This window comes from Sceloporus occidentalis, unplaced genomic scaffold (genome assembly GCF_023333645.1).
Source record: "Sceloporus occidentalis isolate IW3139 unplaced genomic scaffold, rSceOcc1.0.p SCAF_421, whole genome shotgun sequence".
Classification (NCBI taxonomy): domain Eukaryota; kingdom Metazoa; phylum Chordata; class Lepidosauria; order Squamata; family Phrynosomatidae; genus Sceloporus; species Sceloporus occidentalis.
Genome location: NW_028317401.1, coordinates 1 through 60,497, shown reverse-complemented (window position 1 = coordinate 60,497; position 60,497 = coordinate 1). Strand labels below are relative to the sequence as shown.

At 51.4% G+C, this 60,497-nt stretch overlaps 3 protein-coding genes and 1 pseudogene across 3 annotated transcripts; all 4 read left to right on the top strand.

The window, feature by feature from the left end:
• Positions 1-2,640: 2,640 nt before the first annotated feature.
• On the top strand, positions 2,641-8,948 carry LOC149272748 (ribosomal RNA processing protein 1 homolog B-like). The gene is made up of 16 exons (XM_089506762.1): positions 2,641-2,764; positions 3,061-3,143; positions 4,120-4,177; positions 4,360-4,445; positions 4,526-4,587; positions 4,686-4,806; positions 5,170-5,234; positions 5,484-5,618; positions 5,651-5,756; positions 5,974-6,071; positions 6,174-6,193; positions 6,276-6,392; positions 7,097-7,485; positions 7,544-8,035; positions 8,383-8,437; positions 8,800-8,948. The coding sequence occupies exons 1-16, from the start codon at positions 2,641-2,643 to the stop codon at positions 8,946-8,948; spliced, it is 2,160 nt and encodes a 719-aa protein (XP_089362888.1).
• Positions 8,949-10,826: 1,878 nt separating this feature from the next.
• Positions 10,827-17,600, top strand: LOC149272747 (pyridoxal kinase-like). Its single transcript, XM_089506776.1, has 11 exons — positions 10,827-10,925; positions 11,148-11,202; positions 11,855-11,959; positions 12,945-13,028; positions 13,539-13,585; positions 13,713-13,798; positions 14,670-14,715; positions 14,973-15,084; positions 17,045-17,181; positions 17,321-17,387; positions 17,488-17,600. Exons 1-11 carry the CDS (start codon positions 10,827-10,829, stop codon positions 17,598-17,600), a joined length of 951 nt encoding a protein of 316 aa, XP_089362902.1.
• Positions 17,601-26,282: 8,682 nt separating this feature from the next.
• On the top strand, positions 26,283-30,449 carry LOC149272746 (1-acyl-sn-glycerol-3-phosphate acyltransferase gamma-like; annotated as a pseudogene).
• A 6,352-nt stretch (positions 30,450-36,801) lies between these two features.
• Positions 36,802-57,569, top strand: LOC149272745 (trafficking protein particle complex subunit 10-like; the record flags this gene model as incomplete). The annotated part of the gene is made up of 13 exons (XM_089506777.1): positions 36,802-36,895; positions 38,713-38,794; positions 38,899-39,034; positions 53,330-53,526; positions 53,615-53,810; positions 55,054-55,165; positions 55,292-55,539; positions 55,622-55,768; positions 56,031-56,145; positions 56,662-56,738; positions 56,815-56,906; positions 57,059-57,199; positions 57,457-57,569. Coding segments are annotated over exons 1-13 (1,750 nt in total), but the record flags the coding sequence as incomplete, so codon positions are not given.
• Positions 57,570-60,497: the final 2,928 nt, after the last annotated feature.

Sequence of the window (60,497 nt, the reverse complement as noted above, 5' to 3'; positions counted from 1 at the left end):
ATATTCATAATCCAAGTCTGTCTTTGGGCTCTGGTATCGATATCCACAAACCCTAAGAGACGATAACACGTTACCATATTGTTATTAAGTTTTACAGGATATATATATATGTTAGTTGCCCGGGGTGGGTTGACATATATATAGAGATAAAGGTTCTAATTCGGATTTCTCACGAATCCGGTATCAAAATCGTGAGTGGTGGCAGACTACCTGGGGGGATACAGGCAGGATTTGGGGGTTAATTTGGTGTAATTTATGCCTTGTTAAGGGGTGAAGTTAGTAAATCCAGAGGTCTGGTGCTATTAACCCCTTCATGCCCACGCCCTCCACACAGTCACGGCTTGGCAAGTAGTCCTGACCGTGACAGTCATGGTTGATGGGGTGTTAAGGGTTAATTTTAGGGCAGACATGGTTGATGGGGTGTTTAGGGTTAATTTAATGGTGAGGGTTAATTTAATTAATTTAATAAAGTTAGCTTAAGGTGCAGTTGCAGGTAAAGGGGAATGTAAATCCTGGGGGCAGTGATTATTAATGTATTATTTATAACAGTATGGTGATATTCTCTGACTGATTCGAATCCCAATGAAGGCAGAGAGTCGTTCAAAGATCTGAATCTTACAATGATCCGGATCTTACAGTGATCTGGATCACTGTAAGATTCGGATCCCTGTAAGATCCGAATCTTTGAACGACTCTCTGCCTTCATTGACATCACTGGAGGCAGGGGGGAGGATTCATAATGAAAGGGGCGGGGCCAATCGTTAGTGTGCCTGCACGGAGTTACTGGAAAACAGTAACTCCTGTGAGTCACACTGAGTGATCCGAAGATCCGGATCATGAATCGGATCATTTCAGTGAACGAATCGAAATGATCCGATTCACTTTAATGATCCGAACTTCTTGTGACACAGCAGGGGACGCTCTATCTCTCCTGTCTCTATGACACAGCAGGGGACGCTCTATCCCTCCTGACTCTATGACACAGCAGGGGGCGCTCTATCCCTCCTGACTCTGTGACACAGCAGAGGGCGCTCTATCCCTCCTGTCTCTATGACACAGGAGGGGGCGCTCTATGCCTCCTGCTCATATGACACAGCAGGGGGCGCTATATCCCTCCTGATCATATGATACAGCAGCGGGCACTCTATCCCTCCTGATCATATGACACTGCAGGGGGCGCTCTATCCCTCCTGATCATATGACACAGCAGGTGGCGCTCCATGTATAAAATGGATATAGAGGTGAAAGGAGATCATTGTTTACCTTATTTGCATATGCCAACCCAGAATCCCCTGTGGTTGTGGCTGCACCACAAGACTTCTGAGGGTAAAGCCGAGGCCTCGTAATGTAGACAAGCGCGTAATAACGCTTCTGCTACCGTATTGTTTTTTGGTCTCTGACCGATCAGCAGTATGGAGGGTAAACGCTACCCGATGGCTCCCGGCGCAGAGGGCTGTCACCGACCGGGGGTCTCTGTGCCGGAAGTCTCACGCGGTTACGTGTAAACACGAGACATTAAGCTTTTAGGCACGCGTTTCATTTATGTATATAGCGCTAGCAGATTCCGTATCGCTGCCACAAGTCAGTATCTTAAAATCACAAATAATAAACCGGTACAAAAGGAAAAGAGGCCCGGCTCCCGGGAGCTGACAATCTAGCTGGCGGCTGAAGGGAGGTGAAGCAGGAGAGGACGGCTTGGCTGGGGATGAGCTGATCGGGTCCGCATGATCTGTAGAGGTTGATGGTCTTTCAGATGGTTTGATTGGGATGTTGGCTGAGAGTGATAGGAGGAAAGGTTCTACGCTTTTGAGGGGGGTTTTCAGGACGTGTAGAACCTTCATGAAACGAGCAGAATTCATAAAACATAATTATTAGAAATCAGGTGTAAAAAAACCAAAGTGACAGAAAACACGCATTCCACCAATTACTCAGGACTTCGTCTACGGGTGCGGGAATCTTCTTACATAGTACCCCACGGTGTGCTGTATTTAGGGGGTTGTGGATCGTTTTTCTGCTCCCGGTGGCGGGGGTAAAGGGCATCGGGGCACGTTATGCTTTTTGGGGGGGGACTTTGTTCCTCCCGCAGACCCTCCGGGGCTTTGATGTCCCCTCCATGCACCGGAGGAGGCGCGGATTCTCCCAGACAGAGTTCATTTCTCCCCTATGGTCGGAGCAACGGCAGCGTTCTGCGACCTCCATCACAACATGAACGCATGATGAGCAGGGATCCGCCGCTCAGTGTCCGCCAGAACCGGTTAACAGGGAGCCTCCGTCCTGTGTGGTGGCACCCCCCCCCCCCAGGAAGAGCCCTTCTGTGCGCATGCGCGAAAAACACATTATTATTATTATTATTATTATTATTATTATTATTATTATTATTATTATACTATTATTCGCATTGACGGCGTTCGGTAACATGCATTCCAACGAGGCCAGGCCGGTTACATCGTCCCGTTACACCCGCTCCTCGTACCCCAGAGGCCGGAAGATACCCCAGGATGGGCGGGCTGCACACAGGAACCAAGCGGCAGGAACGCGGATATCTGTGACTGGAACGCAAAGGATTGTGTGATGTCATCAGAAGGCGCCAGACTGCGCGTCACTGCCCGAGCAGCACGTGTTATACAGGCGGCCAAGATGATGGCTGCACCGGATCCTTCGATCCAGCTCGCCCAGAAACTGGCCGGTAATGACAAGAAGACCCGGGACCGGGCGATGCGGAAGTTGCGGCGCTACCTGCGGGCCAGGAGCGGTGAGAGAGGGAGTGTGTGGTCCGAATGTACCCTTCGGGGCTGGGGGTATAAGCTGTACATCCTCCGGGGAGACGGGGGAGCGTGGTGGCGGTGTAGGGTATATACACGTACGAACATGGGGGGGTGTAGATGTATACGCACACCTCTGGGGAACGGGGGGGTGTATAATAATAATATATATATTATTATTACACGCACCCCTCTGGGGAACGTGTGTGGGGTTGGTAAATATATGGATTATGCATCATTTTTGTTTTCCTTGATCTGACACCCAGCAGAGGTGTTAATAGGATCTGTTTTTCCGCAGACGGCTTCACGGAGGACGAGTTCTGTAAGATTTGGAAGGGTCTCTTCTACTGCATGTGGATGCAGGACAAGCCGCTGCTGCAGGTGAAGCTGGGGGTGGGCTCATGCCACGGATTGGGGGGTGCTGGTTGCACTTGATGTCTGACTCTGATAACAGTGGGTGGGCTGGACGAGGGGAAGTAAGTATTGGGGGGGTAAGTCTTGCGGTGGGTGGTTTGGGGGGGCGGTAAGTCTTGCGGTGGGTGGTTTGGGGGGGCGGTAAGTCTTGCGGTGGGTGGTTTGGGGGGGCGGTAAGTCTCGCGTTGGGTGGTTTGGGGGGGCGGTAAGTCTCGCGTTGGGTGGTTTGGGGGGGCGGTAAGTCTCGCGGTGGGTGGTTGGGGGGGCGGTAAGTCTCGCGGTGGGTGGTTGGGGGGGCGGTAAGTCTCGTGGTTGGGGGGGCGGTAAGTCTCGTGGTTGGGGGGGCGGTAAGTCTCGCGGTTGGGGGGGCGGTAAGTCTCGCGGTGGGTGGTTTGGGGGGGCGGTAAGTCTCGCGGTGGGTGGTTTGGGGGGCGGTAAGTCTCGCGGTGGGTGGTTGGGGGGGCGGTAAGTCTCGTGGTTGGGGGGGGCGGTAAGTCTCGTGGTTGGGGGGGCGGTAAGTCTCGCGGTTGGGGGGGCGGTAAGTCTCGCGGTTGGGGGGGCGGTAAGTCTCGCGGTTGGGGGGGCGGTAAGTCTCGCGGTTGGGGGGGGCGGTAAGTCTCGCGGCTGGGGGGGCGGTAAGTCTCGCGGTGGGTGGTTTGGGGGGGCGGTAAGTCTCGCGGCTGGGGGGGCGGTAAGTCTCGCGGTGGGTGGTTTGGGGGGGCGGTAAGTCTCGCGGTGGGTGGTTTGGGGGGGCGGTAAGTCTCGCGGTGGGTGGTTTGGGGGGGCGGTAAGTCTCGCGGTGGGTGGTTTGGGGGGGCGGTAAGTCTCGCGGTGGGTGGTTTGGGGGGGCGGTAAGTCTCGCGGTGGGTGGTTTGGGGGGGGCGGTAAGTCTCGCGGTTGGGGAGTAGTGGCCGGTGAACTGACTTTTCCTTGCGTGTTGTAGGAGGAGTTGGCGCGGAACATGTCTCAGCTGATACGCTCTCTGCAGACCAAGCAGTCACGTATGTAACCGGCCCTTGCGCACTTTATAATTAAAGCTCGTTTTGCACTCTTTGTTGTCTCGCGCATCTCTCCCAACTTCCTGCTTACGGTGCTGGCGCAGTCTGCTCTCTGTGGGTCTCGCTGCGCGCCCCTCTGGCTTTCCTCTCTCGGGCTGCCACTCACTCTCTCTTTCCTGTAACAGAGCAGCTCTTCTTGCGCACGTTCTGGCAGACCCTGAACCGGGAATGGAACGGGATCGACCGGCTACGTCTGGATAAGTTCTACACGGTGAGCGGGATCGGCGGGTGGCCGCGGGATCGGCGGGTGGCTGCGCAGGTTTTTTTTCATCACGCTCCGCTCTCTTTCAGTTGTCCCGTTTTGTTCTGCGTCAGTCTGTTGAGTTACTGAAGGAAGCTTCCTGGGATGTAAGGTGAGCCGGTGGGGGATCAGGGTTAAAGTGTGTCTCGGGTGCTTCTCCCCCTCACCGCCTCTGCTTCTCCCCCTCACCGCCCCTGCTTCTCCCCACAGTCTCGTTGGTGAATTCCTGGCCGTGCTGACGGAGGAGGTGCTGCACGGAGCGGCGCGAGGAGTACAGCTCCACCTCATAGACATTTACCTGGATGAGCTGGCGGCGGTGGGAGCAGCGGAGGTAACTACTACTACTAGCCCCGGACTACGCTCCGCAACTGCACCCGATCCATCCGTGGAGTCCGGCGGGGCTCCTGTAAATGCAGTGGAGGGCGCCTGGGCCCTTGTCCATGGGTTGTACCCCTGCCCCCCCCCGGTGGTATGTGCCAGGCTGTTGTCCATGGGTTGTACCCCCCCTGGTGGTATGCGCCAGGGCCCTTGTCCCCATGTGTTGTGTACACCCGAGCACCCGGAGGGGGTGGCATGCGCCGGGGCCCTTGTCCACGCTTGGTGGGCTTCTCTGTAATCTGAACCAGAGACGGGCGGCTTTTCCTCTGCGGTTTTAGGGGGTTTTTTTTTAACCCCTTCACGTCTCTTCTCCCAGCTCCCGGCCGACCTGAACCTTAAGCTGATTGAACCATTCAACAGGATCGCTTCCAAGACCAAGGAGTGAGTGTCGGGGGCACGACGGGGGCTTCATGTGGTGAAGGTTGGGGTGACGGGGGCCGGTCACTTATTTATCTATACATTATACAGGGGCCGGCTCGCCTATTTATCTATACACTATACAGGGTCTGGCTCACTGATTTATCTATACATTATACAGGGGGCCGGTCACTGATTTATCTATACATTATACAGGGGCCGACTCACTGATTTATCTATACTATATAGGGTCTAACACCCGCTTTCTCTCAGTCCTCTCCTCCTGCAGTCTGTTCTCAGCGGGATTTTTCAGTCCGTTCTGGATCAGGCCCCCTTTGCGATTGAGGATTTAATGAGGGAGATTAAAGAGACATCAGATGCCGCAGACACGGGTGAGCCGCGCATGCTGTGCCCGTTTGGGGCGCCTCTTGCCTGCGCAGTAATCGTCTTTCTGCTGCTAAAGCCTCTGAACGTTTTGTTTCAGGAGATGCTGCGGAGGAGTCGGGATCCGTGTTACGAGATGACGATATTGGACCCGTATTACAGGTGTGCGCATGTGGGGTGTATGTGGCCCCCTTTGTGGCTGTCCCTGCGACCTGTCTCTGGTTGGCTGTCCCTGCGACCTGTCTCTGGTTGGCTGTCCCTGCGACCTGTCTCTGGTTGGCTGTCCCTGCGACCTGTCTCTGGTTGGCTGTCCCTGCGACCTGTCTCTGGTTGGCTGTCCCTGCGACCTGTCTCTGATTGGATGTCTCCTGTTTTTCAGTTTGATTACGAGGCTGTGGCTGACAGACTCTTCGCTTTGGCGAGCCGAAAGCACACCCCGGCTCACAATCGCAAGCGGCTGTACCGGCTGGTGAAACGGTACGTCTACCCGTTTATGTCTATCCGTCGTTGTGCGTCTGTCCGCATGTCTCCAGAAATTAGTGTTTTTTTTTTCTTCACCTTGTGCTCCATCTATTTCAGGTTTCGGGATCTGGCTGAAGGTAAGTGACCCCCCCGGACGCTCGCGCCCCCCTCCCCCTCTCTGGCTGTGTGTGGCATTTCAATCTCTGCTCTCTTTCGCAGGAAATTTCCCGCAGGACGATTTCCCTGAAGAAGTTTCCACTGACGAAGATGACGACGAGTTCAGTAGCTGGAGATTTCGCCAGAGACAGAAGAAGTTTCTGGAGCACGAGAGCGGGGGTACGTGGTGCCGCGGGGGTACGTGGGCACAGGCATGGTGTCATGCAGGATATGTGCCCTTTGATGGGGCTGTTACCTTGGAAACTGTGCCTAATGGTAACGACGCGCACTGCCGCTAAATCGCCCCATCCCGGTGTAAAACTTTCATCGGTTGATTATTTGTACCGCGCAGGCGCACGGCCTGGGAGCACAGAGAACGGCAGGTCTGCATGGCTTTCTGGGCTTGGCACGTCGGGGGAACCTGTATTAATTAATGGGAGGAGTAGTAGGTGCAGGAGGAGGGATTAGACATTGGGAATACCCCCTCCGTCCTTTAGCTTTTATGCCAATGAATTGCCCCAAACTGACACTCTACTCCGGTACGTCTTGGCACGTTGGATATCTTAAAACCTGCGGTTATTCCCAGAGATTCGAAATCTGTGGCTTTAAGAGCCGGCCTGGCAGATCAGGGCATGGCGGTCGGCTTCTCTGCTGCCAGAAGTGCCTCCTCGGAGAGAGGTAACTGGTGTTGAGTAAATGGGCCCTGATGCCCCCTTCCCCGTAATGGAAGGGCTTCTTACCTGTGTGACCTGCTGCGTGTAGGGGTGGAGCTATTAACCAGTTCTCTCCTGTAATTGGCTGCAAATTCCAGTGACAGACTGAATTGGTTGAGGTTTTATGGCCTCTATTAGCAGCTCATTGACCAGATCTCCTGCATCACACAGCTCCGGCACAAGAGGGGGAAGAGCAGCCGAAAAAGAGGAAACGCGTGAAGGAAGGAGCAGGCACCGCCGGCCCCCTGGAGCCACAAGATGCGATGGACCCTCCCCCGATGAAAAAGAAATGTAAGAAAAACCGGTTGGACGTGAGCGAGACCAGCTCAGAGAAGCCCCCGCAACCGCTGCTGAATGGGCTCGCCAAGCAGCACTCCGCAGAGATCGCGGCAGACCTGGCGGACACATCTGTGTCGGCCTCCCCCCCGTCCATCTCTCGGAAACTTCTGATGAAGCGGAGAAGGCGCGGACTTATAAGAGTGGGATTCAGCGTCTTGCCCTCCAGAGTGGGTTTACTGGCCAGGAGGCGGCAAATTCTCCAGTACCGCGGGCACAGCCGGGTAAGTAGTCTTCTCGGTGTGTTTATGACGTCACTTCCTGTTACTTTGTCTGACCCAGTCTGTATTCCTCCAGCAGAGAGCTTCTCTTCCAGTGACCGAGCCCCAGGAAAAGGCGAGTTCTCCTGCATCTGAGCCCCAGGTGAACGCATCTTCTGTTCCAGCATTCAAACCACGAAAAAAGGCATCTGAGCCCACGGTGACGGTAGCCTCTGCTCCACCATCGGCACCCCAAAAGAAGGCAGCTGCTGCTCCGCCGCCTGAAGGCCAGAAGAAGGCAATTGTTGCCCCAGCATCTGGATCCAAGAATAAATCATCTGAACCCCAACAGAAGGCCACTGCTTTGGTGTCTAAATCACAAGGGAAAGCACCTGAGCTCCAGAAGAAGGCCACCCCATTGGAATCTGAACCCCTGCAAAAGCCCCAGAAGAAGACTGCTGCCCCAGCTCCGCAGCCCCAGAAGAAGACGAATTCTACTCAAGACTTTGTGTCCTTCCTTAAAGCTGATGCCCCAAAGCCCGCCTTCGTCAAAAAGTTAAAGGGCAAGCAGCAGGTAACCTGAGGCAGAGGGGGAGATTATGCTCTTTACCGCATGGGTAGGACAGGCGGGCCGGAAAATTGCCAATTATTTACAGAGACAAACCTCTAAATGCTGGGGTATCAGGGCTGTTAATTGTCCAATGTTTTTGTGATGTAATAAAACCTCTTGTGGAGACTTTTGGTCTTTAGAAGAAACCGGAGGCGCGTTCCGCGAGCGCAGTTTCATGCTTTTTAGGGGACAGTGGGGCAGATATCCAGTGGGCTTATATTTAGTGCCACCCTGCCGTTAATGCCCCTATAGGGGCTGTTTCTTCTGATTCTCTGATGGTCCTGACTCCTCCCGACTCCTTCTCTCCCCAGATTAACGGCAACTCGAAGAAAGTGACTTTCAGTCTGAACAAGAACATGACGGCAGGTAGTGGGGGTGGGGGGTCAGAAATACGTGTGGCCACTGTCTCTACTACCTAAACGTGCAGGGGGCAGTGTGGGGACGATATGACCTTTAATGGCAGATCAGCCCCTGACAAACGGCATCATAATGTAAATGAGACAGGGGTGTGTCAGTGGGTGGGACACTGCCTGGGCGGTGCCATGGGGGTGGTAATATTATAATCAGGTGGTAATGTGGGAGGGCTTTGTACTGCCTGCAGTGATCTGTGGCTGGCGGGGATCTTCCAGGGGCAGATACCCGGCGCGGACCTGATGCACGCCCCTCTTTTCATTCCTCTCTTTTTGCCCCTCTGATTGTTGCTCACGATCCTCTCTTCACTTTCGTAGAGTTCAAGAGGACGGACCGCAGCCTCCTCGTGAGTCCCAGCGGATCACATCGCGTGCCCTTTAATCCGGAACAAAAGCCACAGCACGGGGTCCTAAAGACCCCCATCCGGAGTCCCCATCCCAGACCCCAGGCCAAGGACTTCTTCTGAGACTGCATTGTGCGGCCAACTCGGTGGAGTGGCATTAACGTGGCCTGTGTCTCGCTGCGTACCTACCATGGGGGGGGTGGTTATCTCACAGAAGCCCCCATCGGTCCCTGTGTGGGGTCAGGACTTTTTTACTGGGAGCTCAAGCTGCCTCTGTCACCCGCAATAAATCTTTGCTCCCTGTCCAGCGACCATTTTTATCTGACGGTGGCAACTGTGACGTGATGTTCTGCCATTTTGGGGGGGGGGGGGGTTTGTGTCACCCTGGGGGTAAGCAGGGATTCTCAGATTATGCCCTTGGGGGAGGTAGATACTGTGAGGGCTGCCCTTGTCTGAGGGGAAAGGTGTAGTAGAAGCAGGTTATCAACACTCAGATTCAGCTGGATCCCTGATATTTCATGGTGCTTCTTCCCATCTAGTACATTCCTCTGCTGTATATAATTACCCCCCCGTGCGCTGTATACGGTGATATACCCTCCCGCACTGTATACAGTATTCTTGGTCGGTGACAAGCTCCCGTCATCTGCAGACCTCGAGGCAGTCGTCAGTCATGAGATATTTTGGTGACTTTCGTGGCTCCAACACCACACTGAGATGATGCTTTATGGCCATGCTAATGAAGTCCCTTCCTCCATAAACATTCATTAGTTAGAGTCCAACTGTGTGATTAAGACTGAGCCATTCTATTCCCTGCAGTATAAGGAGTTTGGGGGGGTTGTTGGTTAGTAGATTGAGGCTCAGATAAGAGCGAGAATCATACAAATGGTTAATATGCAGCTGCCAGAAACATACAGTACCAAAAACCTGATACTAATAAAGTTTTTGGAGTTTGAAGTCTGTGGAGTTTCCGTTATGTTTAAGGAGATGATGGACGCGCTTTTTTCCCCGTTTTCCAAATGCTCTGGTTTAGTTGGGATGTGAGCCCCGCCCCTGGATGCCTTCCATACGTTCCTCCATAGGCTTCGTACTGGCTTTGGGGAGCAGGGCCGGAGGGAGTGGGCCTGGCCAGGGGGAGCAGAGCGCGCCCGGCCTGCTGTCACCCTCATGGAGCCGCAGCCGACCCAGCGTTTAACCCCGTGAGCCGTGGCTGGGGGAGATGCTAGGGTGAGTGCGCTTCATGGAGGTGCTCACTCAGTAAGGGCGCACCCCCAATGGCCTGAGTGAAGGCGACCAGAAGATCTCCCTTCGCTGACCCTCTCAGGAGCGCGAGTCTGTGAGGCTACGGAAGGAAATGCTCTGCTATCACACACGTGGTGTCCGTTCCACGCGGGATCTGCTGCAGCTTCCACACCAGACCACGAGGGATCTGCGCGGGTTCAGAGGGGCTGCCGGGGGTCACTGTGTGTAGAGAAGTTCCGCAGCTCCTCGTTCTTTATGCTGAAGATCGTTTTTAATGGCTGCGGCGGAATGTTTGGGGTCGTTGTCATTCTGTGGGATACATTTGGGGCCAATCAGGTGCCTCCCCTGATGGGTTTGTGTGACTGAGATGCAGATCAGATCACGTTTTATGATGCGGAGACCAGATCCCAGCCTTGCCCCCATTCATACACCAGATCCAAGCCCCGCCCCCATTCATATATCAGATACCAATCCCCAGTGATCCTTACACCAGATCCCAGCCTCGCCCCATTCATACACCAGATCCCCGCCCCCATTCATATATCAGATCCTAATTCCCAGTGATCCTTACACCGGATCCCCGCTATAGGCCGTCGGCTTTAACCCTTTACACGCCTTCTCCGCTCACTTCCCAGTCTCCGCCCGGTTCTCGTCATCCGCTCTGCTCCTCCCCAATCCCCGCCCCCTTCAGGCTGCCCCGGCTCTGCCTGCCCCGGCTGTGTCTCTGTATCTGCCCCGGCTGTGTCTCTGTATCTGCCCCACATGGAGGTTCCGAGGGGCAGCGAGTGCCGGGTCCTGTCTATCCAGAGTCACGTGGTGCGGGGGTACGTGGGCAACAAGGCAGCTGCCTTCCCCCTGCAGGTGAGATGGGGCAGGTGGTCGGGGATATGTTGGGGCAAGTAACAGGTGGTCGGGGGTGAGGGCATTTTGGGGCAGTTGCCCCATCCAGTGTTTGGCAATTTATGATTTTCTGAACACCCGACCCCTACCCCGCTAATGCCCCCATTACTGCACCCTGTCAATTACCCTAGCTTCCCTCTTTTGCCCCACACAGGGGTCCCTCACTTCTCGCTCTCCCTGCAGGTCTTGGGGTTTGAGGTGGACACAATCAATTCTGTCCAGTTCTCCAATCACACAGGTAAGTGCCCTGAATAATGCCCCCTCCAGGGTTTAATCCCCTTTCGCCCCCCCCCTGCAGTGTCGTGTCCTCCTCTGTAGCTGCCCCCCCCCCCGCAGTGTCCGGTCCCCTTCTGCCGCTGCCCCCCCCCCTGCGGTGTCCGGTCCCCTTCTGCCTCTGCCCCCCCCCCCCCCCCGCGGTGTCCGGTCCTCCTTGTCGCTGCCCTCCCCCGCGGTGTCCGGTCCTCCTTGTCGCTGCCCTCCCCCACGGTGTCCGGTCCTCCTTGTCGCTGCCCTCCCCCGCGGTGTCCGGTCCTCCTCTGTCGCTGCCCTCCCCCGCGGTGTCCGGTCCTCCTCTGTCGCTGCCATCCCCTGCGGTGTCCGGTCCTCCTCTGCCCCCCCCCTGCGGTTTCGGTTCCCCTTCTGCCACTGCCCACCCCCCTGCGGTGTCGGTTCCCCTTCTGCCACTCACCCCCCCCTTACGGTGTCCAGTCCCCTTCTGCCACTGCCCCCATGCGATGTCCCATCCCCTTCTCCTGCTGCCCCCCTGCGGTGTCCTGTCCTTTTCTTTGCCCCCCCACCTCTGCTGTGTCCCGTCTACTTGTGCAACCTCATTCCCCCTGAGGGGTCCTCTGGGCCTCTGCAAAGCCCCTAAACACCCTGCCCCCGCACAGGTTACGATCACTGGAAGGGGCAGGTGCTGAACGCCGAGGAGCTGCAGGAGATCTACGAGGGGCTGAAACTGAACCAGGTGACGCGGTATGACTACGTGCTGACCGGTGAGAACCGCGATGACATCATAACTACAAACATGAACACATACTGCATCCTCTATACATTATACATGGGGGGCGGTCACTGATTTATCTATACATTATACAGGGGGGGCCAGTCACTGATTTATCTATACATTATACAGGGGGGGCAGTCACTGATTTATCTATACATTATACGGGGGGGCAGTCACTGATTTATCTATACATTATACGGGGGGCGGTCACTGATTTAACCGCTCTGCAGATCATTTCCCTGAGAAACACCCTGCAGGGGTTTTATGTTCGGGGCCCGCGGGCCCCCTCGTGTTGGTTATCATTTTTAGGCTCTGCTGACCTTTGGTTAAAGGTCGACTTTTAAAGACGCTGGACTCTGACTCCTCGGGGTTAATCTTTAACCCAAAGTGTCCCGAGAAGCTTTGTGAGAAACGTGTGCAGCGTCACGCCAGGAGGAGACCCCCGATGAAAGCAGGTCTTGCTAGTTAAAAGTCTTAAGGAATCCTCAGATTTGGGAAAAAGAATACTTTCGGCTTTTTTTCCTGGTCCGCAGAGTGTTTTGCATTGAAATGATCTGCACAGCGGATTGGCTCCGCCCCTTCTGCCCACAAACTAACATTTTCTTATTTTTCAAGTAACCTGACGGCTCCTCACTTCCAGCCAAGGGAACAGGGTGGGGGAGGCCCCCCTCCCTCACATCCTCTGGGGGCTGGAGGACCCCCCTCCCTCACATCCTCTGGGATTTGGTTAACTCCGCATTGACCTGTTGGTTACTGACCAATCACGGTGAAACAAACATTCCACAAATTCTCTGTATTGTTTGTGGGGGAGGGGTGTCCCCACCACAGCAGCGGCCACTAATCCCCCTTCCTCCCCATTTAACCTGCGCTCACCCAAGCGGCTCAGGCCAGTTAGTGATGGGGAGTCCTGCATGTTTTTGGGGTCCCTCGGCGAGTCGCTGACTGTAACCGCGAGCTTCGTGTCGCCCGCGCAGGTTACACCAGGGATTCGTCCTTCCTGGCCCGGGTCGTGGACATCGTTCAGGAACTCAAACAGAAAAACCCCCAGCTGGTCTATGGTAAGAAAGGAGCAGGGTAATGGGGGGGGGCATTTTCTGTAAACATGGCAGGGTAACAGAAGGGCAGGATAGCGGTTATGGGTGGGGGTTTGGGCGTCGGGATGCTTTGGTTGTTGGGGGTTGTGGGGGTCAGGATGCTTTTGGTTGGTGGGGGTCAGGATGCTTTTGGTTGTTGGGGGTTGTGGGGGTCAGGATTCTTTTGGTTGTTGGGGGCTGTGGTGAGGGTAGGGATGTTTTGGTTGTTGGGGGCTGTGGTGAGGGTAGGGATGTTTTGGTTGTTGGGGGCTGTGGTGAGGGTAGGGATGTTTTTGGTTCGTGGGGGTCGGGATGCTTTGGTTGTTGGGGGCTGTGGTGAGGGTAGGGATGTTTTGGTTGTTGGGGGCTGTGGTGAGGGTAGGGATGTTTTTGGTTGTTGGGGGTGGGGGTCGGGATGCCTTGGTTGTTGGGGGTCAGAGCATTGGGGGTTGTGGGGATTTCTCCGTTCTGATCATTTTTTTTTTTTCTCCCCAGCTTGCGATCCAGTCCTCGGAGATAAGTGGAACGGGGAGGGCTCTATGGTATGGGTTCTGCCCCTACAATAACCCAGACTATCCCGGCCCCCGATTTGCTCTTAGTACCCCCTGCTTCTGTCAGAATACCCCCAGTTAACCGTTTCCCCTCATTGTTTCTCTGCTTTTCTCTCAGTACGTCCCCGAGGAGCTGCTTCCTGTCTATAAGGACTTGGTGGTCCCCGTGGCGGATATTATCACCCCCAACCAGTTTGAGGCAGAGTAAGTGCCATACGGGGCTCACACGTTTCTGGGGTCAATAAGTGCCTGTGAGAGAGACAACTCCCCCCTGCGCATTGTGAAAGGCCGGCCCTGTATAATGTATAGTTAAATCAGTGAGTCCGGGGTGAGGAGAGGCAGTTCATCTGGGGGTCTCTCGGTCTGTGTGGGGGAGGAGGGGGGGGGCTGTTTTTTGAAGGGGCTGTCGGTCTGTATCGAGGGAGATGGGGCTGTCGGTCTGTGTCGGGGGAGGAGGGGCTGTCGGTCTGTGTCGGGGGAGGAGGGGCTGTCGGTCTGTGTCGGGGAGGAGGGGCTGTCGGTCTGTGTCGTGGGAGGAGGGGCTGTCGGTCTGTATCGAGGGAGATGGGGCTGTCGGTCTGTATCGGGGGAGGAGGGGCTGTCGGTCTGTATCGGAGGGGCTGTCGGTCTGTATCGGAGGGGCTGTCGGTCTGTATCGGAGGGGCTGTCGGTCTGTATCGGAGGGGCTGTCGGTCTGTGTCGGGGGAGGAGGGGCTGTCGGTCTGTGTCGGGGGAGGAGGGGCTGTCGGTCTGTGTCGGGGGAGGAGGGGCTGTCGGTCTGTGTCGGGGGAGGAGGGGCTGTCGGCCTGTGTCGGAGGGGCTGTCGGCCTGTGTCGGAGGGGCTGTCGGCCTGTGTCGGAGGGGCTGTCGGCCTGTGTCGGAGGGGCTGTCGGCCTGTGTCGGGGGAGGAGGGGCTGTCGGCCTGTGTCGGAGGGGCTGTCGGCCTGTGTCGGGGGAGGAGGGGCTGTCGGCCTGTGTCGGGGGAGGAGGGGCTGTCGGCCTGTGTCGGGGGAGGAGGGGCTGTCGGTCTGTGTCTCAGGGTGTCTTTTTTTTTTTTTTTTTTTCTCTCATTCAGGTTACTTACTGGCCATAAGATTCATACCCAGGAGGACGCGGTCCAGGTTAGTGTCACTCGGGGACCTTCTGCCCCCCCCCACCTCTCATGTGTCCTCACATCCCCTGCTCCCCCATCAACTTTTAACACCTCAGAAGTCTCATCTTAAGGGGAAAGTCTTGTGTGAAAATATTTGTCTCTTGAGGCTGTATAGAGTGAATTTAGCACCCGCCGCCTGTCTCGTCGGGCGACTGCTTCTCCTGCATCCTTTGGCTCCTGGCACCGCGCTCGTGGCCACTAACACCCTGAATTTGGCATCGCCAGGTGATGGACATGCTTCACGCTCTTGGACCATCCACTGTAGTCATTACGAGCTCGGAGCTTCCGGCATCGCGTGGGGCAGAATATCTCATCACCCTGGGGAGCCATAGACGAGGTAAGACTTCCCACTGAGGACCCCCGAGCGGGCACCACGGGGGTAATACCACCACTAACCCCACACCCTTCCATCCTGCATCCTCCTCCATCCACACGCATTAAAGCGGCAGCGTTGTGCTCTGCCTGGCGCCCCCTGTTGGTTGAATTAATGGTCGAATTCTCCTCAGAAAAAGTTTTTCCTTTATTTAGATTATGCGCATAATCGAGACAAGGCACACAACACACAAAAGTCGAAGCGTTGTCTAATTACATATTTGGATTACATGGTTTATATAACTTCTTATATGCTTCTAATAGCATGCATCAATCTGATTGGTTACTTTTTAAGCAGGTTACGCCTCTTAGTAGATATGTTGGCGCAACTCGTGATATATCATAGACTAGACATATAATTTATGATAACATAAGCATTTTTCTAACATTTCCCTCCTATTTATCAAAATATTATTCAATATCAGACTCTTCATCTTCAGTATCGGTCATTAACACTGATAATTCATCTTCCATGTCAACAACATCATTAATATGTAGAGTCTCAGATACTTTTAATAATTGATCACATTCTTCTTTGTTGATCAGGGAGTACATAGTCTGATTTACAGCTTTATCAATTGTCTTATTCAAAAATCCTCGGCAACATGGAATAAAACAGCATCCTCCGAATATCAATACTGCAGCTACTATAATGATAGTAATTATTCCGGACGTTATCATTCCTGACCATCGCCCGAACCATCCTTCTAACCAAGAGGTGAACACATTATGTATTCCTGCATTCTCGGCAAGTTCTTTTGATAAGGATGTTAGATGTTATCGAGGGCTTTGGTGATGCTCTCATCAGGGGCGGTGTGATTTGGTATGAAGGTGCAGCATTGGTTCCCGGACATCTTGCACACTCCCCCTTTCTCGGCCAATAGCATGTCCAAGGCTGTTCGATTCTGCCAGGCCATAAGGGAGGTCGCATCCAGTTGCTCATATATTCCTTTAATAGCATCTCGAGTATAATTCACAAACCGCTGTTGATTATAATAGATGTAGTTTATCCAGTCCACATTTTTTTTGCTATTGTACTCCACCAGAAAAGAATTGATTCGAAACCTGCAGCAATTTGGTTTCGGACTTTGAACTCTTTTGGAACTCCTCGTGGTACTCCAATTTCATCAATATATATATTCGATCATCAAACGATCCTTGTGGTTGTATTGGTCGCATTTTCCTTGACTTTGGCTCCTTCTGTGAAGTTCACAGGTTTATAGGTACAAAGAGTTGTATTATAGCACATTTTCCTTTTCCTCTTGGATCGATGAAAGGTCTTATTTTTCCGGTCTCCACACAACCACCAAATATCTGCTCTCATCGGGGTTGGCTGTCGCAGTCCTGTGGGAAAAGTCTCGACACATAGTGAATTAGGCAAATCTTTATAATCAAAATAGCTGCTATTTCCCTGAAGTTCCATACAGGTGTAATTTACCCCATATATTTGCACTGTTGGAGGTAATTGGGGTCTCATAACCTTGGGAAACAACAAGTCTAATATATGACAAATTTCATTTCCAGGTGGGGTATAAGTCTTATCAAACAGCTTTATTTTACAGTCAAATCCGACTGGATCATTCTCTTTTGTTAATGGAAATGGCATCGTAGCCAACTGCGGACGGGCTTCTGCGCAGACTATACAATTCTTTGTTTAGACTCTTTACAGTAAATCGAAGCCATGCCAACCAAACGTTATCTCCATGAAATCCTGCTTCCAGGGAAATCTGATCAATAGAACTCAAACTGGTATACGGAATTACCCCTGTCTCAATTTCCTCGATATATCTTTCTTCCTGGATCTGAAAAACTTTTTCTGAGGAGAATTCGACCCACCCCTCCCCCGTGTCATGGAGTCATCGCCGTCCTTCATTCTCATCTGTGTCGTTTCATTCATTTTCATTTGCCGTTAATTTCACCTTCAGTGGGGAAGGACGGCCAGGTGCACACTCAGCGGATCTGCCTTGAATCACCACGAGTGGAGGCCGTGTTTGTTGGGACTGGAGACCTGTTTGCTGCTATGCTTCTGGCGTGGACTCACCATCATCCAAGTAACTTCAAGGTGACTCCAGTCTTGACCGCCCTCGCCCGGCGGCCTCTCTTGCCCTCCCCTTCCCGGCCTCACCCGGCGGCCTCCCAGTCCTTTCCCTCTCGCTTGACCGTTGTATATTTGATTTCGTGCCTCGCCTTGTGTTTTGTAGCTGGCCTGTGAGAAGACCGTCTCGGCCATGCAGCACGTCCTCCAGAGAACTATCTGCAGTGCCCGAGGTGAGCGGGGGGCCGCCGGCTCTAAGTGTCGGAGGGGCTGGTCCGCGGGGGTTAGTCTGTTATTTTAATACCGTGGAAGTAATCGTCATTCTCTCCGCAGCGCTTGCTGGCCCCGGCGTGAAGCCTTCGTACCCGCAGCTGGAGCTCCGCATGGTCCAAAGCAAAAAGGACATCGAAAACCCTGAGCTGATTGTGACAGGCGCAGAGTTATAGAGGGGAGAGCGGATCCCAGGGGCCACTGTATGTACCTTCACGTCACCAGCTAACTCCCAGAGGTACCCTGAGACCATCCTGCCTCCTGGGACTTCTCTCCAAACCTTTAAAGCTCTTCCTTGGCCCGGCCGAAGCGCTTCCAGTTCCTCTGGCCGCCCTGGGAGCGGAACCCGTAATGTGCCGGCCGGCTTCTCCTCCACGTGCCAAACGTTCCCCCTCCTCTCCCACTAATGATCACGGGGCGAGGTGGTCTCCGGCACCGGTCGGGAATGCACAAGGAGGGACCTCGCCAGATTAGAAGGGCCTGTTTCTCTCAGTCTCGCCATTACTGCGTGGTAGGGTTGGCCGTGGAGCGGGGGGCCGACCGCCTTTTTATTCTTAGTAAATTGGGCCGTTAATAAATGAACCTGTGAGACGAATGCTTTGGCTCGAGCCGCCACTGTCAGTGATTGGGGGCCGGCGAGCCTCGTGGGCTGTCTTTGTTTCTGTGATATGTCGTTGTCACTTGTCGTGTCTTGGCCTGTCACATCACCGCCTCCAAACTATCTTCCCAGGGTCTCGTGTCATTTGTCTGCCTGTCTCTTATTTCTGAAGATGCACATGAGGGTACCCTGAGCGGCCCCCGTGGTACCCTGCGCGTGGCAGCTGCAGCTTTCACTGCTATGGAGGAGCTAGGGTCCCCCTGCTCTCTGCAGTGTTGTGTGGTTTGGGACCCGGGACCCCCATCTTGGAGGACCCAGGGTGCATGCGCTGAAGCAGGGGAGTTAGTGAAGGCAGGGCAGATGTTTAACTAGAGGGGTACTAAGAATGGCTTCAGTCCGGGATGATTTTCCCAGGACCCCAGCCTTTGGGTGTCTCAGCGCCGCGTCCCCAACGCGATAAGGTCTGAGGCGGAGGGACTCTGTGGCTGAATTACTGGGAAACGCACTGATTCCCTTCATCTGCAACCCTTGCCAGGCCGTTCCTGAATGGAGCCGCTCGTGAGCCTGGCAGGAGGCAGTGTGTGACAGCTAGAATGGGTTACAGCCCTGCTTTTACTGGGTGGTCTATGTAATAAAACATTGTACAGCGCTGCGGAGTGTGACGGCGATACATAAATAAAAACACACATTGTACAGCGCTGCGGAGTATGACGGTGATCTATAAATAAAAACACACATTGTACAGGGCTGCGGCGTATGCTGGTGATATATAAACAATAATAACACATTGTACAGCGCTGTGGAGTATGACGGCGACATATAAATAACACACATTGTACAGCGCTGCGGAGTATTATGGCGATATAAATAACACACATTGTACAGCACTGCGGAGTGGAAGACTGCACTGGGAGGCGGGACCCGCCAAAAAACTTGCGGGCGCGGGCGGTCTTGCTGGGGCTGCGGGCGGTCAGGCACTGTACCTGCGGGTCCCGGTAATCCCGCGCAGTCCCGCAAGGCTGCCTTCTTGCTGCTCCCTTACAGTGTCTCCTAGCTTGCTCTGCCCAAGAACAAAACGGAGTCACGTGATGTGAAGTCACTTCCTGTGACTCCGCCTTGTTCCTGGGCGGAGCAAGAGAAGAGACGCCGTGAGGGAACAACTCGAGGGCAGCCGCGCGGGACTGCGCGGGAAATCAGGTAAGGAGGCGGGCATGATTGGCCACAAATGTGGCGGGAGCGGCACACCCACATTGCGGGAGCGGGATTAAAAAAGTAGTCCCGCGCAGCGCTCTACTGCGGAGTATGACGGTGATATATAAATAACATTGTACAGCGCTGCGGAGTATGACGGCGATATATAAATAATAACACATTGTACAGTGCTGTACCTATTTATAGAACATTATCATACCCTCTCTAAAACGCCGTTTCTCTAATGTGTACAAATGTAACATTTCTAGCCTTTCTGCATAACTAAAACTTTCCGTTCTTTTGCGGCCGTCCTCTGAAATTTCTCTAGTTCCATAATGTCATTTTTAAGAAAAGGCGCCCCGGAATTAATCTGCAGGTTTAAGGGGAGGTCTCCCTGCAGACCCATAAAGAGGCGGAGCCAATACTCCTTTTAGTACACGCCGATATCTTATTTGCCTGTGTAGCTGGCACTGCACCACGGCAAGCCTACTGTCCTCTTCATTAGTAGATTTCCCTAAGAAAACGCCATTTAATGATACTTTGCCATTTATCAGCCCAGTTACCCAATGACTCCAAATGCTTTTGCAGTGAAGGTACATCTAGTTCAGCCTTTATTACCCGACTTAACCGGCAAACACCAAGACCTGGGTGGCCCATAAAGAAATGAAAAAGCAGCGGATCCCTGACGTCTCTGCTTATCACATCCGTCCGCCTGGAGAACTTCCCATCTCTCTGCGTTCTTCCAGCCAGTTCTCAATCCGCAGACATTCGGCCCAAAGCCTGTTTCCAACAATTCGTAGAGTAATCTTCTGTGTGGAATCGTAACAAATGCCTTCGCAGAGTCTGACGAGATCCCATCCAGTGCAGCAGCAGATCCATACCTCTCCTCACCTCTCCATAGAATGTGTTAGTCTGACGAGATCCCATCCAGCGCAGCAGATCCATGCCTCTCCTCACCTCTCCATAGAATGCGTTACTCTGACGAGATCCGATCCAGCGCAGCAACAGATCCATACCTCTCCTCACCTCTCCATAGAATGCGTTACTCTGACAAGATCCCATCCAGTGCAGCAGCAGATCCATACCTCACCTCTCCATAGAATGCGTTACTCTGACGAGATCCCCTCCAGCGCAGCAGATCCATGCCTCTCCACAGAATGCGTTACTCTGACGAGATCCCACCCAGTGCAGCAGCAAATCCATACCTCTCCTCTCCATAGAATGCGTTAGTCTGACGAGATCTCATCCAGCGGAGCAGATCCATTCCTCTACTCACCTCTCCATAGAATGCGTTACTCTGACGAGATCCGATCCAGCGCAGCAGCAGATCCATACCTCTCCATAGAATGCGTTACTCTGACGAGATCCCATCCAGCGCAGCAGCAGATCCATACCTCTCCTCACCTCTCCATAGAATGCGTTACTCTGACGAGATCCGATCCAGCGCAGCAGATCCATGCCTCTCCTCACCTCCCCATAGAATACGTTAGTCTGACGAGATCCCATCCAGCGCAGCAGCAGATCCATGCCTCTCCTCACCTCTCCATAGAATGCGTTACTCTGACGAAATCCCATCCAGCACAGCAGATCCATGCCTCTCCTCACCTCTCCATAGAATGCGTTACTCTGACGAGATCCGATCCAGCGCAGCAGATCCATGCCTCTCCTCACCTCTCCATAGAATGCGTTACTCTGACGAGATCCGATCCAGCGCAGCAGCAGATCCATACCTCTCCTCACCTCTCCATACAATGCGTTACTCTGACGAGATCAGATCCAGCGCAGCAGATCCATGCCTCTCCTCACCTCCCCATAGAATACGTTAGTCTGACGAGATCCCATCCAGCGCAGCAGCAGATCCATGCCTCTCCTCACCTCTCCATAGAATGCGTTACTCTGACGGGATCCCATCCAGCGCAGCACATCCATACCTCTCCTCACCTCTCCATAGAATGCGTTAGTCTGACGAGATCCCATCCAGCGCAGCAGCAGATCCATACCTCTCCATAGAATGCGTTACTCTGACGAGATCCCATCCAGCGCAGCAGATCCATACCTCTCCTCACCTCTCCATAGAATGCATTAGTCTGACGAGATCCCATCCAGTGCAGCAGATCCATACCTCTCCTCACTTCTCCATAGAATGCGTTACTCTGACGAGAAGAAATCTTCCTTTAGCCACCCTCCAGTCCCCTCGGCGGATGTGAAGCTCGACGGTCTGTAACGGCCGGGCTGCCATTTTAAATGCGTGCACCGCATCGGCTTCATGCCAGAAATAAAACCAGCGGTATGGCCAGGGCCCGGCTTCGTTCATTAAGTACCCGTGGGTACGTACCCTCCGGCCCCCGGGGCTTTGTCTACCGTAACACCATTCAATTGTTTGAACACCTTTTCTTGTGTCAGCCAATCAAATGCAATTCCTTTTCTATACTGTCTAGCCTGGTGTTTATTCCCTCCTACCCATTCCTAGTTTAAAATCTCCTCCAGCCGTCTAGCCATCCTCTCCCCAAGCACATGAGCTCCTTGCAATCAGGTGTAATCCATCACGACTGTAGAGATTGTACCCCAGAGCAAAATCAGCCCAGTGCTCTAAAAACCCGAAGCCCTCCTTCTTACACCAAGACTTCAGCCATGCATTAAGCTGCCTAATCTATGAATAAGAGATAATAATAATAATATTAATAACCTCCCGCTGTCTTTGTGGGGTCGCACGGCACAGGGAGTATCTCTACCTGATCTACCTCCCTAAAATGACCTTTTCCTGACTCTCCATCTTCCTCTTACTATGCCGATAGTGCCAATATGGACCAAGACAGCTGGATCCTCACCAGCCTCTCCCAATAATCCATCCACTCTGTCTGTAATATGCCAAATGTGGCCCCCGGGAGCCGGCAAACCACGTGGTTATTGCGATGAGAGCCACAGATTACCCTGTCTGTCCCCACCACCCCAACCTGCCTGGGCTTCTCTCTCTCATCTTGATTCTCTCTATGGTAGAGGAGCCGTTATCCCGGCTGTTAGGGAGAAGTTTTCTAAATGAGCAAATGTGTTGGGATGGAGGAACTGGGACTGGCTCCCCTCCACCGCTGCAGCCACGTGTGACGGTCACCCGACGAGGTGTCTCGTTTCCTTCTGACTGATCATCGCTTGGTGACCTGGCTAAGCTCCGCTCAGTGGGCGAGAGACTCCTCTCACGGGTGTCAACCTCCCTCGGTGCTAGAGCTTCAACCTGAGCTTCTTCCAGACAGCGGCCATTCCCTCACATCGGACCCCGGAACTGCTGTTATGCCGCTAGGAGGCCTCATGCCAGACGTCGGCCGTGGAAACCATGCCCTTCTCTAAAAATATTCTAAAAATGGCTATATTTGGCTGAGGGTTTGTCTCCATGGCAATGAGTAAATAAACGTAACGGCTGCCTTAATAATTCACTAGAGGGTCTAGAGCAAAATATTTGCGCATAGCCGGGCAAACGAGACAAATCTGGCGCAAAGTGTTTGTGAATTTGCGCAGTTGCAGAAGCTCTGGCACGCACGCCACTTTGTACTACATCTCCCAGTGTGCATAGGGAGACGGTTTCCGGCACAGACGGGAAGTTTCCCTGGCGCAGCCACCTGTTGTTAGGGTGGGTGGGGCTAAAGTCTGTGAAGCAGTCTAAAAAAAGTGGGCGTGACAATGCGGTCGTACACGAAGGTTCGAAGGGTATGGGCGGGGATCCTGTAAAGCTACTCCGTTTCTCATTGGGTAGATACCCACGTGCAGGGCGATGTCACTGGACTTCCGGTCCTCGCGCTGTGTTTGAGGGCGGGTCTTCCGGCTATCAGGTGTCTGCAGCATTTGGGTCCTGTACTAGAGGTGAGTAGCGGGGGCTGCTTGGCGGGCCGTCGGCTTCAGCGTCTAGGGGTCAATCCCCCCCCCTTACCTAACCCCTTTCAGATGCCCCAGCATGCTTGGCCCTTCCCTGATACTCTGCACCCGTCCCCCTTCAGATGCCCCTTCCCTTGTCAGATGCCCCTTCCGTTGTCAGATGCCCCTTCCGTTGTCAGATGCCCCTTCCGTTGTCAGATGCCCCTTCCGTTGTCAGATGCCCCTTCCGTTGTCAGATGCCCCTTCCGTTGTCAGATGCCCCTTCCCTTGTCAGATGCCCCTTCCCTTGTCAGATGCCCCTTCCCTTGTCAGATGCCCCTTCCCTTGTCAGATGCCCCTTCCCTTGTCAGATGCCCCTTCCCTTGTCAGATGCCCCTTCCCTTGTCAGATGCCCCTTCCCTTGTCAGATGCCCCTTCCCTTGTCAGATGCCCCTGTTGTGCAGCTCCATTGCTAATTATCTGCTGCCCCCTACCCGCCCACGCTAGCTGCCCTTGTCTGGTCTGCCCGTTCCCCACATTAGCTGCCCTTTTGGAGCTGCCACAATAGGGAGGCAGTAATGTGACCCCCCCCCCCCCACGTTAACTGCCCCTAGGTGTATGCAGTCCCGCAGCTCTCCGCTTAACCGATCCCCCTCCCTGACACTTGCTGAGGCCTTCTGGCATTTTACCCTGACTTGGTACTGGCTGTTTATGTGGGCTTTTATGCCAACATTACTGGGGTATTACTGGAGTATTGCTGGGTTTGGGAGACCCGGTCAGGGCAGTTCTGCTGGTTATGGAAGGAGGACTTTTGATGGTGTTAGTTTTATTTCTGAAGAGATTTTTTTGTTAATGTGGCCCTTTTCAGTTGCTGATAGGAGTGAACCGTCTCACCGTGACTTGTCTGGTGCCAATATGTCGCTAGTGACTTGCCGGGTGTCTATAGTGGACCGTGTCGCTAGTGACTTGCCGGGTGTCTATAGTGGACCGTGTCGCTAGTGACTTGCCGGGTGTCTATAGTGGACCGTGTCGCTAGTGACTTGCCGGGTGTCTATAGTGGACCGTGTCGCTAGTGACTTGCCGGGTGTCTATAGTGGACCGTGTCGCTAGTGACTTGCCGGGTGTCTATAGTGGACCGTGTCGCTAGTGACTTGCCGGGTGTCTATAGTGACTTTAGGACTCTGATAAGGGAGATTCTCATGCAGAGGTGGAGACAAGTGTCATGTGGGGGAGGGGCAGGCTGTGTCTGCAGGTGGTGGAAAGTCTGGGGGGGGTTCTGCCCCCCCCATGTTTCTGTTGGGGGAGGGGTCTGGCCATACTGGCTTGTAGTACTTGTCTAATGGGTCATGTCGATTTTCTGTGATTGGCTGACATTGCATGGCGTGTTGAGTTGGTGTCATGGCCCATTGTGGCCACTTATGCTACATGTGGCCTACATGTGGCCCTACTGTGTCTATGGCAATGTGTGGCCCCTGCTGTTTGTGTGCTTTTACTCTGGGGGTTGGCTTTTGGCCTGCGGGTTGGGGGTGGCGCGGCTCCCGGCTTTTGGCCTGTGGGTGGTGGTCTGCGGGTTGGGGGTGGCGGTCTGCGGGTTGGGGGTGGCGCGGCTCCCGGCTTTTGGCCTGTGGGTTGGGAGTGGTGTGGCTCACGGCTGGTGACCTGCGGGTTGGGGGTGGCAGTCTGCGGGTTGGGGGTGGTGCGGCTCACGGCTGTTGGGTGCCGGTTGTGGGTGGCACGTCTTTGGTTTGGCTGGGCGTGACCGTCGGTTGTGGGTGGCGCAGCTCCCGGCTGTTGGCCTGCGGGTTGGGGCTGTTGGCCGCCGGTTCTGGGTGCACCTCTTTGGTTTGGCTGGGTGCGGCCGCCGGTTGTTGGTGGTGCGGCTCCCGACTTTTGGCTGCCGGTTGTGGGTGGCACGTCTTTGGTTTGGCGGGGCGCGACTGTCGGTTGGGTGGCGCGGCTCCCGGCTGCTGGCCGCCGGTTGGGGGTGGCACGGCTGTCGGTTGGGTGGTATCCATGTGTTAAGCAGGGTGTCTGTTGCTGTCGTCTGATTAATGTCGCTGTAATCCCCACATCTGTTTTTCGTGTATGTTTTGTGGGTTCCTGGCCTGCCGCAGAGTGTCAGACCTCCTGGGTTGTGGGCTGCAGGCCCCGTGGCTAGCGGTGGGGTGAGGGGTGGCGTCGCCCACCTCCTCTGCCAGTTTGTGCTGAGCCAGCAGATCAAAGTACATTCCTAATCCTAGAGGATTTACCGGATTTAGCTCCAGCCTAACCTGCCACGTCTGCCACAACCTGGAGGAGACGGCAGCGAGAGCCCCGTTCACACCGGCTGAGACGCCCACCTCGGGAAGGCAGCCCCGATCTGGGGGATAGGCGTAAAGTTAGAGAGGACGGAGGGTTTATCAGCTGGAAGGTGGGGCAGGGTATCCACTCCTCCAGGAGAGTGGGCAGAAATTGCTTCTGGAGGGCATTAACCAATTGGAGCCCCACTCCTTCTCCACTAGGGAATAGACTCTTCAGTGGGTGAGAAGCTTGTTTGTCGCGGTGTTGGCCTGTGGTCCTGCAGCATGCTCGCCAATCAGTCTGCCGCCTGCCTGTTCTCGGGCGTCTGCGCCACGATGTTTGCCGTGGCGTTGGTGTATTATCTTTATTGGTGAGTCGGCTGCTGGTGGCTTCACAGCCCATACCTTGTGTGGAATCTGCCTCCAACCGATCGATTGCTCCCTGCACGCCGGCGCTGGCGGCGGGTGAGGGCATCTGATGGAGTGAGCGCGGGTTTGTGTGAATGGGATGAATTACTGGAGACCGCGGGCAGACTCTGGCTCGTGGCTTCCTGCCCCTGGCTCGTGGCTTCCTGCCCCTGGCTCGTGGCTTCCTGCCCCTGGCTCGTGGCTTCCTGCCCCTGGCTCGTGGCTTCCTGCCCCTGGCTCGTGGCTTCACTAAACTACCTTTACTGGGCGTGAGGGAGAGCCGCATAACTGAATGCAGCGTCGGTTGGTGGCCGTGGAGGAGATCGGCTGCTCTTAGTTAATCCGATGCTGAATCCATTTACGTGACAACATACAGCCGTCCAGCGCAGACTCGGTCCTTGTGGGCACGGCCCGGGGGGCCAGTGGGTGGGGTGGGGCAGCCTTTATACTCGTTGAGTGACTTCTTTGTGTGTGACTCTCCGCAGGACGGTAGCTCTGAGCGAGGGTCCGTGTAAGCGGTACTGAGTGTCGGCTGCAGGATGGGCGTTTGGGGCTTTGTGAAGACGCAGTTTGTGGTCCACCTTCTCATCGGATTCGTGTTCGTGGTCAGCGGCCTCATCATAAACTTCCTGCAGCTCTGTACGGTCCCGCTATGGAGTTACAACAAGCAGCTCTACCGGAGGGTCAACTGCCGGCTCGCCTACTCTCTGTGGAGCCGTGAGTACCCAGCGATGGCGCGGAGGGAGGGCAAGCGGGTTTGGTTGCACTGTGCCCCATCCTCTGGTCCTTGGGGCATGCTGTGCCTTGGTGCATGACCACAGGTGAGCAAACCAGACACTCCCGTGTCGGGTAATATGTGGAGCGCATGTTCACAAGAGCTTAGTGTAAGGAGTAAATGATCGTCTAGGTCCGGAGTCCAAACGTGGCTCTAGTATCCTCTGCCTACCCCCTCCCATAAACATATCCCCCACCTCGGGGCACGTTTCATAGATAACCACCTCCACTGACACCAGGACACTTCCCTGAGCTAGAAATTGTGTCGGAGAGGAGGCCGCATTTTCTTAATGCACAAGATGGGTGGCAGCAGGTAGACGGGGCAAGTAGTCCTCATACAAGGGCAGTTAATCTTAAAGGTGGCTGCGTAAGCGCTTTCCTTATCCCTCCAGGCTTTACTCCTCAGTATATGGGTCGGACTGTGGACCCACGTGTGCCCCGGCTGTGGGGTTAGTCTGGGGGGGGGGGTTAGTCATGGTATCGGGTTGGTGTCGTGTTTTCAGCCCTTTCACGCGGTGCAGGGTGGTAAGAGGGTTTATGACCTGTAGGTCACACAAGTTTCTCTGTTGCCCCCCAGAGCTGGTGATGCTGTTGGAGTGGTGGTCCGGCACGCAGTGCACCCTCTTCACGGACCAGCAGACGGTGGACCACTTTGGGAAGGAGCACGTGGTCATCATCCTGAACCACAACTTTGAGATCGATTTCCTTTGTGGCTGGACCATGTGTGAGCGCTTCGGGGTGCTGGGGGTGAGATTCTCCTGCTCTGCCTGCGGTCGGGCCCTTCACGGAGCGCGCGCCGGGTCTCTGCTTCCTGTCCACTCTATTCTCCCGCGCTTGCTTGGAGCTCCCATGCGCCCCCGCAGACTCGCCTCTCTGCTTGCTCCCCACCACTGATACTCCTCTTCCTTAATGGTGGTTCCCCCACCCCTCGCTTCTCACTCTCCTCTCTGTCTTGGTGTCCCTTGTCCCGCAGAGCTCCAAGGTCCTTGCGAAGAAGGAGCTCCAGATGGTGCCACTGATCGGTTGGACGTGGTACTTCCTGGAGATCGTCTTCTGTAAACGAAAGTGGGAAGAAGACAGAGATACCGTGATCCATGGCATCAGGAGCCTGTGTGATTACCCCGAGTATATGTGGGTGCGTGCGCTCTATTGTATAGACACGGGGAATATGGGATTACCCAGAGTATATGTGGTGCATGCGCTCTATTGTATAGACACGGGGAATATGGGATTACCCAGAGTATATGTGGTGCATGCGCTCTATTGTATAAACACGTGGAATATGGGATTACCCAGAGTATATGTGGGTGCATGCGCTCTATTGTATAGACACGGGGAATATGGGATTACCCAGAGTATATGTGCGTGAGCTCTATTGTATAGACACGGGGAATATGGGATTACCCAGAGTATGTGGTGCATGCGCTCTATTGTATAGATATACCGGTGTGGCGCACTCTGTACCCCTATGGTAGATTACCTTCACCGTTCCTACCCCTTTTATATTGGGGCGCACGCACGGTTCTCAGTGTTACCCCCCCTCACGTGCCCCGTGTTTTTCTGCCCCCCGTAGTTCTTGCTGTACTGCGAAGGGACTCGTTTCACAGAAACAAAGCATCGGATCAGCATGGAGGTGGCTGATAAGAAGGGACTGGCGCGTCTGAAGCACCATCTCCTGCCCCGCACCCGCGGCTTCACAACCGCCGTCCAGTGCCTGCGCGGGACAGGTAACTTCTCCGATTCCACCGTGCTCGCTCTCTCTCTCGCTCTCTCTCCTTTTGTGTGCGCGCGTGCGCTCTCTCTCCTTTTGTGTGCGCGCGCGCGCGCGCGCTCTCTCTCCTTTTGTGTGCGCGCGCGCGCGCGCTCTCTCTCCTTTTGTGTTTTTGTGTGCGCGCGCGCGCGCGTCTCTCTCCTTTTGTGTGCGCGCTCTCTCTCCTTTTGTGTGCGCGCTCTCTCTCCTTTTGTGTGCGCGCGCTCTCTCTCCTTTTGTGTGCGCGCGCTCTCTCTCCTTTTGTGTGCGCGCTCTCTCTCCTTTTGTGTGCGCCGCTCTCTCTCCTTTTGTGTGCGCGCGCTCTCTCTCCTTTTGTGTGCGCGCGCTCTCTCTCTCCTTTTGTGTGCGCGCGCTCTCTCTCCTTTTGTGCGCGCGCGCGCTCTCTCTCCTTTGTGCGCGCGCGCGCGCTCTCTCTCCTTTTGTGCGCGCGCGCGCTCTCTCTCCTTTTGTGCGCGCGCGCGCTCTCTCTCCTTTTGTGCGCGCGCGCGCGCTCTCTCTCCTTTTGTGCGCGCGCGCGCTCTCTCTCCTTTTGTGCGCCGCGCGCGCTCTCTCTCCTTTTGTGCGCGCGCGCGCTCCTCTCTCCTTTTGTGTGCGCGCGCGCTCTCTCTCTCTCTCTCTCTCCTTTTGCGCGCGCGCGCTCTCGCTCTCTCTCTCGTCGCGCTCTCTCTCTCTCTCTCTCTCTCTCTCTCTCTCTCGCGCTCTCTCGCTCTCTCTCTCTCTCTCTCGCTCCTCTCTCTCTCTCTCTCTCGCTCTCTCTCTCTCTCTCGCTCTCTCTCTCTCTCTCTCTCTCTCTCTCTCTCCGCTCGCTCTCCGCTCGCTCGCTCGCTCGCTCTCTCGCTCGCTCTCTCTCTCTCCTCTCTCTCCTCTCGCTCGCTCGCTCTCTCACTCTCTCACGTCTCTTTCTCCTTTTGTGCGCTCGCTCACGCTGCCCTCCGTCTCTTCCAGCCACTGCAGTCTACGATGTGACGTTGAATTTCCGTGGGAATAAGAACCCGTCTCTGCTGGGGATTTTATATGGAAAGAAATACGAAGCGGATATGTGTGTGCGGTGAGTGGCTGTCCGGGCCCCTTTGTGCCTGTCTGCCCCTCCCCCTTGTGTGTGGCGCTCGCCTGTCTGCCCCTCCCCCTTGTGTGTGGCGCTCGCCTGTCTGCCCCTCCCCCTTGTTTGTGGTGCTCGCTTGCCTGCCCCTCCCCCTTGTTTGTGGTGCTCGCTTGCCTGCCCCCCTACTCCTGCGCGTCTCACTCTTGAGTCTCCGTCGCAGGCGTTTCCCGCTGGAGGACGTTCCGCTCGATGAGAAGGAGGCAGCTGACTGGCTTCACGGCTGTACCAAGAAAAGGTAACGGGTCACTTGGAGGGGGGGGGTGTTCGGGATTTGGAAATTTAATGCGTGTTTGCGGTGCCCTCCGCACCAGGAAGGGTTAATTACCTGATCCTAGACAGATGAACAGAAGCGTTGGGGAGATATCGGTGGCAGCCGATGACTTAATGGGGAGGAATAATCCTAGTATATATATATATATATATATATATTTATATTTATTTTTTTTGAGAATGTTCTGTTAACTGTTGCGGCTTTTCCCAGGATGCTTTGCAGGAACGATACCTCCAGGAGGGCACCTTCCCCGGCACCCGAATTGTACCCCGTCGGCGGCCCTGGACTCTCCTCAACTTCTTATTTTGGGCCACGCTCCTCCTGTCGCCTCTGTTCTCTTTCGCGATCGGCATCTTTGCGAGCGGCTCCCCCTTTTTAATCCTCTCCTTTATTGGCTTCATGTGGACAGGTAATTCATGTGGGGGGGCGCATGTGGTGCAGAAAGATGGGGGTTCAGGCAAATAGGGGGAGAGCAGTCGGATAATTTGTTTGGTTACGGGAGGGATTGTGGCGGCGAGTGGATAATTCCCGTGGGGGGTTGCGGATGGAGTAGAGGCGGATCATTTGTGTGGTTATGGGGGGGTGGAGCTGCATTGGGGGGAGGGGCGGTGATGCTGCCGGACCGCCTCACTTGTGTTCCCTTGTCTGCCTGACTTGTGTTCCCTTGTCTGCCTGACTTGTTTTCCCCTTGTCTGCCAGCCTCGTTTGCCGTCCGGCGTCTCATCGGGGTTACTGAGATTGAACGAGGATCGAGTTACGGGAATCGGGAGGTGAAGAAGAGTGATTAGGAGCCGGCGCGGCACTAGAGGAGAGCGTCTGGACTGTATCTTGGTTTATACTTCTTACTAACATGGACTATGTGGGAGGAGCTTCCCTCAGAGCCCTCCCCCACGGAGCAGCACCAAGAGCCAATAGGATCCTGCCATTTCACAGGCACTAGAACACCAGAGTTCTGTCCATTTTTTTTTTTTATTTCGTGCCCTATTCCTCGTTTGTCTCGCCTCCCACTGCCCCTGCTCCAGTATATTTCACCCAGCGTAGCCGTGTTCTCCCTCCTTGGCCCGTGTTTCGCCTGCTCTGTTTAGGTTGGGGCTTTTGGGCACTTGTGCCTGCCTCTCCTCTCTAGAAGCTCGTCTGAGCCGGACCCCCAGCCATGTAAACAACTTCCCCGGCCAAAAGGGACCAGCCCCTATGCGGTGCTCTTCAGCAGCATGTGTTTCGAGCCGGCCAGATCTGCTGCGGGGGGGAGGGGGGCATTCTGGGGCGTTACTACTTGAGAGACGAGTAAGAACCAGTAAAGCTCCTCCAACGCAGGGCCACTAACCCCCTTAAGGGGCCTCTCTGACAGCGTAAGGGTTAATGTCCAACCACCTCTGCCTGTAGCGGGATCTTCGGCTTCGCTTGCACAGGCATCATATCGTTGGGAGCAGACACTGCATGTAGGGGCTGAACCTGCGCCTGTACACGCGTGTCCTATTACTATGCAGTGTGTGTATGTGGGGTTTCCAGTGGAAACGCATCCTGTCCTTTAGACGGGGATGGGCGCGGATCCTGCTGTCGCGTGTACGCTGTCTGTGTGTCACGCTCGTTCCCTGTGTGTAAAAGCTCTGTCCCCGTGCATGCACAGCGTGGGGTTGCTTCCACGTGCTCTGTAGGACTCACATGTACGGGTGCGTGTCAGAGACATACACAGGGATGGCCGGCTCGCTCTGTGTACACGCAGGAGCTTAGTCGGATGCTTTGGGTATGTATGTATGATGTGGCCCGTGTCTGATCTGTGTCCTTGGCTCACTTTATGGGCATGGGCCCAGCTCGCTCTGTGTATGTGCAGGAGCCTAGTGTGGGCCGCGCACTCGGCTTGCATTGCATACGTACATGCGTGTGTGGTCTGTGTTCGCGTGCCCGGCTTGCTCTGTGTACACGTAGGAGCCTAGTGTGGGCCGTGTGCTCTGTTTGCTTTGTGTATGTACCTACACGCGTGTGATCCGTGTCCTTGTCTCTCGCTCTCTCTCTCTGTACACGCACTCACACTACACGATGCTGCCGGTTTGATCCTCCCCTGTAACGACGCTAGGAGTAACAAATATTAAAGCTATGAGTTGAACTACGTGTCTGTGTCCTCTGCCTGCCCTCTCCTGGTCCGTGTTCTCTCCGTGTGCTCCGATATGACTGCATGAAACACAATACTGAAACCCCCACACCCTGTATACATAATCACACACAGTGCCTGGCAACACAGGGGTTAATAATTCCTCTGTGATCCCTCCAGCAAAGCAAACACCTGTGGTCGGCATCACACAGGTAAAGGAGAGGCGGGGGGGCACGTAACTACCCCGGAGCAGGAAGGGTAATTCAGGGGGTAGGTAAAGGAGGGGGGGGGACCTAACTTGTTCCTGGGGCAGGAAGGGTAATAATTTAGGGGGTAGGTAAGGGGGGGGGGCATGTAACTTGTTCCTGGCGCAGGAAGGGTAATAATTCAGGGGGTAGGTAAAGGAGGGAGGGGGGGCACATAACTTACATAGTACATACGTTTTGTTTTTTTCTTTCAACCTTATGAACTAAGTCCATCAAGTTCACCCCTTCTACCCAACCTTCCTATTCTTGATCCAAAAGAAGGCAAAAAAACCCCCTAATTAAGCGACTTCCAATGCTGCCGTCGGGGGGGGGGGGGAATTCTTGACTCCAAGCGGCAATCGGATTTCTCCTTGGATCCAGAAGCTCTTAAATATTAATGTTCTATTTATATCCCTGTATATCATGCCTTTCTAAGAAAATATCGAGGCCCCTTTTGAAGGCATCTGATGTATATGATAACCACCCCCCATGGCAGTGAATTCCATACCTTAATTGTCCTCACTGTAAAGAATCCCTTCCTTTGTCGTCTATGAAACCTGCGCTCTTCCCGTCTCAGAGGACGACCTCTTGTTCTTTGTACATTTCTGTTAATGAACAGGTCACTGAAGAGCTCTTTATATCGGCCCTGCATATATATATATATATATAATGTGTATCGGCCCCGCATATATTTATGTAATGCGTATCGGCCCCGCATATATATTTATGTAATGCGTATCGGCCCCGCATATATTTATATAATGCATATCGGCCCCGCGTATATTTATATAATGCGTATCGGCCCGCATATATATATATATATATGTGTATTGGCCCCGCATATATTTATATAATGCGTATCGGCCCTGCATATATTTATATAATGTATATCGGCCCCGCATATATTTATATAATGTATATCGGCCCCGCATATATATATATATATGTGTATTGGCCCCGTAAATATTTATATAATGCATATCGACCCCGCATATATATATATATATATATAATGTATATCGGCCCCGCATATATATATATAATGTGTATCGGCCCCGCATATATTTATATAATGTATATCGGCCCCGCATATATTTATATAATGTATATCGGCCCTGCATATATTTATATAATGTTATCATATCCCCTCTGAGATGCCGTTTTTCCATTGTATATAATTGTAACTTTTTTAGTCACTCTTCATAACGCGTATCTCCCAATCCCCTTATTCATTTTGTTTTCCTCCTTTGTACTTTTTCTAATTCCATAATGTCCTTTTTAAGGACCGGTGCCCAGAATTGTACCGCGTATGCAGGATGAGGTCTTACCATCGACCTGTAAAGAGTCAGATAATATCCTCCTCCCGTGAATCAATACCTCGTTTTATGCTGCCAAAACCTTATTGGCCCTTGCAGCTGCTTGCTGGCATTGCGCACTGTTGTCAACCGTTATTCCTAAATCCTCCTCATTGGTAGTTTCCCCCAAGGATATTCCATTTAAAGAATAGGTCGCATTTTTATTATTTTTACCATAATGCATAACTTTGCATTTATCGATGTTGAACCTCATCTGCCACTCGCACGCCCGGCCCTCAATCTTCCTGCAAAGAAGAAACATCAAGATTAGTCTGAATTACCCGGCCTAATTTTGTGTCATCAGCAAAAACTGTGACATGGCTCTCAATGCAGCTTGGGAGATCGTTTATAAATAAATTAAAAAGAGACCCCTGAGGCCTCCACTTAATACCTGCGTACAGGCTGAGAAACATCCATTCACAACAACCCTCTGCATTCTATCTTTCAGCCAATTTCTGATCCACAGACAGACATTTGCCCCTAAGCCTATTTCTGTTAATTTATAGACCAGCCTTTTATGTGGAACCGTATCAAACGCCTTGACAAAGTCCAGATAAATCCCATCTACAGCCACCCCCAGGTCTATATTTTTACTAACTTCTTCATAGTTAGGTTGGTTTGACGAGATCCGTCTTTCACAAATCCATGCTGACTTCTACTGATTGGATTCTGGATCAAGATATGATCTTGAATGTATAACCTTTATTATTATTATCTTTTATTTATATAACCTTTAGCAACCCTTCAAATAATTTCCCCACTACCGATGTTAAGCTTACTGGCCGGTAATCGCCCGGTAATAATTCAGGGGGTAGGTAAAGGATGGGGGGCACGTAACTTGACCCCGGGGCAGGAAAGGTTATCATTCAGGGGGTAGTTAAAGTAGGGTGGGGCACGTAACTTGACCCCAGGGCAGGAAGGGTAATAATTCAGGCGGTAGGTAAAGTGGGGGGGGGCATGTATCTTGACCCCGGGGCAGGAAGGTTAATAATTCAGGCGGCAGGTAAAGTGGGGGGGCACGTATCTTGACCCCGGGGCAGGAAGGTTAATAATTCAGGCGGCAGGTAAAGTGGGGGGGGCACGTAACGACCCCGGGGCAGGAGGGTTAATAATTAGGGGATAGGTAAAGGAGAGGAGGGCACATGCACCGCTGCAGGGGTGGCAGGGGAGGGGGAGCAAGCGCCTCTGTCGGGGTGCGACATGCAAGCTACTGAGGCTCGGGGCAATGGGGCACCGAAGCGTGGCTTCTGTGGTGGTAAACGGCTGGGGCAATTTAAGAATGTCTGGGTGCAAATACCAGGCGACAAACATTACCTGCAGGGCAACTAAGCCCGTGGGTGACACCCAGTCTCGGGACGAATGGGCAGATTCTCAGGGTTTTTACCTCAGTCTGGGGCTGAATGGGCAGATTCTCAGGGTTTTACCCCAGTCTTGGGGTGAATGGGCAAATTCTCTGGGTTTTTACCCCAGTCTCGGAGTGAATGGGCAGATTCTCAGGGTTTTTACCCCAGTCTCGAGCTGAATGGGCAGATTCTCAGGATTTTACCCCAGTCTCAGGGTGAATAGGCAGATTCTCAGGGTTATTACCCCAGTCTCAGGGTGAATGGGCAGATTCTTAGGGTTTTACCCCAGTCTCAGGGTGAATGGGCAGATTCCCAGGGTTTTTTAACCCAGTCTCGGGGGTGCATGGGCAGATTCTCATGGTTTTTACCCCAGTCTCTGGCGAATAGGCAGGTTCTCAGGGTTTTTACCCGTCTCGGGCTGAATGGGCAGATTCTCAGGGTTTTTACCCCAGTCTCAAGCTGAATGGGCAGATTCTCAGGATTTTACCCCAGTCACAGGGTGAATGGGCAGATTCTCAGGGTTATTACCCCAGTCTCGGGGTGAATTTGCAGATTCTCAGGGTTTTAACCCCAGTCTTGGGGTGAATTTGCAGATTCTCAGGGTTTTTACCCCAGTCTTGGGGTGAATGGGCAGATTCTCAGGGTTATTACCATAGTCTCAGGGTGAATGGGCAGATTATCAGGGTTATTACCCCAGTCTCGGGGGTGAATGGGCAGATTCTCAGGGTTTTACCCCAGTCTCTGGGTGAATTTGCAGATTCTCAGGGTTTTTACCCCAGTCTCCGGGTGAATGGGCAGATTCTCATGGTTATTACCATAGTCTCAGGGTAAGTGGGCAGATTATCAGGGTTATTACCCCAGTCTAGGGGTGAATGGGCAGATTCTCAGGGTTTTACCTCAGTCTCTGGGTGAATGGGCAGATTCTCAAGGTTTTTACCCCAGTCTTGGGGGGAATGGGCAGATTCTCAGGGTTTTACCCCAGTCTCCGGGTGAATGGGCAGATTCTCAGGGTTTTACCTCAGTCTCGGGGTGAATTTGCAGATTTTCAGGGTTTTACCTCAGTCTCGGGGTGAATGGGCAGATTCTCAGGGTTTTTGCCCCAGTCTCGGAGGGAATGGGCAGATTCTCAGGGTTTTACCCCAGTCTCGGGGTGAATGGGCAGATTCTCAGGGTTTTACCTCAGTCTCGGGGTGAATTTGCAGATTTTCAGGGTTTTACCTCAGTCTCGGGGTGAATGGGCAGATTCTCAGGGTTTTTACACCATTCTCCGGGTGAATGGGCAGATTCTCAGGGTTTTTACCCCAGTCTCGGAGGGAATGGGCAGATTCTCAGGGTTTTTACCCGTCTCGAGCTGAATGGGCAGATTCTCAGGGTTATTACCCCAGTCTCGGGGTGAATTTGCAGATTCTCAGGGTTTTTACCCCAGTCTCAGGGTGAATGGGCAGATTCTCAGGGTTTTTACCCCAGTCTCGGGGTGAATGGGCAGACTCTCAGGGTTTCTACCCCACTCTCGGGGTGAATTTGCAGATTCTCAGGGTTATTACGCCAGTCTTGGGGAGATTCTCTGGGTTTTACCTCAGTCTCGGGGAGATTCTCTGGGTTTTACTCCAGTTTCGGGGTGAAGGGGTTCTCAGGGTTTCGACACCAGGGTTATTAAAAGCTTAATAGTCGGTGGGTTCTCATGCTTTAATGGGGTAACTCTGTAACCTGCAGCAGGGGGGAATGGGTATGAGGGGGCTGCGCGTTAATGCTTTGAGGCCTCAGCGTTGAACCGTCATTTCACGGAGCCCCGGGAGTCATGTTAGGGCCTTCCCGTCACGTTTGACAGAACTGGCAAGCCCAGAGCAACTATGGCCGCACTAGCCTCAGGCAGAAAACGTCGGTCCATCTTTGGCCAATCATGGCACAGAGCGCCCAGCGATGAAAGACGCGCCCCTCTTCATCCAGCCAATAGTGACTTTTTCTGTGGCTGCACCCTGCAGTTGCGCATGTGACCAATCGTCTCGACCATCCTGCCCCGGAAGTGGTTTCTCTGGGGTAAGGAGGAAGCCGGAAGTGAGTGGTTGCTGCTGTCCGCGAACCCGAGGATGGATTGGTGACCGGAGCCCATGGAAGGGGCGGGGCCCGGGGACACCGGTAACGGGAGCGGAACCGGGGAGCCGGGGGTGGTCTACACCATGGAGAACAAGCCAATCGTAACCTGTGAGTCCGGTGCCTGCGGGCAGGGCGGCAGCTCCTGTGCATCCTCCGTATATACCGGGTGTTTCCGCTATACCCTGAGACCCTGTACCGGCCGTATACCCCGTATTTACATTGCAAGAACCCTATATACCGTATAGCCATTACAGTGACATAACCGCCCTATACATTACATGTTACCTTCTATTATACAACACACCGGTGTCACCTACCCCACAGTGCACCGAGCCACGTACCCAACAAATACCCCCGGGCACCTAACCACGTACCCAACAAATACCCACGAGCCACATACCCAACAAATACCCCCAGGCACCTAACCACGTAGCCAACAAATACCCACGAGCCACATACCCAACAAATACCCCCGGGCACCTAACCACGTACCCAACAAATACCCCCGGGCACCTTACCACGTACCCAACAAATACCCTCGACCCACGTACCCAACAAATACCCCCGGGCGCCGAGCTACGTACCCAAAAAATACCCCCGGGCACCTAACCACGTACCCAACAAATACCCCTGGGCACCTTACCACGTACCCAACAAATACCCTCGAGCCACGTACCCAACAAATACCCCCGGGCGCCAAGCTACGTACCCAAAAAATACCCCCGGGCACCTTACCACGTACCCAACAAATACCCACGCGCGCCTAACCAGGTACCCAACAAATACCCCCGCGCCGAGCCACGTACCCAACAAATACCCCTGCGCGCTGAGCCTTATACATCGCAATTGCCCCAACGCAGCTTTGTCCTTGCTGTACTATGGGGGGTGGGGGATATATTCCCTGCAGATATAGCGGGTTATAAGGATAGGGTTAGTTATACGGCCGGGGAGTGTATAATATATAATATGAGGAATATACAAGGATATAACGGGTTATAAGGACGGGATTAGTTATACGGCCGGAGGGTATATAATATATAATATGAGGAATATACAGGGATATAATGGGTTATAAGGACAGGATTAGTTATACGGGGGAGAGTATATAATATGAGGAATATACAGGGATATAACGGGTTATAAAGACGGGATTAGTTATACGGCCGGAGGGTATATAATATATAATATGAGGAATATACGGGATATAATGGGTTATAAGGACGGTATTAGTTATATGGCCGGAGAGTATATAATGTGAGGAATATACAGGGATATAACGGGTTATAAGGACGGGATTAGTTATACGGGCCAGAGATAATATATAATATGAGGAATATACAGGGATATAATGGGTTATAAGGACGGTATTAGTTATATGGCCGGAGAGTATATAATGTGAGGAATATACAGGGATATAACGGGTTATAAGGACGGGATTAGTTATACGGCCGGAGAGTGTATAATATATAATATGAGGAATATACAAGGATATAACGGGTTATAAGGATGGGATTAGTTATACGGCCGGAGAGCATATAATATTTAATATGAGGAATATACAGGATATAACGGGTTATAAGGACGGGATTAGTTATTCGGCCGGAGAGTATATAATATGAGGAATATACAGGGATATAACGGGTTATAAGGATGGGATTAGTTATACGGCCGGAGGGTATATAATATGAGGAATATACAGGGATATAACGGGTTATAAGGACGGGGTTAGTTATATGGGCCGGAGAGTATATAATATGAGGAATATACAGGATATAACGGGTTATAAGGATGGGATTAGTTATACGGCCGGAGAGTATATAATATATAATATGCGGAATATACGGGGGTGTAACAGGTTTTATAGATGAGATTGTTATGGTTCTTTTTACCCCGAGAATTTCTGATGCTGACTTTGTGTGTTTCAGGTGCCGGGGACCAGACCTTGTTCACTGCAGTCTATTCAACGCTGACCCAGCAGTTACCCCGGGAGCCCATGGAGTGGCGGAGGTGAGGGTCTTACATTTACTCCTTTACCTCTCACAGGTTTTCATTCTGTATTTTTATCTGTTTTCCTCTCTCTGCTTAACCTGTTGCTTTTCACCTCTGCATAGGGCTTACGGTCGCGCTCCTAAGATGATTCACCTTGAGTCAAATTTTGTTCAGTTCAAAGAAGAACTTTTACCCAGAGAAGGAAACAAAGCGCTCCTCACCTTCCCGTTCCTGCACATCTACTGGACGGAGTGCTGCGTGAGTACTGACGGGCTAGCGCCGTCTCGGGGCTGGCGGGTCTGCGCTAGTGACCTCTTGGGGCCGGCGGGTCTGTTGGGGTATCAGAGGTTTTATAACCCTTCTCCATGCTGAGTTATTGAAACCTGTTACTGAGGGCTGATCCCTTCCACACTACTGCCGAAAAACACACACATACACATACTTCCCTTACGCACACCTGTCCATACACACTACCTTTACACACTACTGCCCATAAACACACATATACACAAACACTGCCCTTACGCACACCTGTCCATAAACATATACACAAACACTGCCCGTTGTTGGTCGAATTAATGGTCGAATTCTCTTGAGAAAGAGTTTTCCTTTATTTAGATCATGCGCATAATCGAGACAAGGCACATAACACACAAAAGTCGAAGCATTGTCTGATTATATGTTTAGATTACATGGTTTATATAGCATCTTATCTACTTGTAATAGCATGCATCATTATGATTGGTTACTTTTCAAGCAGGTTACACCTATTAAGCTGCATAATTAAAAATGGCCCAGACTTGACCTTTTATTCTATATATATATATAGAATATTATAGAGGAAGCGTGTTGGCGGGGACTGGTGCATATATCATGGACATGACATTTTCTACTTCCTTATATGTAAGCAAATAATATTTTCGATAACATAAGTATTTTTCCAACATTTCCCTCCTGTTTATCAAAATATTATTAAATATCAGACTCTTCATCTTCAGTATCGGTCATTAACACTGATAATTTATCTTTCATATCAACAACGTCATTAATATGTAGAGTCTCAGATACTCTTAATAATTGATCACATTCTTCTTTGTCGACCAGGGAGTACATAGTCTGATTTACAACTTTATCAATTGTCTTATTCAAAAGTCCTCGGCAACATGGAATAAAACAGCATCCTCCGAATATCAATACTGCGGCTACTATAGTGATAGTAATTATTCCGGACATTATCATTCCCGACCATCGCCCGAACCATCCTTCTAACCAAGAGGTGAACACATTATGTATTCCTGCATTCTCGGCAAGTTCATTTGACAAGGATGTTAGTCCTTCGAGGGCTTTGGTGATGCTCCCATCAGGGGCGGTATTATTTGGTATGAAGGTGCAGCATTGGTTCCCGAACATCTTGCACACGCCCCCTTTCTCGGCCAATAGCATGTCCAAGGCCATTCGATTCTGCCAGGCCATAAGGGAGGTCGCATCCAGTTGCTCATGTATTCCTTTAATAGCATCTCGAGTATAATTCACAAACCGCTGTTGATTATAATAGATGTAGTTTATCCAGTCCACATTTTTTGCTATTGTACTCCACCAGAAAATGATTGATTCGAAACCTGCAGCAATTTGGTTTCGGGCTTTGAACTCATTTGGAACTCCTCGTGGTACTCCAATTTCATCAATATATATTCGATCATCAAACGATCCTTGTGGTTGTATTGATCTTTTCGGCCTTGAGGTTGGTTCCTTCCGTGAGGTCAACAAATTTAAAGGTACAATGAGCTGTATTACAGCACATTTTCCTTTTCCTCTGGGATCGATAAAAGGTCTTATTTTCCGGTCTCCACATAACCACCAAATATCTGCTCTCATCTGGGTTGGCTGTCGCAGTCCTGTGGAGAAAGTCTCGACACATAGTGAATTAGACAAATCTTTATAATCGAAATAGCTGCTATCACCCTGAAATTTCATACAGGTGTAATTTCCCTCATATATTTGCACTGTTGGAGGTAATTGAGCCCTTTTAACCTTGGGAAACAACAAGTCTAATGTATGACAAGTTCCATTTCCAGGTGGGGCATAAGTCTCATCAAAGAGCTTTATTATGCAGTCAAATCCGACTGGATCATTCTCTTCTGTTAATGGAAATGGCACCGTAGCCAACTGCGGACGGGCTTCTGCGCAGACTATACAATTCTCTTTGTTTAGACTTTTTACAGTAAATTGAAGCCATTCCAACCAAACGTTATCTCCATGAAATCCTGCTTCCAGGGCAATTTGATCAATAGAACTCAAATTGGTATACCGAATTATCCCTGTCTCAATTTCCTCGATATGTTTTTGTTCCTGGATCTGAGACTCTTTTTCTGCTTGGACCTTATTTTCTGAAAAAGACAAAAAGAAAGTTCCCTGCGGGTCTCTACCGGAAACCCACACACCTATAGTATATAGTCTTTCATCCGTCTTCATAGGTTTCTTTAAAGTAAATAACAATTTATTACAGTTATTAAAGGTTGTACATTCGGATCGTAGTCTTTTCACAGAAAATCTTGTTTTGATTCTACTTGCTCTTGCCCCGGGTATATCATATCCCCAATCGTAACTAGCTGTTGTCCACATAGCATAATCCCATCCAAGACATGATGTTATGCTTTGTCTTTTAGGGGGCCTTTCGGGCATCCAGCATACATATACATCGGACTTAGCATAGTTTCTTGTTTGCTCAATATTTTTACAATTAATCAGTTTACACAGATCAATTTCAATAGAACTATCTCCTGCTGGTGAAAAAGTCAGATTTTGTGCTTTGGTATCTTCCCACTTGGTCACTTTCTTGTTCTCATTCCACTCAGTCTTTTTAATAAAAAAAGGAATAGCATCAGTCACTACCCAATAAACTATAAGCAGGCACCACCCCTTCATCCTACCTGGCCGTCAACTCAGGGTTTGGGGAATGGATTTCTTCACTGGCTTGAGACGAGTCCAACCTATCGTCTGGACCCCCCTTTGTACCCAGACTTAATGAGTGACTACCAGCAAGTGGTGTTATCTTCTTACAGTGCGACTGATGTATCCAACAACTCCTCTCAGCTATCTTACATGCCGTGGGGGTGGTTAGTAGTACTTGGTACGGTCCTTCCCACCTCGGTGATGACCAATTCTTTCGTTTGATTATCCTTATTAGTACCCAATCTCCAACGCTCAATTTCTCGGGAATTGGCTCTTGTGTCTCTGGAAGAGAATTCACAGTTTGTATTGATCTGGTATTCAGCATTTTTGCCATATAATCTGCTAGGGTTAATTCTCTTTCATCATTTGCCTCTTTTACCTTTATCTGTGGCAAACTATAGGGTCTCCCGTACATTATTTCAAATGGGGTGAGACCCTGCTTATTAGGTGTAATACGCATACTCAATTTTACCATAGGTAGACAAGAAACCCAATTCTTCCCAGTTTCTGCCATAGTCTTTTTTAATTTATTCTTTATTGTTCCATTGTTTCTTTCTACCAACCCTGCTGACTGAGGATGATAGGCGCAATGATTCTTTAATTGTATACCAAATACTTGTGTAAATCTGGAGATTAGTTGATTGACAAAATGAGGCCCATTGTCACTGTATATTCTTTCTGGTATTCCAAATCTAGGAATGATTTCTTTTATCATGACCTTAGCTACTGTATCTGCATCTGCGTGGGCTGTTGGGAATATTTCTACCCATTTAGTTAATGCATTAACAATAACTAGGCAATATCTCATATTTTCACATTTGTTTAGTTCAATATAATCCATGCAAATATGTTGAAACGGATACTCGGGGTTGGGGAACTTCCCAATAGCAGGTTTGAGATTTCCCTGTGGATTATATCGAGCACAGATAAGACAATTAGCACAAAATTTTTTAGAGTAATTTTGAAATCCGAATGTTGTAAATACCTTATCTATGATGGCTACCATCCCTCCTGTTGAGACATGGCTCAGCCCATGACTCAATAAGGCTGCATAGCGAAACAATGATTTCGGCAATATTGGTTTGTTGTTAATGTGAAAAATTTTGTTACATAGAGTGGCTTGTTTAGACTGCCAATATCGCTTTTCAGACATAGGGGCAGCCTGCTGCATATCATACAAAACCTGGTGATCAATTTGTATATCGTGAGTGATTATGGCAAACATCTCTTGAGCAATCCTTTTTGCTTCAATATCTGCACGGTTATTGCCTAATGCTATAGGATCTTTGCTGTTGGTATGGGCTGCACACTTTATTACAGCTACTTCTTTTGGTAGATGTATAACCGTTAATAGTTCTTCAATCAGGGCTCTATGATTTATCGGTTTCCCTGTGGAGGTAATCATACCTCTATTTTTCCATTGTTGTGCAAACACATGTATAGTAGAAAACACATATTGACTGTCGGTATAGATATTCACCCGTTTGTCTACTGCCCATTTGCAGGCCTCTATGAGAGCCGTTAATTCAGCCGCCTGGGCTGATAAATGATTGGGCAATTTACCCGCCTTAATTACTTCAGTCTGAGTTACAATGGCATAACCTGTAGCATTTGTGCCATCGGGATTCTTTTTTGAGGATCCATCAATAAACAGTGTTTCATCAGGATCTTCTAGAGGACTATCAGTTAGCCCTTCTCGTGGTAGAATTCTGGTTGTGATTTCATCGATACAATTATGCGGTTCCCCTTCTATTTCTACTGGAACTAAAGAAGATGGGTTAAGCGTGGTACATCTTTCTATAGTTATATGTGGTTGTGCTAATAGCACTGTCATACATGATAGATGTCTTGCAGGGCTGAGATATGAAATCTTATTTTGTAACAAGATAATCGACACTGCATGTGGGACCTTTAGCATTAATGGGTGAAACAGTACAATGGCTGCTGAAGCTTTGACGGCTTCGGCTGCTGCGATCACTGCTTGTACACAGGGAGGCGTAGATCTCGCTACTGGATCTAAACGTGTAGAATAATAGGCCAAAGGCCTTTGCTTTCCCCCATGCTCTTGGGTGAGTACTGATGTCATATACCCTTCTTTTACATCCACAGTCTGCACAAACTCCTTAGCATAATTTGGCAACCCTAGGACAGAGGCGTTTACTAGTGTTTTCTTTACTTGGCAGAACGCATCATCTGCTTCTTGCGTCCACTGAATTTTATCCGCAGCGGCCATTGGCGTATCGTATATTAGAGCTGCAAGGGGTGCTACTAAGGCTGCATAGTTTGGTATCCAGGTTCGACAAAAGTTAGTCATTCCAAGAAATGACATCATTTGCTTTTTTGTTATGGGACGTGGCGCATGTAACACAGTCTCTTTTCGCCCATCATCTAGATGTTTACCTTCTTGGGATATATTATATCCAAGGTAACGTACTGTCTCTTTACAAAATTGTAACTTTTTCTTATTGACTTTATGTCCTTGTTCATAAAGAAACATAAGTAACGCGATAGTGTCTTTTCGACATTTTTCCTCATGGTCAGATGCTAGCAGAATATCATCTACATATAACAGTATTTGACTCCCATATTCTGGAGTGAACTTGGCTATGTTAGAACTCATAGCTTGTGAGAAAATAGTAGGTGATTCACAGTAACCTTGTGGCAATCTGGTAAATGTATACCTTTTCCCTCTAAATGTAAAAGCAAACCAAAATTGGCTATCTTTATGCAGCGGTATACTAAAGAAAGCATTGCTTACATCTATTACAGAAAACCACCTATTTCCTGGGTCAAGCTCATTTAGTAAGGTATTAGGATCTGGTACCACGGGCGCACGTGGAATTACTGCCCGATTTACAGCTTGTAAATCTTGAACCATTCTCCACCCACTAGATGGTTCTGCTTTTTTTACAGGAAATAAAGGAGTATTACAAGGGCTATCTGGACAAGGCACAATGATCCCTTTTTCCAATAAACCACTTATTATTGGTGCTATGCCCTCTTCGGCTTCAGGTTTAAGGGGATACTGTCGTTGATGAGGTCTATAAGTATCCTTTGGTGTTATAGTTACAGGTTCAATCCCTTTCATTAGTCCTACATCAGTAGGTCCTGAGGACCATAAGTCATCAGGTATTTCTTCTAATGATAGTCAAATTAAATTGTCTTCCCACTGATGGACTTCGGGATAAGCCACAAATTTTCGACAAAACGGTCGCCGATATGCCTTTATTTCAGCATTGTATTCAATGTCTCCTTTATCCCCTTTCCACGAATGGTTAACCTCACATCGCAACACCATATCTCCCACAGACTTCCACTGATCAGTTTGCTGTTTACACAGAGACAAATGTGGTGTTATACCTTGAAAAAGTGCAGTCATTCGGGGTGTTAATATACAAGATAATGCCCCTTGTCCTTTGTCTGTCCAGTAAAAGTATTCTGTCTGTATTATGGTATTTCGTTCGTCTTTTAAGTGTGATTCATAGTACTCGTCTCCTCCTGCTGTTCTCTTAACATACATTGTACAATGAAAATCATTTGAATGCTGAACTTGTAAATGATCACAGGTCTCAAATGTCTTATATACAAGTTCTAAAGCCTGTATTATGTTTCCCTTATTTTCAGTAAAATCTATGTTCAAAGTATAGTAGTAATGATCATGCCGTCCTTGAAAATTATTTCTTCTTCCCACCGTAACATCAAACTTGTCTCCCACGGGTGCAATGTGCACTCCCAACTCTCTAATCAGATCTCTTCCCAGGAGATTTACGGGACATACCTCAGATAATATTACACTGGCGGTAATTATTTTTCCAGACTCTGGATGTTGTATTTGGAGGGGAACAGATAAGCTTTCGGTATGTGTCCTCCCATTTACTCCCTTTATGTGAATTTTACCAGTCCCTTTCTGTATGCCCGTGCAGGTGGGATAATTCAATAGGGTTCGCGAAGCCCCTGAATCAACCAAAAATGTTACACGTTTGTTATTTACAATTAAATCAATTTCAGGCAAGTTTGACAATAACAACACATCATGAACATTACTGAGATCCAACGTCTCTTTTTCCTGTATTGGTCATTGCTCTGGGGAGTTCTGCTTTCTCTTGTCTGGTTCGGGACACTCTTTCGCCCAATGACCTTCCTTTCCGCAATTATAACATCCACGTGACCGTCTATCACCACTACCTCTTCTACCTCGGTATGACCCTCTGCCCCGGCCACGACCTCGAAATCTCTCTCTTCCTCTTTCGTTATTCCCTGTCAACGTTCCTTCATACTCCTCTCCCGCTAACATTACTCTCACTTTCTTTTTCTCCCTTTCTTTGTGCCACTTTTCAGAATGCTTAGCATATTCCAACACATCATTCAACGACGCAGTACGGAGGTTAACCATGTGTTTACTGACATACGCATTTATCTCTTTACGCGTCCCAGACACAAACGCATTTTTCAACTGCTGCTCATAAGCAGAATTTGGATCTGGATCGGGAGGTGGGGTTAATCCACTATAGATATCAAAGACCTTTTTCAGTCGATAAAAATATTGATCCACATCCTCCCCATCCTTCTGGGTACATCTATTTATCTCCATCCAATTTGTTCTACGAGCCCATCTGGTCGTACAAGCAGTTATGAAAGTGTTTAAACGGTTAATTAAATCAACATGACCCCATGGGAGGGGTTGTCCCGCATTATCGTACCCATTCCAGTTCCGTTCTACTGAACTCCAATCTGATCCCAAAACCCTTCGACACGCTCTTTCTATTTCTTCACCATTTAATCGGTAACTGTTACAGAGCCCTCGGATATCAGTCTCAAACTGTTGGGGATCCTCTTTTGGATTTTTAACATGCTCAGTAGCTTTTTTAATATCCTCCTCTGTCCATGTTCTATGTACCCACATGGTTAATGGATGTCTATTACCGTGACCATCCTCTTGTCCACCCATTGGGTTTGGTACCTCTATCATAGGATATTGACCATCTATAGCATTTTTCTCGAATTGCCTGATATAATCAGCTCCTGCCTGACAATTAGTAATTATTCGATTCATTGCTCTGGTGACTGGGCCAGAGTATTCTGGGGGCAGAGTAGGTACAGGGTGAATCACAGAAACAGTAGTGATAGGGTTACTTGGGTTTAACTCTCTAAGATCTGGATAAATACGTTCCAGTACAGGCGGAGACAAATTAACCACATCCTTTGGACTGTTATCCGTTACCACAGGTTGCAAAGTAGGAGGGGAAGGGGCTTCAGCAACAGATGGATTATTCTGCTGTTTTGCCGCCAGCGTTAAATTGTCATCCTCCTTTTCTTTTAACATTAGTATTTGTTGTGCCTTTTTTAGCTCTATAGCCTGATTTCTTATGTGTGCTTCTCTAAGCCACCTTTCTGCAACCTCTTTCCCATTTTTCCCATATTTGGAGGAACCCTTTTCCTTGATTTTATCAAGTAAGGTTATACATCCCCTTTCAGTTAATTTACAATCAAAATCAAATTTGCTTTTCCATCTCTTACAATACTTAACATTTTCTGGATTAAGTTTGTACATGAACTGTTTGTCTCCTTTCAGTGGTTTTTTTCTTTATCCACAAGAAAACACTCTCATCCTTTTGTTTCTTTCCCTTACTGTGGGATTTCCCCATGATACAATCTCACCGCAAAGCAGAAAACAAGGAAAATCTTTTGGTATTTATAAGATACCACGTCTGGACAGAGTGAAACAAAGAGCCCTCGGTATTTATAAGATACCGCTTCTAGACAGAGTGAAATAAAGAGCCCTTGGTATTTATAAGATACCACATCTGGACAGGGTTAAACAAAGAGCTCTTGGTATTTATAAGATACCGTTCCTAGACAGGAGAGGCAGGAAAATCACTCTCGCAGCGAAGTTGTTCACTTGCAATCCCAGCACTTGATCACAGAGAGCTTCTCACAAATGCCGGGGGGCGTATTAACAACAACCTTATTAACTGTTCGTTCGCCGTAAAGGACTCCTGAACAGTCATTCACACAGATTCATTCAGACAAGATTTGTGACATGGGTTGGTATAGCTGTCCCTGGACCATAAGAGCTCTTCTCTTTAAGGTCTTGTGATACTCTTTCACAATAATACAAGCCGCAACCAACCCCAACAGTATTGTCACAATTACAAACAACAATTCGTTATCACAAAAATAATGACTAACTACCTGTGCACATTTCTCCTGATCAGTCTCATTACTCCAAGTACTATTTCTTATTATCGAATGCATACGCAGTTATTTATTTCAGTAGTCCCTGACAGACTTTGACCTCTTATAATATTTCCCAGAAATATTTTCCTACTCACATTTCTGAAGAGAAGACCGTACTAAATCTTCGGGAGGACGCTGCCGGTTTCAGGGACGATGTCGCAAAGTGCCTCTGGTTAACAGCAATCTTAGCTGGAGGACTTATATTACCCCAGATGCAGATTCTCGAGGTGCAGTTCCTCAGGACCGTCGTCCCCGTCTCCGGTCAGGACCTCCTCACACGGGGCACCAAAATGTTGGTCGAATTAATGGTCGAATTCTCTTGAGAAAGAGTTTTCCTTTATTTAGATCATGCGCATAATCGAGACAAGGCACATAACACACAAAAGTCGAAGCATTGTCTGATTATATGTTTAGATTACATGGTTTATATAGCATCTTATCTACTTGTAATAGCATGCATCATTATGATTGGTTACTTTTCAAGCAGGTTACACCTATTAAGCTGCATAATTAAAAATGGCCCAGACTTGACCTTTTATTCTATATATATATATAGAATATTATAGAGGAAGCGTGTTGGCGGGGACTGGTGCATATATCATGGACATGACATTTTCTACTTCCTTATATGTAAGCAAATAATATTTTCGATAACATAAGTATTTTTCCAACACCCGTAAACATGACTGCCATTACACAGGCCTGTCCGTAAACACACATACACGCATATACACAAACACGCTGTCTTTACACACACCTGCCCATTACCATACATATACACATACACACTGCCCTTACACACAACTGCTCATGAACACACCCATACTCATACATTGCCCATACACATGACTGCCCATAAACACACATATACACACACACACCTGTCCATAAACAGACATATACAAATATATTGCCCTTACACGTGACTGCACATACACGCTGCCCTTACACACACACACACCTGTCCATAAACACACATATACACATAAACACTGCCTTTACACACACCTTCCCATTAACACACATATACGCATACACTGCCCTTACACATGACTGCCCATAAAAACACACATACACGCTGCCTTTACACACACATGTCCATAAACACACATACACATACACTGCCCTTACACACACCTGTCCATAAACACACACATACAAATATAAGCTGCCTTTATACATGACTGCCCATAAACACACACATACACTGCCTTTACACGCACCTGCCCTTACACACTGCCTTTACATGCACCTGCCCATACACACTGCCTTTACACGCACCTGCCCATACACACTGCCTTTACACGCACCTGCCCATACACACTGCCTTTACACGCACCTGCCCATACACACTGCCTTTACACGCACCTGTCCATAAACACACACATACACATATACACTGCCTTTATAAATGACTGCCCATAAACACACATACACATACACTGCCCTCTCACACACAACTGTCCATAAACACACATACACTGCTCTTACAGACGGCTGTCCTTAAACACACACACACATTGCCTTTAAACCCACCTATCCATAATCACTGCCTTTACACACACCTGCCCATACACACTGCCGTTACATACACACCTGCCCATACACACTGCCTTTACACACACCTGCCCATACACACTGCCGTTACATACACACTGCCTTTACACACACCTGCCCATACACACTGCCTTTACACACACACCTGTCCATAACCACACATATACATGCTGCCTTTACACACACACCTGTCCATAAACACACATATACATGCTGCCTTTACACACACCTGTCCATAAACACACATATACATGCTGCCCTTACACACACCTGTCCATAAACACACACATACACAGATACACGCTGTCTTTACACATACCTGCCCATTAACATGCATATATGCATACACTGCCCTTACACACACCTGCCCATTAACTCGCATATACACATACGCTGCCTTTACACACACATATACACACGTACAAATACACACACACGCTACCCATACACATACACCAGCTTACAAACACATATGCATATACATAACCCTTACACCCCTTTCTTCCCATCTTTCTTTTCTTATCTTCCATCATCTTCTATCCTCCATCCTGTGGTGGGAGCGCGAGGTCTGTCACTCCATTGTTATTGGTGCAGAGCACGGGGGTAGGACGTCATCTCCCCCATGATTTGCCGGCCGTAGTGATAAGGAAGCAGTAAAGTGAATTGACAGACCCCACGCTCCCTGTTGGGCCGGTTAGAGTTAGATTGTGATCTCCCCAACCAGCCCTGCTGATTGGACACCTCCTCCGCAGACCAGCGCTGATGGTGCCTGGGTGCGCACTGCCCACGGGGAGATCTCAATCGTGCGGCTGCCTCGGCACTCCCCTGAAGACCGGCCCAGGGGAGGCGGCCTCTTTGCTGGACCCTTCCCTATAGAATCTATACTGTTTTGTTTTTTTAGGGGCTTTGTGTGATTCACCATGGGGCCCCTAGAACGCTGGCCCCCTGGGCAACCAACAGTGTGCCCAATGCGTTTGAATGGCAACCTTAATGTTGGGCTGGTTAGAGAGATCCCCCCTCCACGTGTTCTGCTTTCCGTGTATTTTAATGAATACGCTTTCCTGTCTGTGATTGGCTGCTGTGGGGGAATTGCGCTCGTGGGGTAATGCTCAGAGTGGAAGTAGTTACTCTGCACCGACTATCAATGAGCAAAAAGTTTATATTAGAAGCAAGTAACCATGGCGGGAAGTGGCTATGGGGAGGAATAATCCTGCAGATCCTGATGACAGGGAGTAAAGATGGCTGCTTCCATACCTCTAAGCACTGAAAATGGATTAAGAGGGGCACATTTATGGGCTAATTAGCTCCATTTGCAGTGTGTGATTCCCACAGCCTAGGGGCAGTAGGGCTTCTGTGTGGGGTAATTACCTCCCCCCCTCGTGCAGTGTGGAATTCTTGCAGTCTGGGGTCGGTATGGCCCCTGTATTGGGGTAATTACCTCGCCTGTGCAGTGTGGGATTCTCGCAGTCAGTTAGGGGTCGGTATGGCCCATGTATGGTGTAATTAACTAGCCCAAGTATGGAGTAATTAGCTAGCCCCCCTCCCCTGTGCAGTGTGCGATTTCCCCCAGTCTGTTTAGGGTTGGTATGGCCTCTGTATGGGGTAATTAACCCCCCCCCCCCGTGCAGTGTGGGGTTCCGCAGTCTGGTTGGGGTCAGTATGGTCCCTGTATGGGGTAATTACCCCCCACACCTTGCAGTGTGGGATTCCTGCAGTCTGTATGGGGTAATTACCCCCCCCATGCAGTGTGGGATTCCCGCAGTCTGTTTGGCCCCTGTATGTTGTAATTAACCCCCTGTGTAGTGTAGGATTCCCGCAGTCTGTCTGGGGTCTGTATGGGGTAATTACACCCCCGGGCAGTGTGGGATTCCCACAATCGGTACGGACCCTGTATGGGGTAATTACCCCCCCGGTCAGTGTGGGATTCCCGCAGTCTGTTAGGGGTCGGTACAGACCCTGTATGGGGTAATCCCCCCCCCCCCCGGCAGTGTGGGATTCCCGCAGTCTGTTAGGGGTCGGTACGGAACCTGTATGGGGTAATTACACCCCCGGGCAGTGTGGGATTCCCGCAGTCTGTTAGGGGTCGGTACGGACCCTATGTGGGGTAATTACACCCCCGGGCAGTGTGGGATTCCCGCAGTCTGTTAGGGGTCGGTACGGACCCTATATGGGGTAATTACACCCCCGGGCAGTGTGGGATTCCCGCAGTCTGTTAGGGGTCGGTACGGACCCTGTGTGGGGTAATTACACCCCCCGGGCAGTGTGGGATTCCCGCAGTCTGTTAGGGGTCGTTACGGACCCTGTGTGGGGTAATTACACCCCCGGGCTGTGTGGGATTCCCGCAGTCTGTTAGGGGTCGGTACGGACCCTGTATGGGGTAATTACACCCCCCGGGCAGTGTGGGATTCCCGCAGTCTGTTAGGGGTCGTTACGGACCCTGTGTGGGGTAATTACACCCCCGGGCTGTGTGGGATTCCCGCAGTCTGTTAGGGGTCGGTACGGACCCTGTATGGGGTAATTACACCCCCCGGGCAGTGTGGGATTCCCGCAGTCTGTTAGGGGTCGTTACGGACCCTGTGTGGGGTAATTACACCCCCGGGCTGTGTGGGATTCCCGCAGTCTGTTAGGGGTCGGTACGGACCCTGTATGGGGTAATTACACCCCCCGGGCAGTGTGGGATTCCCGCAGTCTGTTAGGGGTCGGTACGGACCCTGTATGGGGTAATTACACCCCCGGGCTGTGTGGGATTCCCGCAGTCTGTTAGGGGTCGGTACGGACCCTGTATGGGGTAATTACACCCCCCGGGCAGTGTGGGATTCCCGCAGTCTGTTAGGGGTCGTTACGGACCCTGTGTGGGGTAATTACACCCCCGGGCTGTGTGGGATTCCCGCAGTCTGTTAGGGGTCGGTACGGACCCTGTATGGGGTAATTACACCCCCCGGGCAGTGTGGGATTCCCGCAGTCTGTTAGGGGTCGGTATGGGTCGAGTCTCTGTGGGACTGCAGTCTGTGCTGGCGGGGATCTCGTGATCTGCTGCCCCTCCTGTTCCCGTCTCAGTGACACGCGGTGACGTCTGAGCCGTCCTGCCCCGGGACTCTACATCCGTCACGCTCAGAGCGAGGCGTGTTATAAAGAGAGCGCGTCCCAAGAGAGCCGCGTGGGTAACGTGTTACACGGAGCAGAGAGGAGACACGCAGGGGGGTATTCAGGAGGGGTACTCTGGGTCGCTGCCGGTAACTGCACTGCACGGCTTGCTCGTTAACCCTTTGAGGACTCTGTTTCTGGATCGTTCCCGCGCCGCTCTCTGAAGGATTTCCTTGTTGTTGTGAGCACTCTCGCCCTGTCTCGTCATCGGTGGGGAGGCCGTTTACACTTTCCAGCTGAGCTTTAAGATCCCCAGCATGACTTGAAGGGGGCCAAATGCCCCAGGAAGGTAACCGCTATTGTAGATGCCCTCCTGGTACATGTGACTGGTGCCGGACCCAGGCAGAGAAGCCCCGGTAGTGATCCAAACCATGGAGTGGACCAGGCAGAAGTCGGGGGGGGGGCAGTGGACCCGGCAGGAGTCTGGGAGGAGGGGGCAGTGGACCCGGCAGGAGCCTGGGAGGAGGGGGGCAGTGGACCCGGCAGAAGTCCGGGAGGAGGGGGTGCTGGTTGGACAGTCAGGAGCAGGAGGGGGGCAGTGGACCAGGCAAGAGCCCGGGAAGAGGGTGGGGGGGGGATCCCACGCTGAATCCCACATTTGATGCTGAATACAAACCGCCTTCCCCTGGATTTAGATTCCGGTCCTGTTGTTGCTCTCTGCAGGACACCGAGGTGTATAAAGCCACCACGAAGGATGACATCACCAAGTGGCAGAACGCTCTGCGCGCCCACAGCTCCACCGACTGGCTGATCGTGGTGGTGGAGAGCGAAGCCAAGAAAAAGAATAAAACCAACATCCTCCCACGGACGTCCATCGCGGACAAGATCCGGAGCGACTTCTGCAACAAGCAAAGTGACAGGTGAGTGGGGTGAAGGGCAGCAGACGGGCTGAGGGTAGAGAGCAGGGGGTGCGCGGTCCGAATACGTCAGGTCCCGTGTTTCCCGCAGGTGCATGGTGCTGGTCGACCCCCTTAAAGATACGGCTCGCTCCCAGGAGTCCTGGTTCCTCTTTTTGGCCAAGCTGCGCACGCTGCTCCTGACGTCTTTCACCAGGAACCTGGGCCGATTCGAGGACGACATGAGGACTCTGCGGGAGAAGAGGACGGAGCCGGGCTGGAGCTTCTGTGACTACTTCATGGTGCAGGTACCGTCCCCATCACTGACCAAATCCCAAATGACTCGTTGGTGTCACACTCGTGCCCCTCTCCCTGACTCGTTGGTATCACACTCGTGCCCCCCTCCCTGACTCGTTGGTGTCACACTCGTGCCCCCCTCCCTGACCTGTTGGTGTCGCACTCGTGCCCCCCCTCCCTGACCCGTTTGTGTCCCACTCGTGCCCCCCTCCCTGACTCGTTGGTGTCGCACTCGTGCCCCCCTCCCTGACTCGTTGGTGTTGCACTCGTGCCCCGCTCCCTGACTCGTTGGTGTCGCACTCGTGCCCCCCTCCCTGACCCGTTTGTGTCCCACTCGTGCCCCCCTCCCTGACTCGTTGGTGTTGCACTCGTGCCCCCCTCCCTGACCTGTTGGTGTCGCACTCGTGCCCCCCCTCCCTGACCCGTTTGTGTCCCACTCGTGCCCCCCTCCCTGACTCGTTGGTGTCGCACTCGTGCCCCCCTCCCTGACTCGTTGGTGTTGCACTCGTGCCCCCCTCCCTGACTCGTTGGTGTCGCACTCGTGCCCCCCTCCCTGACTCGTTGGTGTCGCACTCGTGCCCCCCTCCCTGACCCGTTGGTGTCGCACTCGTGCCCCCCTCCCTGACCCGTTGGTGTCGCACTCGTGCCCCCCTCCCTGACCCGTTGGTGTCGCACTCGTGCCCCCTCCCTGACTCGTTGGTGTCGCACTCGTGCCCCCCTCCCTGACTCGTTGGTGTCGCACTCGTGCCCCCCTCCCTGACCCGTTGGTGTCGCACTCGTGCCCCCCTCCCTGACCCGTTGGTGTCGCACTCGTGCCCCCCTCCCTGACCCGTTGGTGTCGCACTCGTGCCCCCTCCCTGACCCGTTGGTGTCGCACTCGTGCCCCCTCCCTGACCCGTTGGTGTCGCACTCGTGCCCCCCTCCCTGACTCGTTGGTGTCGCACTCGTGCCCCCCTCCCTGACTCGTTGGTGTCGCACTCGTGCCCCCCTCCCTGACTCGTTGGTGTCGCACTCGTGCCCCCCTCCCTGACCCGTTGGTGTCGCACTCGTGCCCCCCCTCCCTGACCCGTTGGTGTCGCACTCGTGCCCCCCTCCCTGACCCGTTGGTGTCGCACTCGTGCCCCCTCCCTGACCCGTTGGTGTCGCACTCGTGCCCCCTCCCTGACCCGTAGGTGTCGCACTCGTGCCCCCTCCCTGACCCGTTGGTGTCGCACTCGTGCCCCCTCCTTGACCCGTTGGTGTCACTATCCCCAGGAGGAGCTGGCCTTCGTGTTTGAGATGTTGCAGCAGTTTGAAGACGCTCTAGTTCAGTACGACGAGCTCGACGCTCTCTTCTCTCAGTATGTGCTGAACTTTGGCGCTGGCGGTGAGTACGGTGGAGGCCCCCGGGCTGGTGGAGGCCCCCGGGCTGGTGGAGGCCCCCTGGCAGGTTCACCACGTGGGTATCTGGATGCCAGAGCTATACCCGTCGCCCTTTGCTCTTCCTTCTCAGACGGTGCCAATTGGCTGAGCTCGTTCTGCCAGCCGGTCCGCGGCTGGGACGGTCTTGCTCTGCGGAAGCCCATCGACATGGAGAAGAGGGACCTGATCCAGAAGAGGCGAGCGAACCTGCTGGAGCTGCGCAGCTACCTGTTCTCCCGTCAGTGTACTCTGCTCCTCTTCCTCCAGCGCCCCTGGGAGGTGGCCGGCCGGGCCCTGGAGCTGCTTCATAACTGTGTGCAGGAGCTGCGCCTGCTGGAGGTGAGGGGGAGTAGAACGAGTCCCAGCAGAGCCCTCCATGGGAGCCGCCAGAGCGAGTTAAATAAGCGCACCCCTGTTACAGGTGTCTGTCCCCCCGGGGGCCCTCGACTGCTGGGTGTTCCTCAGCTGCCTGGAGGTTCTGCAGAGGATTGAGGGGTGCTGCGATCGCGCGCAGATGGAGGCCAACGTCGCTCACACTGTTGGGCTGTGGAGCTACGCCACGGAAAAGGTAAGCTGATGCTTGGTGGGGTGCTGCCCCTCATGGGTGATGCTGAATGGGGTAGGGTAGTGTTGCTGCCCCTCCTGGGTGATGCTGAATGGGGTGGGGTAGTGTTTGCCCCTCCTGGGTGATGCTGAGTGGGGTGGGGGTGCTGCCCCTCCTGGGTGATGCTGAGTGGGGTGGGGGTGCTGCTGCCCCTCCTGGGTGGTGCTGAGTGGGGTGGCGGTGCTGCCCCTGCTGGGTGATTAATGTTTCTGCCCCTGTCTCGCAGCTCCGGTCCCTCGGGTCTCTCTGCGGGTTGGTGTCAGAGAGCGGTCCCGGTTCTGAAGAACTCCAGCGGACGGTGGATTTACTGGCTGGACTCGGGGCAGAGAGACCAGAGACAGGTGATTGGGGGGCATTTAGGCAGTTATTAGTGGAGGGGCAGGTAATAATGTGGAGCGCAGACAGCTGCTGCCAGGCGGTAACCCTGGACCCCCAAACATCCCCCTCCCCTTAACGTATAGGAGTGCTGCGGGTAATCAGTTACCCCTGGTCTCTCAGCTCTGTGAGAGCGCATGCGCCACGCGGGTCTCCACCAAAAGAGAGCACGTCCAGGTTGTTACCTTTTTGTTGGGTCGACGAAGAAAATGTATTTAAAGCTCCGTCTCTGAAGAAGAGACCTCCAAGGCCTCTAAAACTTACATAATGTATATTTTTTGTTGACCAAATAAAAGGTATCAAAGCTGACTAAATACTCCCCTTACCGGCTTTATACCTCCACGGGGGGCAGAGACCGAATCACAGAGAATGCAGAGCTTTTATCACGGCGTCAGCTGGAAAGCGCTAACATATGCCGCGGCGCTGTTTGCACGGATATTCCGACGAGCTTTTTAACCCCTTCCTTCCTGATCTCCTTGCAGCCAATGCGGCCCAGAGCCCATATAAGACGCTCCAGGAGGCTCTGTCGTCAGAGGAAGCCTTCGAGAAGCATTACCTGGTGGGTCTCGTCTGTTGTCTGCGTGGTCTCCGCGCCCGCTAAGCTGTCTCATTATTGTCCCTCGTGTCTCTTGCAGGATCTCTCTCACGCCACCATAGAGATGTACAGCAGCATCGGCCGGATGCGCTCGGCACGACTCGTGGGGAAGGATTTGGCCGATTTCTACATGTAATCCCCTGGTCTCCATTCTATCCCATCTCCCCCCCCCCCCCCCCGCCTCCATCCCATCTCCCCCTCTCTGCTCCATCCCATATCGCTCCACACCTACCACCCCCCCCCCACTCCTGTGTTTTGTGTCTAAGCTGGATTTTCCTTCGCAGGAGGAAGTCGTCCCCACAGAAGGCCGAGCGGTTCCTGCAGGGGGCGCTGCAGATGTATCAGTCGGAGGCCTGGTCTCTGCCCCTCACGCACACTCGCAAACAGCTGGCAGACTGTCAGAGGCGCCTGGCGCAAACGCAACCGTATCCTTTGTCTACTCCTTGGGGCACAGGGGCCACCGGGAGATGCCATGTCTCCCTGTTGCAGCTCGACCATCTCACCGGGCATCTCCCTGTGGCAGGGGGCATCTCCCTGTGGCCGGCGGTGGCAGGGGGCATCTCCCTGTGGCCGGCGGTGGCAGCGGGCATGTCCCTGTGGCCGGCGGTGGCAGCGGGCATCTCCCACTGCTCCAGTAAGCGTCACTTTATTTGTAGATGTTGAGCTCCTCAGCGTTTGGCAGATACCTCCAGACCTGCTGTCTGCTGGCGGCCGACGGGAACTTGTCTCACGAGCAGCGCCGGGTATACTGTCAGGAACTCCTGGCGTTCGCCAAGCAGAGTCCGACCAGCACAGGTACGTGGCCTTGGCGCCAGAGCCGGCCTTAAGTGTTCTGGCGCCCTGTGCGGACTACTTCTCTGACGCCCCACTCCTCTGGCGCGCCCCATCCCAAAACAAAAGAAAGGAAAGAAATCTTGTAACAAACAACTAGCTTTCGTTAACCCCTTAAAGACAGTAGGGGTTCTTACTCGTAGTATATTGCGGGACAACGGCTCTTTTAATGTTTTTCAGTGTTGCTGTTTAGCTGTGATTTTCTTCTTTCTCATTTCGTGCTCCCACACATATTATATATTGTTTTTTTCAGGACAAACAGGGCTTACTTTAGATACCATTATTTTTATCATATCATCTAATTTACTATAAAAGTAAAATGATGAAATATATATATATATATTTTTTGTTAAAAATAAATTTTTCGCACTTTTTAAACAAAAAATTTTTACTCATCTGCAAAAACTAATGAAAAAACCTGCTAAATAGATTCTACTATTCGTCCTGAGTTTAGAAATACCCAATGTTTTTATGTTTTTTTGCTTTTTTCTGCACGTTATGGGGCAATAAGTACAGGTAGCGTTTTGCTATTTCAAAACCATTTTTCCAAATCTGGTAATTCTTCCCTCCATGTGCCATTTCGGGTATCTTTGAAGCCGGCCAATGCAATTTACCCCATCAAGTCATATATTTTTTTAAACTAGACACCCCAAGGTATTTGAAATGCAGGTATTTTAACCCTTTCCATGCACTGATTTTACCACCAGCCTTTGTGAAACTTTATGGTAGTTTGTATTTTTTTTAACACACGTTGTACTTCAGGTATAAATGTATCGCTCCTGGTATATGTCCGTGTCAAAAACACCCCGATATGTGTTCAGTAACATCTCCTGAGCGCAGTGATACCCCACATGCATGGGTTTGTTGGGTTATGTGGGAGGTAAAAGGCCGCCTTTGTGAGGTGTGTATTTTTTTGCCATTTAGACATCTGATCCTACTGCCCCCATATTCCATTTACCCCATCAACTCATGCATTTTTTAATACTAGACACCCTATGGGCATTTGTAATGCCAAATATGCCAAATATTTTTGTGAAGATAAAGAATTGTAGGACTTGCTTATTGAAAACTTTTTTTTTTGGTGACAGTGGAGATTTTTACATGTTACCATATTTTTTTTTTATATATATCAATCTTTATTAAGAATATTTTTCAATAGAAAAATAAAGTTTTAAACAAATAACAAAAACATTCAGTAATTTCACAGTATTAAAACAGAGTGGGTTGATAGAAGTAATATCACATAATGATAAATATACCCAACATAATCTGTTTTCGGGTTTCTCATTCAAATTACTAACAATCATACCAGTCTTATGTGAGAGAGATTCGAAGGAGGGAGGAGAGGGAGTATGAACACAGATTCACTAAGAAAAAATGGTACATGTTACCATATTTAAAAAATTTTTTTTTTAACATTTTTGAACAATAATTTTGTAAAAAAAATGTTTACATTTAAAAAAAAAGAAGTAATTTTAACTCATCACTGATTAGTGAGCTGGGCTCCATTGACCTTGCATGGTTGGATGCAGTACCTGCATTCAACCTGCAGGAGGAGCTCCAGAGTTCTCAAGAGGGTTTTATTATTATTATTATTATTATTATTATTATTATCTTTTATTTATATGGCGCCAACAGTTTACGAAGCGCTTAATACAATCCATATATTCAAGGGGTCCGACAAGACGAGAATTGACGAGAGTTGTGTGGGGGGTATCAGTGACGGGTGAGAGGTAGTGTGGGGGGTATAAGGCACAGAGATGGTTGAGAGGTAGTGTGGGGGGTATCAGTGACGGGTGAGAGGTAGTGTGGGGGGTATCAGTGACAGGTGAGAGGTGGTGTGGGGGGTATCAGTGACGGGGTGAGAGGTGGTGTGGGGGGTATCAGTGACGGGGTGAGAGGTAGTGTGGGGGTATCAGTGACGGGTGAGAGGTAGTGTGGGGGGTATAAGGCACAGAGATGGTTGAGAGGTAGTGTGGGGGGTATCAGTGACGGGTGAGAGGTAGTGTGGGGGGTATCAGTGACAGGTGAGAGGTGGTGTGGGGGGTATCAGTGACGGGGTGAGAGGTAGTGTGGGGGGTATCAGTGACGGGTGAGAGGTAGTGTGGGGGGTATAAGGCACAGAGATGGTTGAGAGGTAGTGTGGGGGGTATCAGTGACGGGTGAGAGGTAGTGTGGGGGGTATCAGTGACAGGTGAGAGGTGGTGTGGGGGGTATCAGTGACGGGGTGAGAGGTAGTGTGGGGGGTATCAGTGACGGGTGAGAGGTAGTGTGGGGGGTATCAGTGATGGGTGAGAGGTAGTGTGGGGGGGTATCAGTGACGGGTGAGAGGTAGTGTGGGGGGTATCAGTGATGGGTGAGAGGTAGTGTGGGGGATATCATTGACGGGTGAGAGGTAGTGTGGGGTGTATCAGTGATGGGTGAGAGGTAGTGTGGGGGTATCAGTGATGGGTGAGAGGTAGTGTGGGGGGTATCAGTGACGGGTGAGAGGTAGTGTGGGGGTATCAGTGACGGGTGAGAGGTAGTGTGGGGGGGTATCAGTGACGGGTAAGAGGTAGTGTGGGGGGTATCAGTGACGGGTGAGAGGTAGTGTGGGGGGGTATCAGTGACGGGTGAGAGGTAGTGTGGGATGTATCAGTGACGGGTGAGAGGTAGTGTGGGGTGTATCAGTGACGGGTGAGAGGTAGTGTGGGGGGTATCAGTGACGGGTGAGAGGTGGTGTGGGGGGTATCAGTGACGGGTGAGAGGTAGTGTGGGGGGTATCAGTGATGGGTGAGAGGTAGTGTGGGGGGTATCAGTGATGGGTGAGAGGTAGTGTGGGGGGTATCAGTGATGGGTGAGAGGTAGTGTGGGGGGTATCAGTGATGGGTGAGAGGTAGTGTGGGGGGGTAT

Excerpts from the sequence above, each read along its gene's own strand:
- LOC149272747 (XM_089506776.1), top strand. The coding sequence starts at position 10,827 with ATGGAGGTTCCGAGGGGCAGCGAGTGCCGGGTCCTGTCTATCCAGAGT. Across the intron at positions 13,029-13,538 it reads AAACCCCCAGCTGGTCTATG|CTTGCGATCCAGTCCTCGGA; the intron begins GTAAGAAAGGAG and ends TTTTCTCCCCAG. Across the intron at positions 13,586-13,712 it reads GGAACGGGGAGGGCTCTATG|TACGTCCCCGAGGAGCTGCT; the intron begins GTATGGGTTCTG and ends CTTTTCTCTCAG.
- LOC149272748 (XM_089506762.1), top strand. The coding sequence starts at position 2,641 with ATGGCTGCACCGGATCCTTCGATCCAGCTCGCCCAGAAACTGGCCGGT. Across the intron at positions 2,765-3,060 it reads CAGGAGCGGTGAGAGAGGGA|ACGGCTTCACGGAGGACGAG; the intron begins GTGTGTGGTCCG and ends GTTTTTCCGCAG. Across the intron at positions 4,807-5,169 it reads CGGCGGTGGGAGCAGCGGAG|CTCCCGGCCGACCTGAACCT; the intron begins GTAACTACTACT and ends CTCTTCTCCCAG.